The following is a 70,118-nucleotide window of genomic DNA, read 5'->3' as shown; positions in this document are numbered from 1 at the left end:
TTTGTTACAAAGGGAAAAGAGAGAAGGGCAGTGGAGAAGAGAGGAAAGAGGAGACGGAGGGGAGAAGACAGGAAAGGAGCAAAGCAGGCCACTCCTGGCTTGGAGAAGTGCCCCAGGGCTAGGGCACCCACACTTACGCGTTCGACATGGCTGGCTACTTCCCCTTTCCTTGGCCCACCGGGAACTCTTCCTTTGCTTTTGGAGGCTGGCCACTGCGGGGGGGCCCCCGCAGGTCGCGGTGCTGGGGAGGGTGGGAGCGGGACAGCCCCTCACTACAGGCAGGGAAGGGCGCCGGCGGGAGCCTTTGGCCGCAGCGGGCACCGAGCGGGGCTGGCGGGCTCCCCTGCGGGCGCTGAAGGCTCGGAACTTCCCTGGCGGCTCCGGGGCTCCACGCTGTCCTAGCAACGGGACGCTGCGCCTGCGCAGTCCCTGGCCGGGCGGTCTCCGCGGCAACCGCGCTGGACCTCGGGAGAACGCGGGCGGGATGCTCAGCGGAGCCCGGCCACCGCTCGGGTCTGGGCCGCGCCGCCTTCGGGTCGCCCGTTTCCATCCCGCCGGGCTCCGCGGCCCGGGGTCAGGTCCCGCCAGCTCTGCCCTTCGGCATTCCGTCCCTAATGCGGGCCTGGCCGCCGTTCCTTGCTCACTCTACTGGGCATCTCTTCTGGGCCGGGTGCAGACGCTGCCCTTCCGGGCCCCAGTGACCACGACTGAGGGCCGTGGATGCTAGTTATTAGTGAGTCGCCATGAGTGCTCTCCTTGCCATCGTTAGTGACTACTCTAACCGCAGTTAGAGTCTGCGGTTCCAGGAACGTGTCCAGAGCTAATGCAGGGGAAAGAGCGTGGGGAGGTCATGGCATAAAAATGACGATGAACCTGGGCCGCAGGACCTCTCCAGCCATCGCTACTTTCAGGTCCTGCAAAAATAGAAACTGCAACATCCCCGCTGCTCAAGGCACTCAGGAAGGAAGCCCAAGAGAAATTGTTCACATTATATTTGAACAAATAAAAGATCTGCCAAGAGCCACCCAGGTTACATAGAATAAGATAGAAAGAAGCAGCATATTCACTATCTAAATCTTAGACTTTCATAAAAATGGAATAAAAAAGGATTTATAGCTTGGTGATATAGGTGAAGAACCAAATAAATAAAATTTTTTACATGTGTTCCATGTTATAGAATAGTAACACGAGATCAATTTAATAAAATGAGAGAGTAGAAAACAACAGAATGAGAAGGAAAAGGTTACATGCCCAAGGAAATCAAACAAAAAGCAGAAATATTTCAATACAGAAAATAAGTTAGAGAAACCAAGAAATAGACTAGTCATAACTTAGTTGAATTCCTGACTTTGGGCTTGACTAAATTACAGTGAATATAGAGTAGAAAGATGAAGACATTTAAGTAATTATGAAAGGGTTAGTTGGTGTTCCTGAAAAAGAGACTTCAACTTGAGATTTTTTTCCCCCAGGGATATAAGGAAACATTTCTGAAATAAAAGAATTGAATCTGCAGATCAAAAATTCTCACTGTGTTCCAGGAAAAACTGGTGTAGAACCACCAACTGGAAGAGATATCCTGGATCCATTATTGACGGCAAGGAGAACAGGTGGGAGAGAGTGGGCAGCTTCAGTGTCCTCTGCGGTAGCTTCCCATGCTAGATAGAAAGGAAGCGAAGGTACAAAGTTCTAGAGGAAAGTGTGATCCAACATTTTTCCACTCAACTTATTAACCCCCAATACGAAAGCCCTCAGGAAGGACAGCACAGGTGCAAAGGTTGGTATGCTAATGAATGCAAACCCATGAAGCCCAGTGTCCAGTAGCTTAGCCAATAAGGGGTGCACAATCTCCCTAGTCTCCAGAACAGGGCTGATGATCTCAGTGGCTCGGTGATGTCCCTGAGGATCGGCCTCTGGTGGTCTCTCCATCTTTTGGTGCTGTCACACTCAACATGTTGAATGACTCCCTTTCTGGGTGTACATGCCTGTAGCAGCTCTAGGCATCACGTTTCTCCATAGCAACACCTCAGGACAGAGAACAGATCAGCTGGGAGTTACTTGCACAGAGAGACAGAGAGGAAGGTGCAAACCCAATCAGGACTCAGCCTGCACAGAAGGCAGGACCAGCTGCCGGGTAGACAACACACAGTAGGCACCTCGACCTGTGAACTCTATGACAGACAGATTGCTTGGTGACAAATCCAGACAGCTAGCTAAAAGGCACAGGCCATGTTAAAAAGACCAGCAGAGCACTTGATATGAGACGAGTGGAGTTCCGAGCTGCTCCCGCTGCGTCTCTCTCTGGAGTGCTGTCCTCTCTGCCTCTCTCCTGTGAACTCTGCTCTTTCCTCTGTGCCAGGGACACGTGGGACTTGGCACATCTCCATTCTCTCAGTCTTCTCATGGCCTTCATGAATGGGGTAATATTTTACCCAAGGTGGAAATCGACACTCAGAGCGGGTGGGCGTCTGTCTGTCCGTGGCTGTACTCCAGTTGGTCATGGACCTGGCTTTTCAGATGGTCTGGCCTCGGAGATCACACGCTCCTACTTTCCCTAATGATGTGGTTGGAGCACCTACCTTAATGCTTGCTTAAAAGCATTTCTGTGAGACAAGTGTTCCCAAGATGATAGTCCTCAAACCGCTTATCCTTTAGGAGAACCCACTGCTACCCGGTGAGTGGCACAGCAGAAGGGCTGCTTTGTCCTCAGTAGTTAATGATTCATGCAGCCATGGGGCTGCAGGCCTCTGGGGAAATTAGCCTCCAGTCTGCTTGATAGGGAGGAAATCATTTCAGCATATATTGTGGACACCCCGCTGTGGAAAACAACAGGCACCACTGTGAAACAGAGTGAGTCCACTCTGGTAGGAGAGAACCCCGCCCTCAGGAGTACAGCGGGGACGGTCATGCAGCGTCATGCAGCCCAGGCTTGTGGTCAGCATGTCCCCTTGGGGGATCCAAGGCCTGGCGGATGGAGCCTCCGAAGGTGTCTGATCCACTCCTGTGACAGGTGGTTCACCTGCCAGGACCTCCCCACCTCCTGCCCTCCTCTGCCCATACAAGGGCGACAAGAGAAGGCCTGGCTCTCTAGAAAGTCCACGGGTTCTGAAGTCTGATTCACACTGGGATCCAGGGCAAAACAGCACCGCTGTTCCTTGTACACAGGAGCAGTCTTTTTTTTTTTTTTCTTAATTGACTTTTTAAAAATAAATGACAGAGGAATATATTACAATTCTTATTACACAATTTTTCATACCTCTGATTGTATATAAAGTATGTTGACACCAATTCCTGTCTTCATACATGTACTCAGGATAATGATGTCCATCACATTACAAATCATTGCTAACCCCCTGCCCCCTCCCTTCCCCTCCCACCCCTCTGCCCTATCTAGAGTCCATCTATTCCTCCCATGCTCCCCCTACCTACCCCACTATGAGTCAGCCTCCTTATATCAGAGAAAACATGTGGCATTTGTTTTGGGGATTGGCTAACTTCAATTAGCACAGTCTTCTCCAATGCCACCCATTTACCTGCAAATGCCATGATTTTATTCTCTTTTATTGCTGAGTAATATTCTATTGTGTATATATGCCAGGAGCAGTCTTTTAAGCATTTAGCTCACATCTATGCCTCCCCTCAAGACTTTTTTTTGGGGATACTGGGGATTGAACTCAGCGACACTCAACCTCTGAGTCACATCCCCAGCCTATTTTGTATTTTATTTAGAGACAGGGTCTCACTGAGTTGATTAGCACCTTGCTTTTGCTGAGGCTGGCTTTGAACTTGCGATCCTCCTGCCTCAGCCTCCCAAGCCTTTGGGGTTACAGGTGTGTGCCACCGCATCCAGCTTCCCTCAAGGCTTGCTTGACCAGGTCCTGGGGTCCCTTGCTGTCATTCTGTCTGGAACCCTGTTAACACAGTCAGCGTCCTTCAGACAGAACCCAAGGTAGCGTGGGCTCTTCATCCTGCAGCAAGAGGGGCCTTCCAGGGGTCCGCCGCCTGGCATCTGTTCTGAGGGGCCACGTTGCGCTGGCGAGTCGTGGTGTTCATGGCTGCTGCAGCCTCTCGGGGCGTTCAACCTGGTGTCACCCATCCGCGTCCCTGGCGCACCTGCAGTCTGATCCGTGTCATGGTGAAGTGTGGCTTCTCTGAGGAGCCCCGGGGCCCTGCAGCTCGTTAAGGGCGCGTTGTCCTTGTCTAGGCAGTCGATGGCGACAGACACTGAGAACCAGGCTCTCTGGCTTGTTTCTGGAGAACCCAGGATGACAACACTTGCCGTCTTTGCTTCCTTTTCTAAAAACTCACCAGCTGCTTTAATGGTCTGGAATACTTCCTGGGATCACGGGGAGTTCCCAGAGAAAGACGTCTGTCTTTCGTGGGTCCTTGTCATTCAAACAAGGACTCTCTGCTGTGAAAGCGTTCATCACCCTGTAATGACTCTGCCGCCCAGGGGACTAGCTCCTCACCCGCACCTGAGGCTCCCCGCAGGCCTGGACTGGGGTTGGCAGACCAGGGAGCAGCTCTTCTGTCTAGACTCAGGCTGCCACAAGGTGGCGCAGAAACCACTACCCAGTGAGATTGGGGCCCCTCCCAGGGCTTCCCTGGGCTCCTGGGCCTCCTCCTCCCCAGTGAGCTCCCTCCCATTTTCTAAGTAACAACAAGAATACAACACAGCAAGAGTCGTACCACCAGAAGACTACACTTAGGCACCCACATAACCAGATCAAGGCCCGGCCTGGGGAAGGCTCTGGGCAGCCCTGCAAGGGGACTGACCTAAGAAGGTGGCACCTCCCAGAGACACAACTGTTCCTGTCTTCCAGGGAGGACCACGTTCTGCTGCGTCCTCCCCGAGCATGCTCTGTCCTGCTGAACCCCATCTCTGAGTCCATCCTGCAGGCCACAGTGGTATTTTGTTTTTCTTACACAAAAATACTCTTTATTTTGTTACGCTCGGCTAGATACTGGGGGCCTGATTACTTCAGATTCCCCTTTTGGATAGTTTCCTCTCAACTGAGCAGTATCTTTTCCACAGTTACTACATTTTTCCCCCAAATAATTGATGTTTTATTCCACATCAACCATAATCAGACTGCCAGGTTGCTGAAAGAATCCACCTTCCCAGTCCTTTTTTCTTTTGGTACCGGGGATTGAACTCAGGGCTCTCCACCACTGAGCCACATCCCCAGGCCTATTTTGTATTTTATTCAGAGACAGGGTCTCATGAGTTGCTTAGTACCTTGGTTTTGCTGAGGCTGGCTTTGAACTCAGGATCCTCCTGCCTCAGCCTCCAGAGCCACTGGCTTTACAGGTGAGTGCACTGTGCCTGGCTTCCCAGTCCTTGAAGTTAACTGGCAAATGTCTATTGAAACTCCTTCTCGGCAGACCACAGCCTTGCATACAGCAACAGAAAAAGATGGCTCTGGAGGCATTTAGCCTGCAGGGCGGGCACAGGAGAGAGAACTATAGGAGGTGATTCAATGCCACACTGCAAAGTGCTTGGGAGCTGAGTTGTGAGAGTGGCTTTGCTCTTGGGCAGTGGGAGGTCCAACGCAGCAAGCGGGATCAGAGCCAGACCAATGGGCTTTGACCTGAGGAAGCAGGAGAACATTCCAGGTGAAGGGAACAGCATGAGCAAAGGCGTCGACGCAGGACACTCAGGTGTGTTCATTCACAGCCAGGGTTTCTGTCTGAGCTGGGAGCAGGTGTGACTCTGTGGACTGGGGCCAGATGGGAGGTGAGCTCCATGGCAGGCAGGTTTTGGACTGACTGTGTGGCTGCTGCAGAACTACTGAGGCTTATGTGAGCAGGAGAATTGACACGATGAAGGCAAGTGCAGAGTGGGTAGCCAAATGTGGTCTGCACACGCCGTGGAGCAACCCGCAGCCGTGAGCGGGAATGGAACCTGCCGCAGGCCGACCGACACAGGGAAGCACCCCAGGCCTCTGTGCCACTGGAAGAAGCCAGACACCCAGGACTGACCCTGTGTGACTCCACTCAACATGCAGCGTCCAGAACAGGCCTTCTCAGGGGGCAGAAAGTAGATCTGAGCCCACCAGGGCCTGGGGGAGGGATTGGGAGGCTATGGCTTAGTGGGCACGCAGCTTCTGCTAGGGTGGCGGAGCACTTGGGACATAGAGTGGGGATGGCTTATGGCATTGTGAAGGCAGTTACTGCCACAGAACTGTGCCCTTCTAGTGGTTAAATGGTTGAAATTGGGGGAGGAGAGGGAGAAGGGGGATCAGGACAGGGACTTTTCCTGAACAAGAGGATAGAGCGGAGGGTACCAGACCTGGGGAAAGTGTGGTTCATGGGCTGAGTGGTGTGGCTCAGGGAAAGGTCACGGGTGATGCTGGTTCCCACGTGGGGTGCCTGGAAGGAAGGGGCGGTGCTCACAGGACTGGAGGCGACACTGGGGACTGGGCGTGGGAAGGTGCAGCAACCAGGTACAGGCTGCTCTGCGAAGCAGAGATTAGAGACGTGGCCACCAGGCCTGGCCCTTCCGTTTTCTTGAATCAACCCTAGCAGCATCTCTGAAGCCAGTTCTTTCTCTACAGTAGGAAGAGTCCCCGACTGGAAGTGTGTGAGGAATAGTTTCCACCCAGGCAGGGGAGGCACCGGGGCCTTGCCCACTCATGTCAAGATGGCCACCAGACTCCCACAGTATGGCAGGGAATTCAGCCCCTGAATTGCTCCTCAGAAAACCTGGCGGTGTTGACAGGCTCCCTCTCCTCCCTCAGACCCGCGGTGAGGGAGTGAGTCTTCCCAGGACCAGCTCGCGAGCCTGCAGCGAGTCTGGGCTGCTGGAGTTGGAGGAGAGTGACTGCCGGGACCCAGCCGTCATTTGATGGTACTTCAAGGCACAGAGGAAAGGAAGGGGGAGCTTCCGGTTGACTTTGATTCAGTTCTAGCAGCTGCTCAGGTAGGCCCACAGGAAGAGAAGTGCAGTCGGCACAGATAAAAGTGGGAAGGTGGAAAGTTCATGTGGAATCCGAGGCCTCCCCTCTGCACCTGCACGTAGAAGCCCTTTCTGTGCCTCTTCGTGTAAGATGTCCTTCCACATGAGAGGAGCCTTTAGAACGTCAGCCATTAAACTGCCGTAGTAAGCCACTTTTTATGTCTGATGTTCTGTCTGCACAAAAAGAAATGGATGAGATGCTCAGCTTGCTACATTTGCATACTTAACTGGACCCGATCAGGAAGGAAAGCTTTGGCGGAACTTGACCAAGATCTCCATCCAGATCTGGCATCTCAGTTTTGACTCTTTGTGAGCAACCCCAAGGCCCATGGGTGTTATGAGTTGTAATAGGGACAGTTCTGCTTAGCTCAGAGGGTTGTTACAAGGATTAAATGAACAGCATCTGTGAAATACCGGGCACGGGTTTGAACCCACCTGGTATTGTACAGCAGGTAATCCCGTAAGCTACTGGGGGAGCCTGGGGCTCTCCTCAAAACCCTCCTCTGAGCAGTATTTCTCATTCTGGGGCTGCAGAAATCTTGAGACCTGTTCTGGTTGTCAAAGGTCGGCTCCACACAAGGTGTTCACGCAGGACTTACAAATGTGCTGAAGAAGAGTGACTGCAAGGGCTGGTCCCAGAGAGCAAGCGCTCCCGGCCGTGAACCCCGGCTTCTCTCCAGCTGTGACAATAACATCTCAAAGCATATTTTGGACTGGAAGTGATTCTGACTTAATTGTAAATCAGTAAGCTAATTTAAAAGGGATATGAGCAACGGGAACATTACATTCTGAATGGAGTTCCCAAAAGAATAGATCACACACACACCAAGCTGTTTTACGTCAAATAAACATCCAAACATCATTTCCCCTGGGAGAGGTGTGTGTGTGTGTGTGTGTGTGTGTGTGTGTGTGTGTTATGAGCTGCCTCTATTAACTATAAATAAAATTTCCCAGTGTGAGAAAAAAAAAAAAAAGAAGGAACTAGCGGGAGGCAGGATGTTGTCGTATTGTGACCCTGTGTTTTCACAAACAGCCAGCCGGGCAGCTCTGGCCCAGATGGAGAGGTCACCTCGCATTGTTTTAACACCTGCCATCTTTTGAAAGGAGCTCAGCTTCCAAAGGCCATTGAATGCAGCCCCAGCCCGCCCCGCCTGCCCGGCAGCCTTGGGTATTTTGATAATAGTTCTCAGTAAATAGTGGTGCCTGTCCCTCCCATTGGTTTTGTTTTCCCATGTGTCCCTTGTACCCCTCTCTGGCTCTTCCGTCCTCACAATGCTTATAAGGAAGCAATAGTTTCTGGTGCCAAGAGTAGAAAGCCAGGTACAGATAGCAGCTGCCCTGTTCGTGAAACAGAGGAGCACAAGTCATCAAGGAGACACATCGAGGAACATGAAGTGCCAGTGCCCCCAACAATTCAGCAAGACGCAGGTGAAGAGCAGAGGAGACCTCTCCTTATACTATTAACTCCTCGCAGAACACGGCCAGACCCAGGAGATCAGAGCCTTGGTCTAAAGACGCCCAGGCTGGAGGCTGGCAGAGTCTCCGTGGCTCACTCCATCCTCCTCCCTCCAGGCCTCTGCGTCCTTGTCCCTCTCTGTCCTGCAAATACAGAGCCTCCTTAGACAGGTGGGCCCTGCCCTGTGCCAGGACTGGAGGGCAGCATCTGGCACAGCCTCAGAGTCCCCAGCCTCGCCTGCTAGACCTCCCCGAGGTGTCTTAGTGGCTCACGGAACGGGTGCAGTCATGGACGGTGTGGACCGCGTAAGTGGTGGACCCTGTGGGCCTGTGCCACCCAGGTCCCCTCAGGGAGGTGTCCGCAGAGCCTCTTCATGCTAGGAACATCACTGCAGATCCTGAAACATGAAATGCTGAACAAAACGATCATAGCTTCAACCTGTGCCCAACTTCCCCAAGCTGAGAGGAAGAAATGCTCATCTGGGGTGGGTTTGAGGGTCGTCCTGGCCGGACATTGCTAAGCTATACAGGCCAAGAAACTGAGGGGCTCTGCATCTATGTTCAGGAAGGGTAATTAGTCTGTAATTTAATTCTTTTAATATTTATGTCATCTTTTGTCCTCAGGATTATGTTGGCTTCATAAAGTAACTTGGGAAGTGTTCCTTTCCCTGTATCTTCTAAAAATTTGTGTAAGATTGGCATTTTATCTTCTTAAATGTTTGATGGAAGCCATCTGAGCCTAAAATGTTCTCCAGATTAAAAAAATTATGGATTAGAAAACTCCGTGTGTTTTTTAGAGTAACACTACTCAGATTCCCCATTTCTGTTAGTTTGGGCAAGTTGTATATGTCATCAGATAATCTGTAATTCAGTACAAGGCATAGAAATTATTTTTTTAAGTCCATAGTATTCCACGTTATCTTTTCAACATCTGTAAGATCTGTGGTGATATCTCCTTCGAGATTCTGAAGTGTAATTCTGTCTCTTTTCCTCCTTGATTCATCTCCTGGGGGGTCATCATTTTTATTAATATTTTCAAAGATGCAGCCCTTGGTTTGATTGATGGTCCCCATTTTTGTCTCCTGTGTATCCAATGCTCCTAACAACTGAACCAACTCAGTGGCTTAGAACAACATACCCTATTGTCCCAGAGTGTCTGTCCCTGCTCAGGAAACCCAGTGTGGTGCAGAGAGACACGCAGCCAAGGCTGCAGGATGCAGGTGAGGACTGGGGAGCTGCTGGCACCCAAGACGCAGGGAGGTGGCCAGGGGAGCCTGCTTCTCTCAGACCCGGGTGTTACCAGTGGGGTCATGTCCTGGGAGCCACTGGCTGGAGGACCCTGGTTCTTCGTTGGAGTTTGGAGGCCCCTCTTTGTTCTTTTCCCTTGAGCCTTTACACAGGGCAGCTCATGACCCAATGGTGCCCTGCACAAGAGACCTGGGGGACAGGGAGCAGGGAACGCCAGGCTATCTGTTACCCTTGGAGAAAATACCTATAAAACAGGCGATTCACAAATTAAAGCCAGTAGAAAACTGCTGATGGAGTGAGGGTGGTCCAGTGTCCGATCACCCACCAGGGCTGGCAGAATGAGTGTTGTTTGGGGAAGCGACTGCCCTCAGCTCTCAGGTGCTGGCTCCTTTCGGATCGCTTCCTTGTCCCCAGCCTTTCTTTGTGCTTTCTGTCTCACGACTGTCTTCTTCACATCTGTCCTTGGTAAGCCTTAGCGACCTCCAGACTGGGCTGTGGCCATGTCCCAGCAGCTGTTGAACATGGCCCCTTCCCTCCTCCTTCCCATGACTGTGACTTGATGGAATTTCAAAGCTGCTCACAAAAGCCCTGGCTCGTGGGATGCCGTGCTGTGGGGTCAGAACTTGATGACGTGCACCGTTAAGGGTTTTTACCCACCTCCTCAGGAGCGCCCTTCCCGCTCTCCGTTGCAAAGTGCAAGTCCTGAAAAGTGGGCCTCTGCTTCCCTTGTGTAGAGAGACTTGGCCTTGACTGTCCAGACTGCCACCACTGGCCCCACAGCTTCCTTTTGGGTCTGGGGCCACCATCTGCAGTCCTTGACGAGGCCCTAAGACGAGGAAGAGACGGAAGGGCCCTGAGGCCTGAGGACTGGACGAGGAGGACAGGAGTGCCATGCTGGTGGGGCTGCCACTGGCCACTTGTCCTGGAGGAGGAGGGAAGCGGCGTCCACAGGTGGCAGTGCCCTCCCTGCGTTTGTGTCACCTGCATGTTACCTTGCTAGTGGTGCCTGCTTAGTGCTTCAGGCTCTGAGGGGGTCTCTGGGATCCTCACGGTCAGACCCTGGAAGGAAGGGACAATCATTTGCCAAACCAAGACTTTAAGTTCAGTAGTTGAGAAGTACAGGGACCCGTGGCAGGGATAAAGTCCTGTTGTCCATAGAACTGAAGGCCAGGTTGAAAGAGCAGCCGACTGAGGACACAGGGGTCACCTTTCCTTTTTGGTGTCTTGAAGACTCTGTTACCAGTGAAAAACTGGTGGATATAGAGCTCAGGCAGAGGCAGATGAGACCAAAAACAAACAAACAAACAAACAAATAAAATAAAAAGCCAGCTTTGAAGCAAATGCCAGAGAAAACAAAGATGAAAGGTGTTAAAATCATAGAAGATGCCTTGGGTCGATTTTCTGCTGTTGCGTAACTGACAGATGAACATGGCGACTCCAGTTGGCACCTACGCGGCACCTCACAACTCGGTAGGCTGAGCGTCAAGGCACAGCTTAGCAGGGCACCCTGCTCACAGTCTCCTGGCTGAATGGTGCCTACAGGCTGCGGGCCTCCCAGAAGCCCTGGGCTTCTCGCAGGCTGTTCCAGAGGTTGGCAGTGTTCTGCTCCCTGCAGTGTGGGCTCCTCCAAGCTCCCCCTCCAGTCACGGCACCCAGAGCCTCTCTGCAGTCAGCTACAACAGACCTTTCTCAAGGGAGTGAGTTCCCACCCCTGTCCGCAGCCTGCCCACAGCTAGGGATCACACCTCTAACAGGAGAGAGGGCCATCGTAGAACTCTGTGTCCATGCTATAAAATCAAGTGGTTTAAAATGCGCACTTTGACTAATAGAAGAACAATTACAGGCATTATTTGGGAATGGGAGTCCTCAGGGCCCGCCTCTGTCACATGGAGATGTCGCTTGACATCTGGCTGACCCATGGGCTGCGGCCAGCCTGACAGTTCACACATCGGAAATGCCTCTGTGAGACAGGCTCTGCTAGGGCATGCGTGCAGGTGTGTGTGTGCAGACCTGTGTGGGTGCATGTGCACAGGTGTGTGTCTGCTTGTGTGTGTGCACACGTGTGTGTGGCAAAATCTCCACCTCAGACGCCCTGCTCTGCAGGCCTCGCCTCCCCACCACCCCAGCTCCCCCAGGACGGCAAGGGAATTGATGTGGCACAGGGACCCGTGTGAATGTACAGCGAGTTGGGGACATGGGGTCCGCTCTTCTTGTGCCCCAGGCTCAGGCATAGCCTTCACTGAGAGGCACCACCCCAGCTTGGACTAGAAACGTGCCCAGGGGTCTCGATGCTGCACTGAGGGCTTGACTGGCCCCGGGCTCTGATGACCTGGGATTCTCAGACTCTCTGGCTGTCCATCCCGCCAGGGCTGTTTCTTATCTTCCCTGTGAAAGGTCAACCAAAACATGCCCAGAACTGCCGTGGGCCCTCTCCTGTCATGGACGTCTTCCTGGAGGATGAAACTCCCGTCCATCTCTTCTTGGCTCAGCTGAGACCTTACACTCAATGACAGTTTTCTGGTGAGGGTCTCCAGCGAGCTGCGTCTGTTTCCCAGCTGAGAGCAGCTGCCCCGGTCTCCTGCCCGCCTGTCTTCACCCTCCTCACTCTTACATGACCTTCAAAGGCCACATGAATCCCACATTTGCCATGCCCCCCGCCCCCCCGAGCCCTGCCCAAGGCCAGTTCTCCCTCATTCAAACTCCTGTGTGGTTGTTTGTGTTTGGGGATGTGAATATCAGGGGAGAAGTAACCTCACCTTGTCTTGGCCCAGAGCTGGCCGGTTCACAAGCCGGAGGCCCGGGATGCCTCCTCCTGCAGAGCTGGGCCCAGGGCTGTTCTCTTTCTTGACTCTGGTGGAATCTCATTCTCTGTGATAGGATTTGCAGCCCCTGCTTGGTGGCCCAGGTAGACTTTCTCTAACTGGTCTGCAGTGAGACATTTGCTGCCCGAATCTGATCACTCAGGGAGTTAGAGGGTCACGCACTTATTAACCAGTTACTCTCTGTAGACGAGCAGATCTTGCCCTGCATGTGCTCAGGTCTGAGGACTGCGGCAGGTCTTGGTTCCTCGGGGCCCTGGGAGGTGTGCTGATGATGAACAGGACCACGAGGGAAGGCTGGACCTGCCGGTGGATGACCAGCACTTCCTTTTCTACTACTTACGACAGATCAAAGCGTGTGCTTCACAATGGTGGCGCCCCTTCCTTGTGGCCTCCGCCCTCTCCTCCGCAGGGCGAGTCAGCATGGCCCCTGCACTGCCTCCAGACATGTGCAGTGCTCTCAGCAAGCCAGCGTGGTGACAGCAGGGCCACAGTCCAGGGAGGGACCCCCCCAAGGTGACAGCAGGGCCACAGTCCAGGGAGGAACCCCCCCGCCCCAGGCCCCAACACACAAACCCAGCCTGTGCCTGGGTCCGCTCAAAGCCTGCAGGGCGGATGTGTCCAGGCACTGCCGCTGGAGCCGCCCACATGTGCTGCCAATTGTCTGTCCTTATCCAGTTCACAAGGAGGAGGGAATAGTCCATTTTGCTGAATTTCTAGAAATATTTAGTTTGATGAAATGAGATCAAGACTCAAAGAACTTACCAAAACAAGATTTTCCCTGTGACCAGAAACAAGCCACAGCTCTTTTTAGTAAGCAGAAAAAAATGCATCTTTAACTTTGCCAAATGAACTCAAAAGACGAACGGTTGCTGCTCTGTGTCTTCCCTGAGGCCTGGAGAGCAGGTGGAGCCCCGGCCATGGCGTCCCCCTGCGTGAGGCCTGGCCACCTTCACAGGCCCCACGCTGGAGCCCGTTCTGCTGCGCGTCTCCCCAACAAGGCGGAGGGAGCCCAGAGGGCGGAGGAAGCAGAAGCAAGGGCATGGGGACCGCTCCCTGGGAGGGAGGAGGGCCCGAGGTCCCATGAGCTCTCGGGGCTCCGCCTGGCCTGGGCTGGTGAGGGCACCCAGAGCCGGCCTGCAGTCCCTGCCTTGAGTTGTGTTTTCTCCAGAAAGAAAGAGCCCTGGAACACCTCAGGTGTAGCCACCACCCAGGTGACCCTTCTGTGGCCTGGACCAGACTCAGCAGGTTCCACCCTGAGTCTGCAGCCCAAGGAGGGCCAGCCCTCCAGGCCTGGACTCTGCTTCTCATGGCCCTGGGAAGCAGCTGCCTGCGTGGTATTTTCCTCACATGGCTCACAGCGTTGTTTGGGGAAAAAATAGTAACAAACTGGCATAGGTAGTGTTTTATCATTTATGAAGTGTTTTTGTAAGTATCTTGCTTAGTCCTCACACCAGCGAAGCGAGCAAACAAAAGTCATCTGATGTTTTCAAAATCACACCGCGAGCCGAGGGCAGAGCCAGGACTTACCCCAAGACTCTCCTGGTCTAGAATCCCTCATGACAAGAGACAGACTTGACAGATCTTGGAAAGTGCATTACCACGGAAACCACATGGTAAAGGAGAAGAAACCCAGGCATCACTAAGCCGCGCCCGCGCCCTCTTCCTAGAAGACCTCTTCCCTCCTTCCCTCTCCTGGGTCAGACCCCAAACCTCAAACCAGCCTCCTCTGCCCATCACTTCCCATGATAGAAAACACATTCCAGATGAAAGTCAGCATGCGTCCTAACACCATGGGACACGGAAGGAAAACTCAAGGCCGCAGGAAAGAGAGGCATCCTATGTCAAGTTTACACCACTGATCATTTTTAAGCGAGATGAAATTATTTTTATTCATTACTTCATACCAAATTTCCTATGCACACTGCATCTGCTACTACTCAAAAAACTTCAGCTCATTCAATTTTTCTAATAGAATCTTCTCAATAGGAATCCTGTTATGTGGAATATCGAGATCAACCCACAAATGGGTGGATCATGTTTTTTTATAAGAGAAAATGAAGTTAGTAAATGAAAACTAAGCTATAAAACAATAATGATAGTGTAGAAAGTTCCAAGGTGTTCCTCTGAGAAGATGGTGGGCCAGAGAGCAGTACCACCTCCATGTCTGAGATTTCTCTACTGCATTTGGAGGATTTGAACTCATTCATGGCACCACAAGACAGACTTGCCTGAAGCCCAGAAGATGCTCTTCTGCAATGTACCCATGGAGTAGGAGCCAAAAGCCCCCAAATCCAGCTTCTTCACTTAAACCAGGGGACAGACCACAGGAAGCACAGCACATGTTCACACTCCACACACGCCCAGAGAGAGGAATAGGAAGCATTCCACAAGAAGAGCTACAATTAATAAATGCAGGAGAGATGTCCTCTCCCACAGGTAACCACAGGCCGAATTTCCTCCCCCTCCAGTGGAAGCGATTTAGAATATTATGACCTGTCTATTTACTCCTGGGATTTTCTCCTAAGGACAGTGAATCTATTTGTACAAATTTATTTTCAGTAAAGAAGCTGCATTCGGTATGAAGCGGGGAGCTGAATTGTCTGGGCGCAGCGACATCCCCAGCCTTCCACAGGCGTTAGGAAGAGCAGCGCATCAGATCGGGTTTGTCTGTCTCGGCTCTCCACGCAGATCCTGGAGGTGACGTAGATCTGGCTTCTTTGCTGAGGGGGACGATGAAAAATGGATGAGAAGAGACATGACTCAGGAGACCCTGAGAGACTGTGGAGGGCTGGAGTCACCTGACACACTCCCTTCTGCCGTCTTCCAACACACAGGTGTGGCGTAGATCCACAGCCCACGGGATGCGCTCCGCCCTCCTCGCGGGTCTGTGCCTGGCTCCAGCTGCCTAGTGCAGGGCGAGGGTAAGCAGTGCCCGCTGCTCCCCAGGCTGAGCTCATGACGTCCCCCAGCCCTCCAGTCACAGGTGGCTTCTTATTGTGGCTCCTCAGCATTGCTGTCCCCTTCTCTGAAGTTGGAGAGCTCTTTTCCCCACCACCCCACTCTCCTTTCCTGGCCCTCCCCAGCTGTGCGCTGCATCCACCTGCTCCTCCTCCTAAGCACAAATAGGAAAGAAGAGGAAATCTGCAGGTCAGCGCTACCTGGGTCTCTTGGAAGCTGATTTCCTAGGTCTGCTGATGGCCTTCCCTTTCACAGTCACTATGGTCACTGGTCAACACCTTCATTGGCCAAGTGCCCAGAAGCATTGTGTCTGAGACCAACAGATAGATGTCTGCAGCTGGGCCTTTTGATACACTCCAAAATCAAGGTCATGCGCTGACGGCCCCAATCCAGGTGCTAAGAGTCCCCAGATTCTGTCGGTTGGTTCACAAGCCTACCTTGGCTTCCTGTGGTGTATTAATACATGAGCTCTTCTTCTATCACCAGCTCAAGGGAGGCACTGGACAGGCAAGGGTGAACACAGGGTTAACCTGCACCAAAGGGCAAGTCATAAAATAAATAAAAATGAAAGCAATTTTTATTGTTTTAGGTAGTAATTTCAAGTGTCAAGTGTTAATGATTGAGAAGAATGACAGCACCCAGGAAATGGTAAGGATTCTAAGAAGTGATTCTAAGAATCACTCAGATACGCCCTGGTCAGATCATAAACCAAAGTGAATTCGAAAGCTTTTTGGCAATATGTATTTCTGAGTGGTTCTCATTCACAAAGGGAGTCTGGCTATATCAGTTCTTGTCAACCTTAAGTTTCCAGTACAAAATAGAAAAATATTGAGGACTACTGGTTTGCTCTGTACGTAGGGGCGTAGAGTCACTTAAAAAAGCAGAGACTGACAACCCCCTATTTAATAATTCCACTGCCCATTAACCTTCCCTAATATCTTTCTTATAACAATTATCACCACCAAAATTATGTCATCTCTGTTTTTTGAAATAGTAAGGTCTGCTTCCTTGTGATGCTGTAATTCCAAGATGGTAGGGATTTGCCTTCCTTATGGTTGCCTGGACTTGTGCCTGCATCATACTCAATCCATACCTGGTAAGTGAACAAATGTTGAGTTTGTAGATGGAGGTGGATGGATGGATAGATAGGTGGTTGGATGGAGGTGGATGGATGGTGGAGGTGGATGATGGATGGAGGATAGATGGATGCTCACAGCTTTTCTGGTTCTTATCTAAAGAAGAAGAGGAAGGTGAAGGTAGGCTGGGCTCTGAATTTGGTAAAGCAGAGCTGAGTCATCTGTTGGCCATCTCAGCCAGTCTCATTTTCCCCAGCAAACCTTCCACTCATCCTCCTCCCAGGATGACTTGACCGAGAACCCACCTGACACCTGACATTTACCTGGTCACACAGCCTGTTTCGAGAGATCCAAACCTTGTCCACAAAAGATACCACCACATACCCCATGTCCTCATGTAGGAATGTCATTTCCTCAGCTGCGCCAGTAAACATGGCACATGCCCTGGCAGACAGGCTAGAGGAGGCAGCCAAAGGCTCTGTCCATCCTGGAGCATTTGCTGGTCATGTGGCATCTCCTTCTACCCCTGGGCAAGCAGAGACAAGGGCAGTGGATACAGCACTGGCTCTGGGGACACTTGACCATAGGAACAACTGCCCCTGCCCTGCTGCTTCCTGACATCATGTGCTGCCAGCCGGGATGTTCTCCTGGCGTGTCGTCCATGGGCACCCAATGTAAGGACACTGAGCTTGGGACAGCTGGGGTAGTGGCTGTTCACACTGTCTGCCTGAGTTGCTCTGACTTTAGGAAGAGCATTCTCTGCTGTTCATTCCTCAAAGCCCTTTGCTTTGCCGGACATGTGATAAAGTAAACTTGGTGGAAGTGGCTACGGTGACCCTGGCTAAAACAGTATCAGAGAATTTATTCTGTGTAGAGCATTTGCTAAGAGTCTTATCAAAATAAACTTGTCTATAAATGTGGCATTAACCAAGCAGACCTTGCAGTCTGCATTTCTTGGTGTGAGCCTGTCAGGGTCCACTGTGCTGCTCCATCGAGGTCTGGCCTCATTCACAGGCTGCGGAGGTGAACAGCAGGAGTCGCCAGGCAGTGAGTGGGTGGCCTAGGGTCACCACTGCTGCCAGGCTCTTCCTCCTCTGCACTGTCCTCAGCTCCTACAGTGCCCTGGCTCTGTGATGCCTTGGGACAGAAGTCCTATTGGCAGTGTGGACTTTGCTCTGGTTTCAGGCATTTAGGGCCTCTGAGTGCAGACTCTGCAGGCTCCTGTACCTCCTGTATGGTTTTAATCTGCTCAGTCCCCCAGCCTTGGGGTCTCACTCAGGACCACATGGGATCCCTTGGAGGTGGGTTGTTTGAACTGCATCCCCGTCACTGAGCAAGTGGCTGGCGGAGAGGAGATTCTTAGTCAGTGTGTGATGAGTGGCGTTCCTGCAAGGGCTGGGCCTTTGGGTCTCCGGTTCTCTCTCTGGATGTGGATGATGAGCTTCATTTCCCAGGAGTCACCTCTCAAGGGCCCAGCGAGTCAGGCAGCCTTGGACCTGTTTGGATGGCATGTCTGCTGCAACCCTCCCGGTTTTCTCTTCCACTGGTTAGAACGGGGAGAGAATACGAGGCGTGTTCTTGAATTTCAGCCTCGTTTTCACCTTTACTGGGGCTTGAGGCTCAGAGAAAGCAGCATCCAGGGCTGCAGAGGGATTTCCGGCGAGGATAAGGCCGTCCCAGAGCCTTCTTCTGTGACTCTCCTGGAGCTCTCTCCGCCTTCCAGGCCGGGCTCAGGAGTCTCCTGCTCAGACACAGGACAGAGCTGAGCTTCGGCAGTGGGCCTCCCCCTCATAGAGCATGGCAGCCCTCACCTGGGCGAAGAACCTGGCTGGGGTTGGACAGGGGACCGTTGGGTTGGGAAGTGTCACCCAGGTGGCTCCTTCCTCAGGGACCCGCCAAGGCATCTTTCAAGGGGTTCCCTGTCACTATTACTCAGGGAATTTCATCCCCTCGGGGGAGAGTTGTCCATTTCTGGTTGTTCTGAATTTTCTGAGATTCTAAGCACTTCTGGATCTAGAGGAGTCTTTCCAGGGAACACAGGTGCGTGTTCAAGTCCTGTGGTTCCCTGGTGACATTGAAGGGGTCAGGGTCCAGGATGAGGCAAAGTTTTCCGAGCTGAGCCAGCAGAACCTCAGTTGTCACTCTCTGCATCCATGAGGGTTCAAAGTCAGAGCCTGGAGCGGGCAGTGACATAGTCCACTGGTCGGGTGACCTCGGCCTTGGTGGGGGAGCCACCGAATGCTGGGGCTCTCTCTGTCTCCAAGGCTCCAGCCATCTCTGGTCTGATTCCGGGTGAGAGTTGGTACTGGGGTGTCCTGTCTGGGGTGTCAGGACACCCCATGAATGGTCAGGTCCAGGAGGGCATCCAGCAGGCGCTCACAAAGGCTGCTGGCTTCTCTGGTGTCTCTTTTGGTGGAAAGACTGAAGACCCTGGGGTGGAGGTTCAAGGCAGGGCAGAGCTGGCCTGGCCATGAACAAGGAGCACCCAGGTCTCATTCTGGGGCCTCGTGGGGAGGGGTGGGCCGACAGCTCCGCTCAGCCAGCCAGGCATGGGACCTGGGTATGGAGGCCCAGGCCCTTCAGAGGACGACCCTCGGAGTCCCGAGGCATTGCAGCTCTTATAGAAGCAGGTTTGCTCCGTGGCCAGGAGGCTCCGTGGCTGGGGTGGATGCAGAGGAACTGGGGAGGGCAGTAGTAGGAGTGGAGCTGCCAAGAGCAGGGGTCCTGTGGTAGCCCTGGTTTCTGGACAGCAGGCTGAAACAGGGCTAGAATGACCTGGTTTACCTAGGTGGCTCATCTGAGGCCACGGGGCATCCTGTGGTGGGTGGAAGGGGAGGGGACAAAGACCCTTAAGCTGCTCCCTTGTGCTGTGGGCTGTGGGTCCCAGTCACTGGGGCCTGGGAGCAGCCTGTGGGGCCTGCCTCTCAGGATGGCCTGCTGGGGACAGGAGGAGCAGGCATCCAGGGCCCTCCCCTCTGGTCAGGGCTGCGTCTGCCTCATAGTGTCATCCCCTTGCCCTTCACACCACGTGTGTGTGTGTGAGTGTGTGTGTGTGTGTGTGTGTGTGTGTGTGTGTGTGTGAGTACACATGCAAGGCACACATCATAGGAAAGGGCCCCCAGATGCCCCAGCAGGAGGCTGAGTGTGAAGAGATGTGGACGGGAGGTGGAGCTCAGGAGGACCTTTGACCTGCCTGGGTCTGGCCCCCACCTGACACCTCTGGTGTGTCCTGGGTGTCCAGGTGAGGAGCCTCCTTGGATGCTCATGGACTTGTGGGAGGGACACTGGGGCCTGCACTTCCTGGCTTCTGCCAGGGGACCCCGCTCTGGAAGCAGGCTCCAGGTTTGGGAATAAGAAGAGCAGCTCAGCGGGCACATTTGAGACCCAGTCGTCTCTCCTGCCCCTGCTGCAGGGGTGACGGATCGCCAGGAGTGGTCCCCAGTGGGAATGTGCTGGGAGCCATTAGCCAAGTAGGTATGACAATTTCCTTGCCAGCGTACCCCATGTTGCTTAGTGGAAGGACTCGTGGAAATAGGACATTTTGCAATGACATTGCATGTAGGTGACCTTGCTCAAGGACCAAGGCGGATCGAGTTTAGGGTGTTCCGGGTTTAAGATTATTCCTGCTGGGAATAGGGCGTATCCTGCTGCCTGAGTTCCCCTTGAGTTCTCACGGGATTCAGACAGTATTTTTTGGGAGATAGAAGCCCAGTGGAGGTGGATTTGGGCAGAGAACGTGGATTTCCCCAGAATGTGATTGTAGACGGCTGGTGTGAGTTCGGGAATAAAGAGTTGCTGTTTGAATCTACAAGCTGTGTGGTGGCTCCTGATTTTGTGCCCAGCCAGACTGCGGCAGGAATGCCTCATGATCTGTGGACCCTGTGGAGTGTGACGTATGCTCCCAGTGAAGGCAGCCCATGCATAGGGACTATTTGGATGGTCACCTCACTGCTGCCCCTAAGGTGGTCACTATGGTTACACTCCCTTTCAGATGAGGATGTGGACTCAGAGGGCAAGGGCGCCCCTGGGCCACTCCACCGGTAGCACAGTTGGGCTCCACTCTGCCTCTGCGTCCCAGGGGCTCAGCCTGTCTCTGGCCACAAACCTCTCACCAAGGTGGGGGTCCAGCGTGGTGCTACCTGGCCATGCAACACCAAGGCCAGTTCAGATTCTAGGAACACCAGAAACAGGGCACCCAAAGTGCTACCTGCTGACGACAAAGCCCAGCCTGCCTCACTCACTGCCAAGCGCCAGAGGCCCTGAGAGAGTGGCTGGAGGAGATCAGCTCTAGGAGCAGGAACTGTCGCAGGTGTTGGATTTCTCCAGCACAGGTGGTTGGGCTGAATGGAGAGACGCAGGCAGTGTCTGGACCTCCATGGAGGGTCCGTGGCCGTCCATGCTCACTCCCAGGTTGCAGGTCCAGAATTTTCATCTTAATTGTGCGTGACCCAGGGCCTCAGCATCACCTCTCCAGCTGGGCTGTCCCGACGCCAGTGCAGCAGGCGCAGCACATCCCTGGGCGCAGCGAGACCTGCACAGCCTGTCCTCCCGATGACTCACTTTTGATGTGGCCTGATTTCAATCTTACGTTCTCATCTTTGTGCTACTATGACTTATGATTTTTTTCTGCAGAGAACTGAAGGAGGGAAGCGCAGCATGATCCATGACCTCAGGGCTCCCCACCTTTCCTGTTTCTGCACCTTCCCCAAAAGGTCTGATTTCCTCATCAGGTTTCATTTCTTTTCTAATTCATACTCATGCCCTTTCAAGCAAGTGAATGTGCTTCTCTGAAGCCATCGGCTCTTACAGATAGTAACTTTTTTAAGTTGCCAGGCTAGGAAAATAAAAATAACCTATTAAGAAAGTGTTTACATTGGAAGCAGGTGCTCTGAAAATGATCGTTTTAAAAATGATTCCCAAAATAACTCCCAGCAGGTTTTGATTCAAGGGCTCTTTTTCTCTTCTTTGTTTTCCTCCTGTGAAACGTAGTGTGCCCCTCTCCTTGTGCAGGGTGGTTTACATCAGGCCCTCCATAGCCCTCATCTTTCTAAGTAGCTGCAGTCCCCGCCTTGATTGACCAGGACAGGCATGTTCTGCAAACAGGAGCTTTAGATGTCTCCCAAAAGGAGAATCAGAGTAGGCACACGTTACCAAAATGAAAAGCAGCACAGCACGGTGTTGTCATATTTTCATAATTTAAAATAGCAAACAAACGTCTGGACACAGGTCCTTCTCAGACGCTTTCTCCTGGTCTCCGTTGGCCCTTCCATTTTATGGGAATCTTTTGAAAATGAGCCGGTTTTACTTTTGGTAAATAGCAGTTTATCCATTTTTCGGTTAATGGTCAGTGTTTTCAATGCTCTAAGAGATCTCCGCCTACCTCAAGGGGACAAAACGTTTTCTTCCTTAGAAATTGTATAGTTCAATCACAAGCTTCTGGGGCCAGGCTCACCCTTCCCATGACATTCTGCTCTCATGAGGCCAACTGGGTCCCTTGAGCACAACATTGCTTCCTTCTGAGGTCAGTGTCACTAGGGACACTAACACCTCCCATTGGGCCCGACCTCTTAGCCATTCCCCTACCTCCTCACTGCCACGCTGGGGACCACGCCTCCCACATGTGCACTGTGGGGTGGGGGGAGTGTCGCACTCAAACCACACCAAGCCATAGCGAGTTTCCTTCTCTCCAACACCATTCTCCAAAGTTTTCCAGTTCTGCTTGCTGAAGAGGCTGCCCTTTCCCCACGGACAGCGCTGGGGCCACAGCTAACCGTCCTGTGGGTGCGCCTGCTTCCTGAGCCCACCCTGTGCTTGAAGTCAGCCTTTGCCTGGCGCCACGCTGTCGGGATGGCTGCAGTTGTACAGTAAGTGCTTAGATCACTGGTGGCACCGTGCCACTGCAGATGCCAGCCTTCTGGTAGAGTCCAGGCTAGACAACTGGGTGCACCAGTGCACATTTCTTCACTGGCTTCTCTCTGTGGACGCACATCTGTCTTCCCTGGGCACCTCTCTGTACGTCAGTGTCTTTATTGACCTGGATCTTTTATCGCACAGGTCTCTGTGACGACATGTAGAAAGCATTGGCCGTCATCATGTGGCCACACTGGAAAACATATATTTCCCCCTTTCCCTCTGCAATAATTTTTTTTCTCTTTATGGGGCATGATGTTTGTTGAAATGCAAAGTTTACTTTGCATTTTTTAACTTTTAGCTTTCAGTCTTTTTTCTACTTTTGCTGCAAAAAGTGTTCCTCTGACAGACAAATGCCAGTCTCGTGTTAATCCCGGCAGTTTTCGGCCATTTTTCTTCCCACAAAGCGCGTGGGGAGTGAGGTGTCACTTGTGTGGCAGGCCTAGTGACCCCTCTGGGGCTCTGAAGGGCTCAGCTCAACAGCTGGATTCCACCCTTCCCTGCTCGGGAACATGCATCTAAACCAGAACCGCAGAGTCACCTGATTATAGGGAAAACCTGTGTCTACTTCCAATAGTCAGAACTCCCATGCTGGGTACTCTGCCGTGAGGAACAGGTCGCGTGTCCCAGCACCCAGGAGAGAGCGCTGCTCGGTGCTTTGTGTGACTCAGGGGCACCACGTACGCAACAGGGCTTTACTGCTCATAGGATGGATGTAAAAATAAGCCATAAGATAATCTTGGTGCCACTTAGTGAAGAAAACTTAGGGCCCAACAGTGGCATGCCAGAGCCAGGGGGAGTGGAAGACAGTGTCCACTTGCCACTACAGGCTGCACTGTCACTCTGGGGCTGGTGGTCAGCGTGAGGCCGTGTTTACACGGGGGGGGGGGCAGTTGGCCAGAGCTGTGAAGGAGGCCTCCCCCAGGAGGAGCAGTTACTGGACACTCAGCAGGGTGCCCTGGGCACATGGCTGGCACAGTCTTCCTGCTGGTGGGGAGAGAGGGTGGCCACTGAGTTTGGATCCGGTGCTGCGTGGTGGAAAGCACACGTGCCACGGGGGGCAGTTAGGCGGGGACTGACATCTTACGCCATAGCCAGACTTGCCTGAGCACGATGTGTTGGGATCCAAAGAACAACCTTGTGGCCAGTCTGCAGAGAGAACCCCTGTGGTGGTGCCTAATGGGCAGGAGGCCGCTCTGGGACTGTGCCCCCCTAGCCACAGCTCCCTGTGTGCCACCAACTTCTACCGCAATTGCAGGACAAGGATGCCCTGTTTTTAAACTGCCACGCGTCTTTATGCAGAGGCACATCAGCTGAAAAGAAGGCTGGACAATTTCCCAACTAGCCTTAGGTTGAGAGTTACCCTAGAGCGTTTGGGTCACCTCGGGTCTCCTACACCATCAGACCAAACTGGCAACGAGAAACTCACAATCCTGGTTCCATGTGTTTGGGGTTAGAGAGGAGCAGTGCAGGTTTTGTTGTGAATGGCGTGATGGAATTTCTGGAGAAGTTGAACTTCAGTTTGAATTAAGTTTACACGTGACTGAAGAAGTAGACGGCATTTCTTATAGACAGGGTGAACCTTAAAGGAAGGCAGCATCTTCCCCCTTCCCTTTGGGAGTGGCTTGCCGAGCCTCAGAGTCCATTGTTTCCCTCCCTTGGGGCCATTCACTACTGCAGAGTAACTCCCCACTGTGCGCTGGCCCTAGGGTAAGCACTGGATGTCCCTGGGTGGGCTCTTGCCCTCCAGTAGTACAGAGAAATGACAGATCCCTGGTCGTGCAATAAATGCCTCCTCAACCTGAGAGGAACCAGGAACCCTCCAGGACAAGGTGCATGGGAGCGCGAATGCCCAGTGAGAGGGCACCAGCTGCTGCCCACCAAGGAGGGAGGCCACACGGGGCACTCTCGGGCCTCAGGGACTTGCTGGAGAAAGGAGTGGCTCTTGGCACAGAGGGCCCAGGATCCAGGGCGGTTTTGCCCCTGCTGCGGAAAGGGGAGGACATTCAACAGGATACGGATCGTCGCACCACTGGCTTTGCAGGTTCCATGGCTTCCTTGGGGGGCGGGCGGCTCATCTGGGGGAATGGTCATTATCTGGAGGCGGGGAGGCCCATAAGGAGGCTGCCCACTACTCTGTAACAGTGACTCTCGTGACTGTACATATAGACCTGAGAGCAGATTTGAGAGGTGCTTCAAAGACCAAATGAGTGGGAATAGGGATGAGCAGACGTCAAACACGAAGCAGGAGGAGTGTGAAGATTCCCAGAGTCCTGGACTAAAACCAGGGTGGATCTTAACCGAGCTGTGGAAATACAGGAGGAGCCGAGTCCACAGGGAAGATGACAGCCCGGTCCTGAGCACATTGAGGAAGGAGCCAATATAGGTTAGATCCTTGGGGCTTGATTTGGGAGAAAGTAGGGACTTGGAGGGTACACAATTACTTTAAGAAGCTGAAATATAGAAGATGACATAATATGGAATTTGTTTATAATTGGAGACACTTGGACATATTCATAGGGGACTTGGGCCACTAGTGTTTACCTCAAAGAAGAGAAATCTGGCTCCCAGATGGTGGCAGACAGGCAGAGCAGAGCACGGCAGAGGCAGACCATGGCCTCCAGGAGCCAGCTCCACACAGACGGGCATCCCTGCTCCCTGTGTCCCTCAGGACGGCCACCTGTGCTTCCTTGGTCTTCTTGGACCGTCTGGGCCCTTTCTGTACATCTTGGTGTTTAGCAGCTTCCATGTGGTTGAGAGGCTTCCGTTTCTAGCAACTGAGGGACGTGAGACCAACACCATGACTTCTGGGACCCTGTCACTGGCAGACCTAAAAATGCATGGCCCATGGTGTCACCCACTTTCTGACAGCCCCACTCTACAGGAGCCCAGCTCCTCCTCGGTCACCGTGCCTAAGAACACGAGGCCCACGCTTGCGCTGAATTCAGTCTCAAGTCACAGCAGCACCCATGTCCCTGTCTGGTGTTCACGGAGCATCTGGGCAGAGACCTGTGGTCCTTGGTCCCCTCTACCAGCACAGCACTGAGGAGGGAAGAAGGTTGCCACGTGTCACACCCTGTGGTCAGGTAAGAGACACCCTTCACAGAGGCCAGTTTTGTGCCCAGGCTGCCTGCCCAGGTGTCTGTGTCCTTACACAAACACGGGGCCAGCTGTCTGGGTCTCCTTCGTTGTCTTCTTTGTGGCAGATCACGATTGTTCCTAGTGTCAGGTAGTCAGCGTGGGGTCAGCACATAATGAACGCTGAGATGCTGCTGCTCAAGGTCCAGCAGGAAGAGTGGACACAGCATTAGGCCTCTGGGAGGAAGGAGGTGGTGTGGGCACCTGTCGATGAAACCGCGACAGACAGGCTCCACCTCTTGAGAGTCGCTCACCTCGCTGACGGCCAGGAGGCTCGCTGGGTGGCCTCATGCTCTACTTCCTCTTCCCCTGTGATGCTTTCCTGCTTCACAGTGCGGGGGCAGGACTGGGGAGTCCCTGCACCTGCTAGTCGCTGTGCGACCTTGAAGGCTGCACTTGACAGTGTGGTGAAGAAACCAGGACTTCATGGCATGGAACCTGGGCTCGCGTCGCTATGGAGACGTCAAATGAAACCCCTGGGAATGCGCTTTACAGGTATATGGAAGAGTTCCTTGTATTGCACAAGTAGGAAGAGAAGCCGGGTTTGTTGATTAAGTTATTTGCATGGCTTGGTCTGTCGTTGAATTTCACATGCCTAAAATACACGGCAGCGTGGTGAGAACTGAAGACACCCAGGTTTGTAGGCTGTGAGAAAGGAAGCGAGGCTCTGGAGCAGCTGTTCTCTGGTTATTTTGCAGCCTGACTGAGGAGAGGGGTGTGCTCTGACCACAGTGAGTTCTGCTTCCTTTTCAGAGATTCAGGTCGTGTCTTATTGGAGAAAACAGAGGGCTGTGTTTTGTGGATTGTGAAGTACGTTGTATCATTATAAGAGAATTCTGCTTCTGGCTATTCTTGGTCTCATGAGTAACAGTTAGCTGTTGAGTTTGTGATATAAATATTGTTCTTTTACTTACTTGTAGGCAAAGTGGGTACTTTGATGACTGCCATGCCCTCGAGGAATCAGCCTCTTTCAGGGCTCCTGGACGGGTGACTTCTCAGGACTGGCCGCTGAGGCGTCTCCATGTCAGTGGTCAATGGGGCTCCCTTGCTGGTGCTCTCTGTCCATCTCTCTATGAGCAAGCCCATAATTATCTTACCGCATAGACATTTCTCCACTTAGAATTAAGTACAACATGTCAGTTTGGGGTGGTTATAGTGACAAATTAGATTCAAGGACATCAGAGTGTCCTCTGAGAGTCGAATGATAAAATCAGTGGGCCAGCAGAAGTCCAGCCACTGTGGCCAGGGCCTCAGGCCTGCCAGACAGACCCTCCTGCCTGAAGTTTTACTCACCAGATGACAGGGTTGGGTGCCTGGGTGGTGGGGCCTCACAGAGCTACAGGGCCAGGGTTGGTGCCTGAGCCAGGAGATCGGGGACCCGGCCCAGGGCCAGAAGGACCGGCAGCCTGTGCCTTCCTGGGGAGCTGGCTTAAGTCCACTCCCTTGCTCTGAACCCAGGCAGTGAGGCCACCTTCTCACCTGGCTCCTCCCAGGGACCTCTACAGTGGGAGGAGGGGGATGGCCCTGGAGGCTATTGTCCTACAGTCTCTGTCCACTGGCCTCCTCCATAGGGGTCTGTCCCTAAAAGGGTTCCCTCTTGGTGGTCCAGAGTCTCTGGCTCTTGGTTCAGAGAACTAGAGGTTGGGGGAGAGTCTTGTTCTGCATTACCAGATGGCACCCCTCACCCTGGCCACACCCGCCCACTGTCACAACGGACCGTGGCAAAGCTGAGTCTAGAGAATGCAGAAAACCTATGAAACTGTACAGAGGAAATACACATTGCCCTGAGCCTTGCTATGCAGAGATCAAGACCATGTGCAAACACTACTCTTTTTTTCTTTTTAATATATTTCAAATTGTACTGGGTAAAAGCGTAAGCACGGTTATTGAAGTCCAGGTCCTAAGTAAGAGACACCCTTTACAGAGGCCAGTTTTGTGCCCAGGCTGCCTGCACAGGTGTCTGTGTCCTTACACAAACACGGGGCCAGCTGTCCGGGTCTCCTTTTCTTGTCTTCTTTGTTGCAGATCAAGATTGTTCCTAGTGTCACTTTATTTCTTCCGAAGCCAAAGCTTCCAAGAAGTCCCCTTTAGGGAGGCTGGTGCTGATACCTGAAAAGGCCTTCACTGTGCACTCCGTCTTCACAGATAGCCGCGCCGGATTTGCGGTTCCAGGGTGGACAGCATGGGACAGGCACTGCTGCCCAGGCCCATCTGCGTCGAGCGGGGGCCAGGTCTCCTTGCCAGTCCTCGTAGTGTCTACCTTCTCTCCAGGGCTGCTTCCCGGCTCTCGTCTCTGCCCTCGGGGCTCTGGAGTGTCTTCCTGGTGCGTCCAGTGTTGTGCTTCTTGAGTGTTTGTGCTTTTTATTGGTTCTGGAAAATTCTGAGCCATTTCCCCCCAGCCTCTCAGGCCCCCTCTCTTCAGTCTTCCCATCTGGAATTGCACCTGGACACGTGCTAGGTGGTCCCACGGGCCTTTCCACTTTCCACCCTGTGTTGCGTTCTGGTCCTAATGCCTGTGTCTCCAGGTGTGGCTCGTAGTTTCCGCCCAGTCCTCTTGGCGCTGGGTTTCTCCCTGTGTTGTGGGTTTTAAGAACTTTCCATTGTGACTCCAAACCCGTCAGCAGAGTCCAGGGAGCCCCCTGCTGTGGGCCAGGCTCTTCTCCCTGCAGAGCAATGTTTGCCCCCATGGGGAGCCTGCAGGAAGGTCTACCCCAACCAGGTTCTCAGCCAAGATTCCCTGGGACCTCAGTGGTGTTTGAAATCAGGCCTTAAACCCACACGAGGGCTGGTCTGTTATTCTGAATTCTCAGGGATGATTTTTCCAGCCAGAAACAAAGTAGAGATGGTAAGATGTGCACTCTCCTTAGCTCATCTTCCCTGGAGAGTGTGGCCCTGGACGTGGTGGACTCCCGGCAGAGCCCTGGCCTTGTTCCGCCTTTCCTGGACAAATCCATGCAGGGAGAGCACGGCAGAGAGAGCACACCAATCTGCAGGGGCCGGAGAGATTATTCAGCCTGGAAAGAGCGAAGAGAGCTCCGTGCTACTCATCAGTGGTGGGGACCGTGCAGGACTGTTGGAGGACAGTCAGGTGGAGATGGGGCGCTGCCTGCTTCCCGGGATCCCCAGTTGGCGTTTTCTGACGTAACAGCCAATGAAGGTCCACGCCGACCCACTTGGTGCTTATTTAATTGTGAGTGATTCTCAGCGGATGAGTTTCTTGCCAACTTGCTTGCTAAAAGCTCATTCACATCAATCCAAAAAGGCCATCTTACCATTTGGAATATAATTTATGCTGACAAGAAGGGCGTACATAATTAAGGCTGTTCTTAAAACTTTAATTTGAGCATCTTTGGGTAAAAAATTGGAGCAGTCTAATTAAAATCTTAATCACCTTCGTTCAACTTTGGAAGAAACCTGAGGGCTTTATTGTGCTGCTGAAAACCTGTGATTGACTTTCTTTCTCTGAAGGTGATGAGCAGCTCCTCTTTTCCCCAGTAAAATGGAGCTGAGGTGCTCTCCAGGGCCATCCACTCGTCAGATGGAGATGGGGCGCTGCCTGCTTCCCGGGATCCCCAGCTCCCGATCAAGAACCCTGCCCCCAGCTCCAGCCGAGCAGGCTCCATGCAGTCAGCCTGTCCTTCCAGCTGGGAGCAGAGTGGGGTTAGGAAGGGGACGCCCACCCCAGACCCGTGTGGCCTAAGCCTGCCCACGGCCCTTGCCTGGGAGCCCTTGGTCACCCTTTCTGGGTGCTCCACCTGTTCCTGCCCAGCTAGCGGGGTGACCCCAGATGTTCTGGGTTCCTTAGTGCGCCGAGCTCGAGTCCTCTGGGCCCTGCACTCTGTGCTTCCAAAGAGCTCCTTCCATGAGGTGTCTTGACCAAGGGTGGGCTGGGCCACTGGGAGGGAGGTTGCCAGTACATCTCAAACCAGTAACTTCTTGCTAAGTTCCAGCACAGTGAGGTGTTCATCGGGGCTGCACCCTCCTCCCTTGGCTGCCCTTCTGGGTGTGACAACAGGAGAAGGGTCATAGCTCGTGGGAGGTTTGTCCTGCCCCACAGGCCACCAACCCCTCCACAGCTGGAAGGGGGCTGTGCTAGTAGGCGTTCCACTGCTGTGACCAAAACACCTAGAAGGAGCACTGTTTATTTTGGACTCACAGTTTCAGAGGTTCAGTCCGAGGTGGCCAGCTCCATAGCTCTGGGCCCAAAGTGAGGCAGAGCATCTTGGAGGAAGGGCCCAGCAGGGGAAAGTGTCTGCTCATGGCAGCCAAAGCTGAGAGCAAGATGACAGGGACAAAATCAGAACTCCAAAGGCATGCTCCAGTGACTGACCACCTCTGCCACACCTACCCACCTGCAGATATCACCTGTACCGTAACGATAGTCCTTTCAGATTCCCAACCCATCAAGTGGATTAATCCACTGGGTAGGCTTCAGCTTTTATAATATAATCATTTCAAGATGACACCTCACATCCAAACCATAAGGAGCAGTGACCACCAGTGGTGTCCCTTCCATGGCTGTGGCAGGTACAGGTGATCACAGTGCCTGGCATCCCCTGGGCAGTGCATTTGTGATGTGTGCACCGTCTAATTGGCTGTGGACTGTGTCTCAATCCACTTACTTCTACAGGACTAGTGGGTGAGCTGGGTTTTCAGATCATCGAATGCTCTAAATGACAAGGAAGTGTCCACCTCTCTAGTTTTCCTAATATCACTCATATAGTGACTGCTGGCTAAGGCTGGCTGCTGTGGACGGGGCACCTTCTGCCCAGGGTGCCCACTGGCCTTTGGACAGGAGCTCCTTAGATGCGGGTTAACAGAGGGCTCCAGCTCTGCTGTCTGTGGCCAAATGATAGCACCCCACACCTTTTGTCCCTGCGGTCTTGAGAGAGGCTGGCTGTCCCAGGCCAATCTGCGCAGTAAAGGTGGAACGAGAGAAGTCGATGGCAGCCCTTTCCTTCCTGTATCTGGGGTGGGGTGGGCCTCTAATGCTGGAACATAATGAAGATGCCCAGGGTCAGGTGGGGGGCCAGGGTGCTGTCTGTGAAGCTGGGCTGAGGAAAGTCCTTCAGCCTTCAGGGGTGCACTTAGGACTGGTGCGTGAATATTCTTAATGCCACAGGGCAGTGAAACGTGCTCACCGACGGCACCACCTTCCCGGGAGCCAGTGCTTGGGACACTGATCCACTTCACACCTGCTGACATGCAGAGCAGGCTGAGGGGAACTGGTAGCCCGAGTCCCGGCTGTGGCCGTGCGGGTTTCCTGGGAGCAGGGAGCAGGTGCATCTGGGGCCTGAAGCTGACTTTGCACTGAAGAGCGAGTGACTCCCGGGCCTGGCCTCCTACCTGTGGCACAGCTGCAGTAATCCTCGGAGCTGTTACTGGGAGCTCTGGGGTGAGAGTGGATAAGCGATGCATCTGTATTATCGCTCTCCTTGTTTTATTGTTAAGGAACCCATTCCCTGTTGCCCACACACCTTGCAGCGAACACTGGAAGCATGGCTCGTCCTTTCACTGACCACAGCCGGGAAGCCCGGCCTCTTCCTGGTTGCTTATTTCAAAGCGTCTACTTGAGTGCACATCCTTGATCCTGGGACAGTTCTCTTCCTAGGGGAGGATCTGCCTGTTTTTCTGCCTCAGTTGCCCCTCCCTCAGCACTGCAGGGCCTCTGACGTCCCCGTCCACATGTGGGCAGGGCCAACACATCAGGGCAGTGGCCTCTCAGCACTCAGGTGCTACACAGAGGCCTCGGCCAAGAAGTTGACTTCCTGTGCCTTGAGTCTTAGACCCGCCTGGCCACCGCAAGTCCCTTGCTTGGGCCTTAGGGAATCACAGGGAGACTCTGAGCCGCAGGTGGCCGTCCCAGACCAGCCTTTCACTACAGGAAGGATAGTGTTCCTGATGCACCAGGAAGAACTTGGAAAGCATTTCCCAGTGACACTTGAGGCACGCGGTGCTGCGATGCATGCAGAGTACTGAGGGTAACCTGGCGCCATGGAGCCATGCTGAGAGCCCAACCCCAAATGTGCACGGTCTCTGTGGGAAATGGGACCCAGGGAACAGCTGCTCGGACACTAGCTGACTCCATTGTACAAAAGGGCTGGTCTGGGCTCCTCACCTGCCCCCACCCCCTGCAGCAGAATGTAAGCTTCAGAGAGAGGTGGAGTGCAAGAGGCGCCCACAGCGAATGAGCTTGCTCTGCTGAGAATAATGTCAAGCAGCATTGATTTATATTTGAGCCAAGACCTCCAAGACCTTGATCTCCTTGGTTTTCTGTTTCCTTAGTTCTCTGATCTTGCAGCTGGGACCCCTTACAAAGGACCTGGAGGGGCTGAGCCCCATCCTGCTCTGAGACAGCCCCGCCCTGGTCCAGGCAGATCAAGGCGCCCAGGGCCTCGGCTCACAGGCTCAGTCTGGTCCGGCTGCTGGTCCCACCCTGCCTCCTGACACGGAACCTTGTCCCTGCTCTGGCCTTGATGCCTCCCATTTTCACATCTGCATGTTAGTGAAGAAATGTGGTCTCTCCTTCAGAGCAGCCTTCTGCCTGGCTTTCCTGACTAATACCCCGGATTCAGAGTTTTGACACTTTTGAAAGGAAGACTGGGCACTTCCCAGGGCAGACCAGGGCCGATCTTTTCGGATGCAAATGTGTATTGTGAGGTCCTGAAAAGAGATGTGAAAAGGGAGGAGACCTCCCTGCAAGGTCACTGGCCTGGGACTTGCCAGTGTGTCCTTAGCATCATGTGTGAGGGTGACTGGAGGGGACAAATCCTGGAAACAGAGAATGATCTGTCATCGGTCTAAAGCTCATCTCCTTAGTTTTGCATGTAAGAAATTTTGAAAAAATTAGTAAAATAACAGCTAAGGAAAACCATCAGCATAGTCCCCACCCCCAAGGAAAATCACCTTTGAGAGTTTGGGGGATGGTTTCCTCCTACTCTTTCCTCACTGTTTTAGTTTTTACAAGTTTTTATTAGATGCTGCAGTAAACAAGACAATTTCCCTTTTTCTTTTGTGGGGAGAATAATATTATTTGGAAAAGACAGTGAAAACTTGCAATTGTTAACATTTAGAAAATATTGATGGACCGCGACAACCCAATCAGAAGGGTCATGTGAGGAGTGTCTGCGTACAGAGGGTGTGTTCACAGAGACGTGTGTGAAGGAAACCAGGCACAGGAGGAGCAGCACGTGGCCACAGAAGGGACCCAGGAAGGGTGGCAACCGGAGCCCAGAAGCAGCAGGGTTCGCAGTGGCCACATCTAAAGGAAGCCACCGCGATGTGTGGCTCGCCTGTGCTCACAGTCCTTCACGAGACTCCTCCACTTTGCTTGAGGCACAAAAGAACGAGACAAGGAGCTGCCAACAAAGAGCCAGAGAGAGAAAACGGTGCCGAGCTCGGCGCCCTCGGCCACAGCTGAGTTGGAAAAGGACCTGGCCTGGCCGCTGCTGGAAACAGACCCACACGTTCGCTGCCCGAGTCGCCGGCAGAGAAGCACAAAAGGAAACTCGCGTCCTCTGGAGGTTTGGGGCAGTTGCCTGGACCATGCGCAGCACCACTGAGGGTCAGAGGATGCAGGGCAGGGCCGAGTGGGCCCACAGGGCCTGTGGCCTGGAGCAGCTTGGTTTGCGAGTGTTGGAAGCGGTAAGGGAGGGGAGGTAAAGAGGGCAGACAGCCATCCCATCACTGCCTGTGGGTCGTCTGGGGAACAGTCCCTCCTCAGGGGCCTTGCTCAGAAAGGCTTTCCCACCTGCTGTCTGCACTGCGGTGGGCTCGGTGCAGGACACGGCTCACAAGCACGCGGCACCGTGGGGACCATGGTGGCCCTGGCTCAGCACCTTGCCTGGAACTGCACCTTCCTCTGTCCTGGGAAAGCAAGAGCCAGACTCAGTCCCTCAGCGGGGAGAGGTACCAACCCTCTGGACAGTTCACACGGATCACTGTCATGAAGCATGACTGAGCCAGCGCATCTAGACACTGGTCTCCAGATCAGGGGGGCGCGGGGAGGCCTGAGGAGGGAGGCCCATCCGAGAAGGCACCAGGAGACTGTGCCATTGAGACAGCTCGAGCACATCAGGTAGGAGAGACAGGCAGACAGCCACGTGAACAGGGGTGTTTGATCCCAGGAATTAGAGGGTTCCCCATGTGGTGGCTAAGTCCCCTCAGGAACAGGCTCCAAGTGTGGTCTGGAGTGTGAATGGAGCAGGACCATTTTCAACATATTTTGCCTCAATAAAAATAAAAAAAAGCGAGTTGTAGAATACTCACAGCAAGTGACACTGTTTACGTAAACCTTTGAGTGTTCAAAGCCTAGCATATGCAGTTTGTAGATCTCTGTAAAAGAGTCTCCCCAGCATCCAGAGGACAGTGGCTACCTCTGCAGGGGAGAGATGGGCAGGGTGAGGTGCTCTGACGGGTGCTCACCTCCTCTCTCAGAGTTTTTATTTCTGTAAGCAAAATATTCACGTGTTAAACTTTCTCGGTGGACACTCGGGGATACTTTATACGATTTGCTGTTCCTTGGGTTCAACATTTTTCATTCTTAGCTTTTGGTTTTTTAAGAAAAGGGGGAACGATCTTGAATAGGAAGTTCTGAGTGAAGCCCGGCTTTCTCTACTTTCCCTTCATTGTGAAGTCTGACAGAAAAGAATATTTTCTGATCTCTGACGGAGGCCGGGAAACTTCTGCCGGGAGAATGTACCAAAGCACACGGACCTAAGGAGACATCAGGGGTCAGAGCCAAGTCTCATTTCTCTGAAACTTTACCAACAGTCCTAAACTTCAATATAGAGGTTTCAGCTTCAAAACCAAAAAAAAAAAAAGATTCAGCTCAAAAATACCTAGATCCCGAAGACAAAGAATCAATGTCCGAGGATCTCTAATAAAGTCACTTCTGCTGATAGGGGCTGGGGATTTCAGGTTTACGGATCTGGTGGAGGCAGACATTCTATTTTCACTTGTGTGTGAAAGACCTCTAAAGAGCCTGAGTCGACAACGTGTGAGGTGAACTTAATGCGGGGCCCTCCTCCACTCCTTCTCCCTGTCCCTCATGCCTTCTTACCTCCCTTTTTGTTTTGAAATAACCATAAACATATACAATTTCAAGTGAAGAAAAGAGACTTTTCCCTGAACCAGGGGACAGTGGTGACCCACCTGACGCCCTCCCCAGCCCATGTCCTGGGCAGCTCTCACAAACACGCAGCCACCCAGACTGGGAAGGTTCCCAGCCCCACCCCAGCTTTGCCGCCTGTCTCTGTGCTGCCATCTGCAGAGAAGGGCCCTGGGAGTCACAGGCTGCATCCGGGGGCCCTGTCTCCTCAGTGCCTTTCTGCCTGGCACAGGCTCTCGGCCATCCCTTGACTTTCACGACCTGGACACATCTGAGCGTGACAGTCGGTGTGAGTGTGTCTGATGGTTCTCGTGATGAGATTTGAACCTCACACCTGTGGCGTGTGTTACAGAGGTGAGGGTGTGGACAGCGACCGTGCATACATCCCTCCTGGTGGTCATGCAATCCCTTGATGAAAGGACTCTCAGATTCCTCCACTCTCTTCTCCTACACGGTCAACTGTTATTTTGAGGGGAGATATTTTGAATCTTCAGAAATATTTCATTCTTACTCAAAATTTAGTTTACTCTTATTCATGTGTTCTTGTGGCTTCCTGATTTGTTCAGTAAATTTTAATACAATTCTCTCATTATTGGTTTTTGCAGCTCATATTGCTCTTGATTTCACCAGGGGAGCTGGCTTGTTGGGATTGAGATATGAGGTGTCCCCCAAAACTTAAGTGTGAGACAATGAAAGACTGTCAGGGTAAAATGGTTAGATTTCAAGTGGATTAATCTACAGATGAGGATTAACTGGATGGTGACTGCAGGCAGGTGGGGTGTGGCTGGAAGAAGTGGGTCACTGACTGTGCCTTTGGGTATACATTCTGTTCCTGCTCCCCGGTTGCCATGTTCTGAGCTGCCCCCCTCCTCCAGGCCCTTCTGCCATGATGCTCTGCCTCACTGTGGGCACCTGGCTGACCGTGGACTGAACCTCTGAAATCATGAGGCCCAAATAAACTTTTCCTCCTCTCAGTTGTTCTTCTCAGGTCTTTTGATCACGGTGAGTAAAGCAAAACCATAGCTTCTGGGTCCTTCCGATCCATCCCCATCATTCTTGGAACACTTCCTCGTTTTCTGGTACAGGAAGTTGGTCCAGGCTCAGTTTTCTCTTTCCCTAACCCATCTTAGAATCTGCCTCTCTGAGGAGCACGGTGGAAAAACGGTATGTGGATGCCGCGAGGTAGGTGCAAATTGTGCCCAATGCTATTGAGGTCCTGCGATTCCCAGGTTGTCCATTAGTCAGCTCCAGGACATGCGTATGAATGAATATACACACATGGACATTAAGATATCTGTTCATAGGTCTGCATGAAGTACAGGGGGTTGGCACTAATCCCTTGAACTCCAATCCCATGGATGGGGACGCGTTTCCTCCCTTTCCGTGTTGGTGGCTCTGTTCTCCACAGTGAGAGCCCTGGCCTCCGTTGACTTTATTGTAGCTGTGTTTTTAGTTCGCTGTTGCCACGGTATCACTGGGGACAAAGAGGCAGGCCTTCTCTCTCCCTGCTTAGAGGAAGCCACTGTCCTGGGGCTGCTTGGAGACTTGCTTCACCGGGGGTATTGCATAGTTCTACAAACCACAGATACTTGTTTTTGAGTACTTTCAAGTTTCACCTAAACGGTACTACTTTAGATGAACATTCTGCAACCAGCTTTTTAAAAATCAAGGCAAAAGTTTATTGAAAAGCTGTGTCTTAAGCCTACATTTCAACAGGCTCGCCCATGTCACCACCACCCTAGGGGACATGACATGTTCCCAACACTCCCAGAAATTCCTCTTCCACTCAGTCCCCATCCCCACAGATGACTGATTTCTCTTTTTTAAAATTATGTTATTTTTAAATGGTACATAAAATTAAAAACTACACACATCAATGAGGTACTACGTGATGGTTACAGTAGTGTTTAAATCAGGGTCAACTTATCTCTCTCCTCAAACATTTGTCATTTATTTGAGGTGAAAACATTCAAAATCCTTTCTTCAGACTTTTCCAAACCTACAGGGCATAACTTCTATTTCCTCTCTAACTGGGACTTGTTGCCCATCCATCAAACTTTACCACCCTCCTCCAGCGGCCCCAGCCTCTGGGACCACCCTTCTGCTCTCAACTTCCATGTGACCAGCTTTTAATATTCCACACAAAATAAAGTAAAATATAGAGGTTAAATATAGAAAAACACAACCCCACAGACTGATAACAGTACTGAGTGCCCTGAGCCACAAGCACGATTGATACCTCTCCATTTATCCTGGGCTGTCGTAGTCTCTGTTTTCAGTGTCTTTGGTGAAATTTATTTCTGTGTGTTTTCTGTTTTGTAGGCTATTGTAAAGGAGTTTTAAACTCATTTTCTGATCATTTGCTGCTGACACAGAAACACAAGGGCCTTTTCACATACTGATTCTGCATTCCGTTGCCTTTCCAAATCCACTCATTAGCTCTTGAAGGAGTTTTGTAGATCCATCAGGATTTTCTGCATAAATCACCAGTCAGCCGCTAACAGCAGTGGTTTTGCCTCTTTCTCTCCAGTTTATGCACATCTCGTTGTGCGAGCGGGAATCTCCGGCACCATGAGAGGAGTGGTGAGAACAGGGGGCCTCGCTGCTCTCCAGGGTACAAGTCCAGCCTTCCCTTTCTACCATCAGGCATGCCATCAGCCATGAGAGTCCTGATCTGGCTTGAGTCAAATTCACACGTCCCATATCAAATCCGGGGAAATTAATCAAATAGAAATGATTGTATTCTTAGTGCACAGGAATTTCTCATTAGTTAACTTTGCATTTTTATCAAGTGCTTTATTAATTTTAGCAACATTGATTTTCAGATGTTGAAGCAAACTTGCATTTCCTTTAGTGTGTTGTGTAGATTGTTGTATTTGTTTTACTTTTTTTTTAAGAGGACTCTTATGTCTATGTTCATGAAGAATACTGTCTGTAACGTTCTTTCCTAGTGATGTTGGTTTATTTTCAGTTGGCGCTCCTGCAGTCCTGCTGTAAAGGAGCTTGAGTGTTTCGATGCAGCGTGTACACTTTCTGGTTGAGTGTGTGTGTTGCAGTGACGTTGGGTTGCAGGGTGTGTGTGTGCTGGACTTGAGTACATCCTGACAGAGTGGTCCTGCCAATGTGCACACACCACCTGGTGAAGCGGTGCTTTTCCAAGTGTGGACCATGAGCCGTAGGTTCATGTGCAAGGAGGCAGGTCCGGAAGTTGTATGTGCACATTTACAGCCCTTTATAGAAATGTGAACTTGCTGTGACACAGAGCAGTGGTCAGGCGGCCGGCTGGGCCTCCAGTGTGCAGGCTGGTTCAGAGGCTGTCACACTTGCACAAGGAGGTACACGTGGAATGTGCATCATGCTGGGCGAGCTCAGTGAATGGACATTTAAAAAGAAAAGGAGAGAGCTGGCCTCTGACCACATGGAGTTTGAGAAGCACTAGTGTGTGCAAATTCTGGTCGTTCATGTCCCTGTGGACAGTTTTCACTTCAGCTTTGCTGGTGGTACCGAGTCCCCAGGGACTAAGGAAGTTGTGGTCTCTGCCGCCTGAGTAGACTGTCTGAATATCCCTTTGTGTGAAGCACTTATCCAATCTTTACCCATTTCCAAAGTGTGTGTTTTAAGTTGTCCTGAGATATTTTGCTGCCAGCTCAATTCTAGGAGGAAGACAGTGGGTGAAATATGTAGAGCGGGGACAAACCCTGATTCCACGGTGAGATTCTGAGTCTGTTCACTGAGATGGCATTCACAAGCATCCAGCATATGCCAAGAACAGTGTGGTGGGGACATGGCATTAAGTAGACAGCAGTGTTCCTGCCTGAAGGGATTTATGCTCTAGCAGTGGTAAACTGGTAACCTGGGGTGGTGATAAGTGCTGAGAAGAAATCAGACTAGTAAGACAGGACGGGCCGGCAGGGCACTGCAGCCAGTGTTAAAGGTTTTCCTAAAGCAATTACATTCAGGCCTGCATCAGAAGAATGAGAAGAACGCTGCAGCCGTCCCTGGGAGGAGCCTCCCAGGAGCCGAGGGTCTGGGTGTTGAAGAGCTCACCCTCACTTTGGCCATAACTGAGGCCTTAGGGGCTCAGAGGCTCCGGCCGCTGGCAGGCTGCTGCAACCGCCTGTTTCTGTCCACCCCTCCTGCACTTTTCATGTGGGTGGGCGGCCTGCGCTTGGGTCAGTCACTAACTGTTGGGAGCCTGACCTCAGGTCACGGGAGCTGCCTGGCCCACATGGGTAGAGAGCGGAAAGTATCTAAGAGCCCAATTTCCCCAGTTTCCACCAGCAGCCCTCATGCAGTGGATGAAGGACCTAGGAGAAGGTACCCTCATCTCCCCGGCCTGGGCTGCAGAGAGCCATGGCATCACAGGCCGTGGAGACACTGAGCCAGAGCGCGAGCCCTGAGAGTCTTTCTCTCCCTTTCTTGCTAACTTCTAAGGGATTTCCTTCATAAATTAGACGGAACCCAGCCTTGGGCATGCTCAGTGCAGGCCTCCACTGAGCGACACCCTCAGCCCCTGATACACGCTGAACGATTTTTATCTTTGTTCCCCGGTGGTATCAGCAGCATGTGCTATGACCAGCCAACTCAGGTGTGCACGGCCACTCTCTGAGTCACCCTCGGGCAGCTCACTGCTCTCTTTGGGCCTTCATTTCCTTGTCACAAAAGTGGGACAAAAATAGTGCCACTATTTTTGTGAGGAGTAAATGAAAGACTGTGGGCTACACCCTTGGCAGAGACACGGCGGTGCTGCTGTGCTTAGCTGTGCTTTGAAGCCTCTCGAAGTCACCAGAGGCCATGAGCCTTGGGTCACGTTCTATTGCATTCCTTAAAAGTGTTCGGTGCCACTAGAGTCTGGGGATGACAGAGGTGGGAGGAGGGGAAAACCAGCCCTTCTGGTACCTTGGAGTTGCCGACCCTTGTTAAATCCTGACAAGCTCCTGCAAGAACAGAATTCATCATTATTTAACTGTTAAAGGAGAGACCTAACCCTCTATGAGGCTGAGCAGCCTGAGGGGACATGCCGGTCAGCCAGGAGTCAGATCTGTCTGGACTGGGAACATGGGCCCCTGGAGGCTAGGGCTCTGACCTTACTTCTAAGTCCTCCTGCAGAAGGAGCTTGGTGTCACGGCTTCGGGGGCTGGGGCGGGGGGAGATGTCCAGTCTGGCTGGAAGGACCACCATGCTGCATGTCTGGACAGTGAAGCTTCTTCCCAGGGTCAGCATTTCAGGCCTGGTTGATGCTGGTCCCTAGGTCAGGGCACAGTTGAGCATCTATCTCTGGGGCCACATGTGCTGCCCATCATAACTGGGTGCGTCCAGCCTGTACCTTGCATGTCACAGCCCTGGGGCTCCAGGATACAGTCCTTTTAAGTGATCCAGATTCAGGCAGAAGGCTGGTGGTATCTCAGCTGCAGACCAAAGGACCCCTGAGAGCAGCAAACCCAGGTGCACTTAATAGACAGGGAAGGAGGCGGAGCTTAGCTGGGAACTCCGTCCCATCAGGCACTCAGGAGAAGTCAGCACTGAGTGTTAGGTGAACTAGGACAACTCTGGGGACAATGTCTTCTTCCTGCCTTCTCAGTTTCCTGTGGTTGGTGACCAGACACATTCCTACCAAAACCAGGCATTAAATAGGACCTTACACTTGAGGTTACCAAAAGGCCCAGTAGCCATAAAAACAGAGTAAATACACCCAGTCCTGCCAAGGCTGGGACAGGATTTGGAAATCCAAAAAGACACTTGAGGTCCCAGGGCAGGGAGGTCTTGGCTTTTCCCCAAGCATCATGGCTTGCTCACCTCTGATCTTCCCCCAGGACTTGTTCTGGGAACGAGGCAGGCTCAGGGTGCCAGCTTCCAGCCCAGCGCCTAGCCCCTCCTCACAGGGAGGGAGCCGGGTGCAGGACCAGCCTATGCCGCTTTCTGAAAGACTCCTGGGTCCTGGCCCGGACTTGGGGCGGGTGGAGCAGCTGGGTGGTGACTTGGAGGACCTAATGCTCTCCAGTACTGCGACTAAGTGAGGGCCAGGGCTGGAGCTGGGTGAGGGACGAGACTGGAGCCCAGGGAGGCTGTGGCTGGAGCTGGTGCGGGGCGGGGCGGGGCTGCCGCTGGCTGTTGGGCGCTGGGTGCTGCGCGGTGCTGTGCGGAGCGGAAGCCTGCATTCTCATCCTGCGCGAGGGTGGGCCCAGACACCGGCATAAGTGAAGTGGGTTCACCATTTTTTAAGAACTGTTTGCATTTTCCTTCCTCCTTGTTAGCAATGGCATGCATCCTGTCCTAGGTTTGTCGTCAGTGCAGCTGTTCTTTTGGCGGAGAGCGCCTGGGTTCGGCGGATTCAAACCCTATCCTAGCGGTGCGCGCAGGCTGTCCAACCCCAAACGCTTTCCCTGAAGGACAGTCCGCAGTTAGAGCCAAGCCTCGCAGTCCCGGGAGGTCTGTGCGTTCCCACCAGGCTCAGAGCCTGGTCCCCTGGGTCGCACAGAGCAGAATGTTAGGAGCATTTCCCGGGGCGGGCCCAGGTCTCGCCTAAGCCCTGGATGTGAGTGGGCAGCTTTGCTACATCTCTGGAGCTGGGAGCAGCTGCGCTGGTCACGGCCCGCGTGGACGCGGCAGGGCGGGATTCCGTGGCCTCAGCCTGGCGCTGGCCTCCCGAAAGCAGGTGTGCGCTCCAGCGCCCCCGCTGAGCCGGTCTGCCGCAGGTCAGGGGAAAAATGCGAAGCTTTTATCTAAACAAAATATTGCTTTTGTTAAGAGCTTTCTGCACACAGAAGCTTTCCAGCCACGTGACACTGACCTTCCACTCCCCCAGATTCAGCACTTTGCAGTCTGTTGTTATTTTTAGTAGATACATAAAAGAATCTCGAAAACTTTTAGCTCCGAAGAAAGCGTGCTTACAGACGGTGCCTCCACATACCGGTCCTCAACTGTTCTTAAAGGACTCCCGGAGAATCAGACAGCAGAGCGAAGGCCAGTACTGCACAGAACTGGCAGGAACAAGGGCCGTGAAGAGCGAGGTCTTGGAAAGTCCAGCAGTGGGGGCGGGGAGGGCGGTGGCCCAAGCCTGTAATTCCAGAGATTTGGGAGGTTGAGGCAGGAAGATCATAAGTTCAAAGCCAGTCTCAGCAATTTAGGGAGGCCCCGTAGCAAAAATTAAGAGAAAAAAAAAAAGCCGACTGGAGAGGCAGTTCAATGGTGAAGTACCCCTGGGTTCAGTCCCTAGGACCCGAAGAAAAAGTAGAAGTTTGGGTCATAGACTTACAGGATCATGGATGGTTTTACTAAGTGGGGGTGTTAGAATTATGACATTGGAACACATTTTTAGGTTCCTCCGTGGACAGGACTTTAGCAATCTGTTTCTAGATAAGAATGTAGATTTTGATGATGATGATAATGAAGTGTTTGCTGGACTCACCAGAGAGAAGACATTATCAAAGCCATGGATTAGTCCTTAATGTGTGTCTGGCACGGGGCAGACTGTGCAGAGCACTCTGGGAGAGTCTCAAGGATTTTACACCTAAAGAGCTTTACAAATAAATGTATAAAATATATTAAGATCTGTTATAAAAGTGCTTTCTTTCCCCCACTTTGAGTCATATGGTGCAGTACCAATTAGTTGCTCACATCAAAACTGAGACTTCTGTTTTGGAGGAATTAACAAAAGACAACACAGCCTTAATAAATCAACACCAAAGTTCATAAGTTCAGGGTGATTTGTCTTGGGAACAAAGTCTTCCCTAGAGCTAGAGGCATTCAAAGGAACTCTTGGCGTTAATGGGATTATTAAATATCTACCTGAGACCAGATAAATATTTGATGATTTTGCAAAGCCCTAGGATTCCTTTCAGTTTTTCTTCTGCTGACACTTCCCCCCATGGGGTCTAGACCTTGTGGTTCATTAGATTTTGCAAATGAAGGAAGGCTGGGGTTTCCCAAGAGTGTGCATGTGCAGGAAACGACACGGCAGAGGTTCACCAGAGGGGTGTGTGTGCTATGTGTGTGTGTGTGTGTGTGCCTGCTTGCATGCCTGTGCGAGGGGGGCAGGGAGACGCAGGGGAAGCCGATGAGGGCTACAAAGCTGCCACCTAGAGGCGCCTTTCTGCAGCTTATATAACACAAGTCTGCAGCTCCTGAGCTCACAGTTCCTCAAAACTGCTCAACGCTGAGAGCAAGCTCACAGCCAGGAAGGCAACCCGGAGCCCAACCAGCCCCGAGGTAAGGAAGCCTGCTGAGAAAGGAAGAGGGACAGGCAGAGCTCTCGCTCTTAAGCTAAGAGGGCTTGTTGGGAGGACCCTTTCTGATTGCTGAGATGGGTGCCTGGGAGCCTGGTTTCTGGAAGTGCAGGCTGCACGTTGTTAACTCTGTGTTCAAAGTGCCTCTGCTGATTCGGGCTTCACCTCTAGCTATAAAAAGCGCAGGGCACTGGCGCCCTGCGATTTCTATGTGTATTTGTTGAATTGAGGAATCTGGTGTTTATTTGCTGCTGTGGGTACTTAAGCTCCAGTAGGAAGGGACCTTTGGGAGAAGGCATACCGTCCGTTCTGCTTGCCCAGAGTTGGCATAGGGTTTACTTTGCACCACCGTTACCTGCTTTGCTTCTGATATATTGAGTGGGAACTAGAATTGGCTGTAACTTCGTAATTCCGGCAAGACAAACACTTTAAGGGGCAGCCTTAAGTGAACCAGAGGGCTGGGTTGAGAATCTCTGTGAATCCAGAATGTATTTGAACTCAACTCTTTGGGGGATTACCAGATCTTGAAGTCCGGAAGTTATAAATGGGAATGTTAAATACAACCCTGGTCTTCTTGTCTCTCAATTATATCCTTGCTAATCTAATTTAAGTATTTATTGTTCTCTTAGAAAGTGTTAAGTCCGACTTTGATGGGAAAAGAAAGCATCACACGAAAGTGTAGTGTTCGATAATTTACAGATATTCTTAAGGCAGAAGTGAATTTTGTTCCATTTTGTTAAGATGCATGTGAATTCCAGGGGTGGCTGAGGTCAGGAATGGGTGGTTAGCCAAGACTTGTAACTTCCAGGGAGAAGGAGAAGTTGTAAAAGTCAGACTGGCTGTCTCTCCCTGTCTCTCCCTCCCTCCCTCTCTCTCTCCTCTCTCTCTTTCTTGCCATTCATTTGCTTACAACAGGATTAATTAGTTTCTCCAAAGTGGGAGTGGGCCTCCGTAAATGGTTTACAGCCCTTTGAAGGTATCTGGGGCAGTGACATCCCCTAAAACTTCAGCCTGCAGTCTGGCTGTGGCAACTTTCTTCTTTTCTTCTAAAACGCTGATACCGCCTTTGTGTCCCTTTATTTATTCCAGGAAAATGTGGAGATCAAATAGGCATGCCCAGCCCCGGCAGGGAGGCTGTGGTTTCTGATTTCGGTGCTTGCACTTTCTGTGGATTTTCAGGGATGAGCTGCTGGTCTTCCTCCCTTCAGAACAGGAGCTTAGCCCAGATGCATGGGCTCTCTCTAGGGCGGAGCTGCACATGGGAGCTCTAGCTTGGAAACAATTTGCTCTTTTTTCCCCTGTCTCTGCCATAAACACTTGAATCTGCGTACAACTGCTGAGCTTCAGCATAGCCTCCAGGAGCCCTGGTGGGGGAGGGGATGCAAAAGCCAGGGAAATTGAGGAACGGCCATGTGTTGCTGCTAGTCTTTTTTTTTTTTTTTTGTTAAGAGCACGCATTGCAGTTGTAATTTTTAAAAAGCTCCAGAAAATTCCAAGGCAGCAGCTTCTGCTTAACTAGGTGAGGACTTTGGAGGTGAGTTTGCCCCATTTAACAGCAAGTCCTTGGAGAGTCGAGAAAGTATTATGATTTCTAATCAGGCCCAGAACAGGCCAAGTATAGGCTTTCTGGATGAAAGAAAGAAAGGGGAAAAAAAAAAACAAAAAAACCACCCTGCCCAGAACACCCTACTTCATCAGAACAGTGGCTTTTTGTGTGATGGTTTTGGGCAGAGCGCTCCTGTTTTCACGTCAACAGGAGGGAAGTGGTTGAAGTCACTCCGACCGGGGGCTAGAGGGCAGTCACTTTATAAACCGTAAGAGGAGAGAGCAGAGGGCTTCAAAGATTGCAGATCTTTAGGTTTTTTCTCAGTGATTTTGTGGAACATGAATGGAATTTGGGGCCTGAAGGCATTTGCACTTTTAAACCAGGCAACTAGGGGGCTTAGCTTACTCCTAGCAACCAGAATAGTATTAAAATGCTGTGCGGCTGGATCACGTGCATGCAGGTATAATAGAATGAAACCAAAACTCTGTCAGGTCTAGTGTTTTTTTAATGTCCACTCACACACACACAGACACACAGACACACAGACACACACACAGGGCGAGCTTCAGGACATATATTCTCTATTATAAGGAAAGCAAAGCAAAGAGCAAGAGAGAGACCAGGATGTGCCCTGGAGGGTGTCCCTGATTTTAGTACTCGAGGGCTTTCTGCTGGGCATGCTCCATCTGATGAAGGTCCTTACAGAGAATCTACTAGTTTGGAATTACAAACCCTCCACCCCAACCCCCACCCAAAGACAAGAACAAAACAACCATTATTGCTTTGTTATAAAGTGAAGGGGATGGCATAACTTCATGGTGACAGTTTTGTGGAACTTCAAGTGGGTTTGGAAGCAGACCTTATTTTGTCCCAGGATCTTAGAGGGTGGAGGGGCTGTGGCTATCGCAGGTGGCCTTGAGCCACTGCTGGCGGGGGGACAGATAAGGCATGGGCAGGGTGGACTGCGTTTCCAGGGCTGTGTCAGGCAGATGGCTTCCTGTGTCACGGAGGCCTTTGAGGACGTCTTCCTTCGGTGTTACAGGAAGAGCCTGAGATTTCCCAGCGTCGCCCAGGGAAGCTCCTTGTGTCTCCTGAGAGCCCTCCTAGCCTGGCTGACCTCCCACTTGGTCCTAAGCTGGGTGGGAAGGAGATCTCTGATCACACTCGGCCAGCCCAGAGGGCTGCCTTTGTCACCGGAGCCTCGGATCTGCTCTGCTGGGCACAGCTTTGCTCCCTGGGCGGCTGAGCACAATAGAGCAGATCGGGTTTCTGGATGTGGCATTCATTTTATCTCCCAGTTACTTACAGTGGGTCGGGCGTCCCACGTGTTGATGTGAGTTTGCCGAGCACCCGGTGAACAGGCGGCCTGTGTCAGGATGGGCGTGGAGTCTTCCCTCTGCATTCAGTGTTCTTCCTTTCCTCATATTTACTATGTTTTGAGTTCACAAATAAATCAAAGCAGTTCCCTACTTGCATAAAATAAGGTCACTCGGGGTCGTGATGAAGGTGTCATAGGACCACACTGTCTTCCATGGAGTGGCCCTGCTGCAGACCGCTTCCCCTGCTGCCTGCCCTCAGGCCCAGCCACAGAGGCTGCAGGGCAGAGGCCTGCGGGTAGGAGGCCTGCAGGTTGGCGGTCAGTGTCCAGTGTCCCCTAGATTTAACCGGTTAAACAGTTAAACACAACAGCGCCAGTCGGCCGTGCAGAGAGATCTGATCCCAGTCCCTGGGTGTCTGTGACCGCCTTGCCCTCAGTTTCCAGGTGCACACATGGCGGTGACAGGGACTGAAGGCCATGGTCAGCTCTTACGTTAGTACAACAATGAATTCCTCCAGGAAGTGCCCTTGCAGGGCACAGGTCATGAGTCACAGACAGATGCTACCGAGGCGACCTGGAGGCTCAGGTCCAGACAGGCTCCACCTTATCTGATCTGCCTCCTGCAGAGCTGCAGGGCCCTCCTCCCAGGTGCGTGCAGTGGCTGCTCTGCACCCAGCCACCAGGGTGCCCCTGCCAGGCCTGGGTATGAGTGTCACCTTCATCCTCTAAGCTTCTTCTGCCCCAAGCTGTGGCCTTGCTCAAGACCTTCTTGTGGCTGCTGAAGAGTCAGGCCAGCCTGACCTCCTGCCCACCCTCAAAGACCACTCTCACCTCCTTCTCTCCTTTATGGGGAGTCTGCCTCAGCCAGGCTGGGCGACTCCCCTGAAGTTCAGAACCCGCCTGGGGCCCCCTGGGCGGCCACTCTGGAAGCCCCCCATGGGTCACTAGAGTGGGAGCACCTCCCCTGCGGCAGGAGGTACCTGCCACCTTGCTTGGGCCTGGGGGTACAGTGCTTGTTTTGCACCTTCCTGACCTCCTCAGCTCTTGGCGGAGCGTGGCGGGGACAGGGGGGGATGATCCCAGTTCCTCACCTTCACCTGCCCCGGAGCAGTGCCCTGCAGAGGCCTGCAGACCTCAGCGAGGCGAGGATTCAGAAGAGGCCTTCGGGAAACCTAGTCCCAGTGCCGGCTGAGGTCACCAGCCTCGGGGGCATGATGACCACTGATCCACTTTGCTTGTGTGGCCATAGGATGACAAAGGAGGCACGGTGGGAGGCACCAGGCTTGAGCAGGAGCGCGGTGGGGTGGGGCATGGACTCCTGCGGGGTCCAGTGGGGAGAAGGTGGAGGAGCAGCGGCCAGGGCGTGGCCTCGGGGGATCCCCCCAGGCTTCGAGGGCCAGGGTGAGCTGTTGAAGGCATCCTGGGGAACATTAGCCAGACACCTGAACACTTGGCAGGCTCTTGAAGGAGCTAACCAGGGTGAGGACACGCGGGCCTCAGAGCAAACCGCCACCCCGCGGGACTCTAAACTTGGAGACTTCTAATTCTGGCCTTGCCCAGAGTGCTGGGGTGAGCTCAGGCGAACCCTGTGGATGCAGCTAAATCCCTCAGGCTGCCCGCCGTGGCTGGGGCGGTGCCAGGGATGTGCGGTCATGATAACAAACCTCGGAAACCAGAGGCGAGTCTCCCAGGAGCGTCCTCCTCCCAACACGGAGGACCTCGCGCACCACTTGGGACTGGGAGTGGTGGGTGGATAGTCCCTTTCCAGGCCCAGGGCCAGTGAGGAGGGGCAGGGGATGCCATGTCCAGCGCTGGCCCCCTCCTGTCATGGTGGACGTTAGGGTTAGGGTTAGGGTTCCATGGGTCATTCCTCCCTCTGTTTAAATTTCAAATAACACAGATGTTTATAGAGTAAAAACTACAGTCTTCCTTTGTCCCCTTTTTCTACCCTTCCTGCCAGGGTCACACTTACTGAAGACTCCTGTGCCCTTGATGACATTTGCATTTGAAAATACACTTGAGTTTTGCTTTTTCTCCTACATCAAAGGGATAATGTTCACACTTTGCCTTTCACTAACAGCATGTTGTAACTCTCCCTGCTCATGAAAAACACTGTCCCTCCCTTTTTATAGCTGTCTTATATTCCAGAGACTATGCCATAGTTTATTGAATGGTTCCTCTGTTGATAGAGATTTATGTGGTCTGCAATTATTGCTAGTAAAAAAAATTACTGCTTCAATAAACATTTTGTATGCACATTTGAGGAAATGTATTTCAAGATAAGAAATATGGTTCACATATAAAATTATAAAATCCTAGAATGGGAAACATCCTTTACTCTGAGCCCTTCGTCTCTTCTGGAACCTCTGCAGATGCTGTACAGCCGAAGCCCGTGAGGTAGGTCTCGCGCCTCCTTCACAGGCGCGGGCACGGAGCCCAGACAGAGGCAACACACAGATTTATATCCAAAATTTCTCTTGCTCTCTGGCCTCGAGCTGGCAGGAATGAGCTGTGGTTGGTCAGCAGCAGGCCAGTGCCTCGTCTGAGTGGGGTGGGGTCTCCTTCGGGCCTCCTGGTTGTCAGCGGACCCTGCTGCCAGCATAAATGGACCCATGGCTCCGTGAGGTCTGCGTGCGAGGAGCGCAGTGGCCCGTGGATCCGGGTGGCCTGCAGTGGCTCTTTCCCTAGGACCAGGCAGACCCTTGGCTTTGTGCAGGGCACTCCAGGAGTCGCAGCCCCTCTCCCTCCTGCCTCTGTGCTCTGGTCCCCTGGAGCTTTGTCCCAGGCTGTGGGAAAGCAGGGCCTGGCTGAGGCTCCTTTGCCTTCCATCTTCTGTTCCTGGTGAGGACTGAGAGTGGCCCTGCTGAGGCCGCCCTAGGCAGGCAGCTCTCTGCTCCAGGGGTGGACAGACCGACCGGGAGCGGCACTGGACAGAGTGTCCCCCCACCCCAGGCGCCCACAGTGGTCCCCATGATGCAGCAGGTCCTGTTCTGGACAAGGGACTGTCGTGAGGTTTGGTTTTTGAGTCTTTGTTGTCGTTAGTTCCCACCTGAACCTGTGGAGCGTCTGATCCCGCCACGCTACTTGGTCGCCTTCTCCCGGGCTGGAGCCTTCTGCGGTGGGGAGGAGGGGTCCTCTCGGGCCCCAGGAGAAGGGGGTGGCCAGGGTGTGGGCCTCCGGCTCCTATGGCAGTTGGGTGCGTGTTGCTGCTCCCCAGGCCAGTTGGTGCCCAGTGCCTGGTGGCTGGTCACCTGTGCTCAGGGCCAGTGGGAGCCTCCCTGTCTGCCCCTTGCTCCACCTTGGACGGCAGCCGTCTCTCGTGCCACCCCACTTCTCCCACGTGGTGCCACCCCACCCCTGAGGGGGGAGAGGGTGTGGCTGGAGGGCGGCATGCCTGTCCCAGTGAAACTCCAGGCCGGAGGGCAGAGGCAGGAGCCAAAGGCTGGATCAGAGCCCCGAGCCTTCCCAGTGCCCGCCTCTGCTCTGGCCTGGAGGATACGGGGTTGGCAGCTGCCAGGTGCAGGGGGTGAGTTGGAGATGATTTGGGGGAGACTGGAGGGGCCTAGACGGACACTGCTCAGCCCCAGGAGGAGGCTCCTCTCGTCTGGGCCCCTGCCTGGGGCCGTTCTCCCTGGACTGTACCAGGGCCCAGTGTGGGTGCTCTGGAGGGCAAGGGAGGCCAGGCCAGAGAAGCATCCAGGTGTGAGAGTGGGGTCAGACCCCAGGGCAGGCTGTGAAGGGCTCAGGGCCCTTCCTTTCTTTGGGCTCTAGGATTTAAGGCTGTCCCTGCCAAGGCCCTGGGCTGTGCCAGTGGGGACAGAGAACGGGCTGAAGCCACTCCAGCAGAGCGCTCTCAGGTCCGGATGGCGGTGGGGCTCCTCTGCTTCCAGTGCGATGAGGACAGATGAGATTCGGGGGAGAAAATGCCTTCAAATCAGCTGCGCTGCTCCGTTGTAAGGACATGGGAAGGAGGGGCAGGGCGCTGCCCAGGGTGGGTGCTCTGCCTGGAGCCACGAGGAAGAGCAGAGGTAGCGTCCATCTGGAGTCACAGGTGCAGGCTGGCAGGGAGAGGGCAGCCCAGGACACTTGGTGGCCAACGGAAGGTGGCAGGAGTAGCTTCGAGGAGTCTGGGGCTGGCTGGATGCTCTGAGGCCAGTCTGGGAGGCCAGGGCCCGACTTCTGGCAGCACCTCTGCAGCCCCAATGGGTCAACGTCCTTTTGGAGCCCTTGAAGCTGTGTCTTAGGACAAGACAACGTCTCCTTGTTTGGGTTTGTGTGTCCTGACTCCATCTTGCCCTCTGTGGGTGCCCTCCTGTGCCTGGGGGTCACTGGGCTGTGGGGTCCTTCCTGGCTGCAGGGCCAGTGACCCACTCCATGGTGGAGCAGAGGGGAAGTGGCTGCCACAGAATGCCCAGACCTTCCAACAGCACAGAGGACACAGAGGCTGGGTTGGGAGGCCAGGTGGGGAGCGCACAACCACCTACGTCCCCTGCACCCACACGGGAGCCGCGGGGCCTGCCAGTCTCCCTGGGTGGCATTCAGGAGTGGGCTGCCTGCTGAGTTTGGAGGCTGTGGAGGGGCTTCTGGCAGGCAGCGGGTGTCCTCCATCCTTCAGGAACTGTCCACGCTTTCCTGGGGAGCGCCTAATCTAGGTGCGTGTTCTCTGCCGGCTCCTGGACCCTCTGGGGGGGGGGGTTGTTAGGCAGCCAGTGAGAGCCAGTTTCCCGGTGGAGAAGAGCCAGGCGAGGTTTCGCCTTTCTGCTAAAGGGCAGAAGCTGATGGCTTCCCCTGGGCCAGTGGCAGGTGGCGGGTCACTGAGCATCTGCTACCTAGAGATTCCGGGTTAGGCCCTTTGTCCCTAAGGAAACGCTGAGGTGGGTGCTGCTGTCCTAGGGCAGCAGACACAGGCAGGGTAACCACGAGTTTTAAGTTGGACACTGCTGGGTGGAGGAGCCAGAATTCCCACCTGGAATGTCCCTGCCCTGGTTCTCAGACAGTTGGCAAGGCCACCCGACACGCACTGACCCTCTTCTAGGAGTTGCTATGGGCAACCCAGAGTCACTCTGTGAGCCCGACTCTTGGCCAGTCAGCCCCTGTGGCAGGTGACAGAACTGCCACCTACCTAGAAGGGACGAGTCAGGGCTGGTGTCCCTGGCTTATACTCCCCACCCACCTAGGACCACAGCCTTGACTTCAGGGCTGTCAAGGGACAGAAGGTCACTCAAAGACAGCTCCTGGCCACTCTCACGGTATCTGTGGAGCGTCACCCCGGAACCGGGGCTACCTGTGGCCGAGCCCTCGCTGGCTGAGAAGTGCTGACCGTGGAGCTTGCTGGCCTCAGGTCGGGTTAGCAGGAGAAGCTGGCAGATCGCCGGCTCTGCAGAAAGGCAGCGGGTGGTGGCCTCTGTGCCTCGGGTCTTGGCACACATTGCTCCTGAAGCAGTTGAACAAATAAAGGGAAACTACGCCAAGGCCAGGACCTGAGGCAGCTGGTTGGTTGCCCTCAGCTGACATGGCATGGCCAGCCCCGAGCCTGTGGTTTTGGGGTGCATTTGGGCTGTGGGCATTGCACACATGCTGGCCAAGCTCCAAGTGGCCTCATGGCTGAAGCAAAGGGGCCCAAGATCTAGGTTTGCATATGAATTTTGCAAAAAGGTAATAAGCGCTAAGTCATGTTTTAAAGGCAAATTGGGTTGAGGATTTGAAATGCTTTCACCCAGACACCGAAGCGGGACGCTTGCAATTCAACATGGCAGGGGCAGACCCACCCTGCCATTCTTGGGGGACCTAGATAAAATAGCTCCGCCGTCCCCCGCTGAGAAGGAGCAGGCCTCCAGCACTGTAGTGGCCAGGCTCAGCAGCCTGACGTTTCTTTGGCCCTGAACCGTGTTGATTTCACACCCTGGGCACAACCAGGCTGATGGTGTCTTGAGAACACAGCTGTGAAAAGATAGAAAACAAACACTGTGTCCGTCTTTGGGCACCGTGTGGACGAGACTCTGGGTGTTTGTTTATGTGACACAGTTCTCGTGCGGTTGTTTTCTTTTCTCCTTTCTTTGTGGGATACCTCAGAACTTGAGCAGAACTGCTGGGCCTTATCAGGACCCTGGAGCAGTGTTGGGACTGGAAGTGAGATTCTCTGATGAGTGATTTCTCCCTCCCATCTCTCCGGCTTGCTGTAGGTCCCTCTCACTCCCCCCACCATGGATCTGCATCTCTTTGACTACACGGAGCCAGGGAACTTCTCTGACATCAGCTGGCCATGCAACAGCAGCGACTGCATCCTGGTCGATACGGTGCAGTGCCCCGCCATGCCCCACAAAAGCATCCTGCTCTACACGCTCTCCTTCATTTACATTTTCATCTTCGTGACAGGCATGATTGCCAACTCTGTGGTGGTCTGGGTGAACATCCAGGCCAAGACCACAGGCTACGACACCCACTGCTACATCTTGAACCTGGCCATCGCGGACCTGTGGGTGGTCATCACCATCCCGGTCTGGGTGGTCAGCCTGGTGCAGCACAACCAGTGGCCCATGGGCGAGCTCACCTGCAAGGTCACGCACCTCATCTTCTCTATCAACCTCTTTGGCAGCATCTTCTTCCTCACGTGCATGAGCGTCGACCGCTACCTCTCCATCACCTACTTCACCAGCACCTCCAGCCGCAGGAAGAAGATGGTGCGCCGCATCGTGTGCGTCCTGGTGTGGCTGCTGGCCTTCTGCGTGTCTCTGCCCGACACCTACTACCTGAAGACCGTCACGTCTGCTTCCAACAACGAGACCTACTGCCGGTCCTTCTACCCCGAGCACAGCATCAAGGAGTGGCTGATCGGCATGGAGCTGGTCTCCGTTGTCTTGGGCTTTGCCGTCCCCTTCTCCATCATCGCTGTCTTCTACTTCCTGCTTGCCAGGGCCATCTCGGCGTCCGGCGACCAGGAGAAGCACAGTAGCCGGAAGATCATCTTCTCCTACGTGGTGGTCTTCCTCGTGTGCTGGCTCCCCTACCACGTGGTGGTGCTGCTGGACATCTTCTCCATCCTGCACTACCTCCCCTTCACCTGCCAGCTGGAGAACGCGCTCTTCACGGCGCTGCACGTCACACAGTGCCTGTCCCTGGTGCACTGCTGCGTCAACCCCGTGCTCTACAGCTTCATCAACCGCAACTACAGGTACGAGCTCATGAAGGCCTTCATTTTCAAGTACTCCGCCAAAACAGGCCTCACCAAGCTCATCGACGCCTCCAGAGCGTCAGACACAGAGTACTCTGCGCTGGAGCAAAGCACCAAATGACTCACCATGCAGAGCCTGGGACAGGGAGCTTGTGAACGTGGCCTTGGGCCGCATGGTTTCCATAGGAGAGCAAGGGAGCTTTGGGTCTTGATGCCCAAGTGACATGAAGAGGAGAAGGCGTGACATTGTGCATCTTCCTCTGTCCACGCCAGTGCAGTCGTCGCCTGGCTGTGCACTCTGACGCTTTGGCAAAGGCAGAACTGAGCCGTGTAGCCAGCGCTGTGTGCCAGCCAGCTTCAGGACAGGCTTGCCTGGACGTCTGTACATAGAACCTCCTGGGCTTCCTGAAATTTTTATATGGTGATTTGTATTTAAGTTTTAAGACTTTATTTTCTCACTATTGGCGTACTTTATAAATGTATTTGAAAGTTAAATATATTTTAAATATTGTATGGGAGGTATAATGCTGACATACTCAGATTGATGTAGTATTAAGATTTAGTTTGACTTCAGTTGTGACTAAGGATGACATTAATTGTTAGCTGATTTAAAATTTTATATATATATATATATATAAATATATATGAATATATAAAAATATATGCCAGTCTTGGCCAAAATGTTTTATTTACAATAGTTTTATTTCTGTGTGGTGTGTTGTACCAGCACAGGATATGGAACAGAAACTGCTCCGTAAGGCAGTTTGGACGTTAATACTATTGCAGAGTTACATTTAAAACAAAAGAAGACCGTTCCAGGCTGCAAAACCTGTGCCCAAAATGAACAGAGTTCTCTTAATTTGTAAGTTATTTTTTTTAATAAAGAATTTTGTTTCCTAAAAGTGCCTCTGAACCTCATTTGTGAAAGCGTGCTTGCATTAGGTAGCATTCATGGTGATGCTCTGTGGACGCACGTGGCACATGCAGGCCCGCCGAGTAAGTATAAAGAGAACTGCCACCGAGCCAACCCGAGGGTTAGTGGGTGCATGACATGAAAGGTGCTGAGTATTTTAGAAGCTCTTCAGCGGGTGGTGTGTTGGGGAGGGAGGTGGCAGGCGGTGCAGCGAGAGGTCTGCGGAGGCAGAAGGGGTGCAGCCAACGTGAGGCCTGCATCAGCCAGGACTCCTGTGCCACCAGGGCCACCCGTCACAGTCCTCATGCCATCTCTGCTGAGGGTTGAAGGCACAAGGGCTGCTTTCCCTCTCCTTCTTAGGAGACCTCTGACTGACACTTCCTGTGAAGATTTTCTCTTTACCATAGACCAGCTAATTATAGTGGTCCCCTGTCGTCTGCACCAGATGCATCCCAAGATCCCCTGACACCTGGAAGGTCCCCAACCCTTATGTATACTACGTATATTTACTATGTCTTCTCCTAGACATACACACCTATGGCAAAGTTTAATTTATAAATTAGCACAGAGATCAACAACAATTACTGAAAATAAAATAGAATAATTATGGCAACATTCTGTAATAAAAGTCATAAAACTTGGGAATCGTGTATTTCTAGAATTTCCCATGGAGCATTTTTTGGGCTGTGAATAACTGAAACTGCAGAAGTGAGACTGAGGCTAAGGGAAGGCTTTTGACTGCTCTTGAGACAAGGAGCAAGCTCCCGGCTTGTGCATTTCCACAGGAACCTGCGCTGGGAGAAGCCCTTGGAGGAGCACTCTTGGAACGGCCGACCTCCACACACAGCCACAGAAGCCGCAGACTTCTGCAGGCCTGGCTTCTGGGTGGGAGCTCAGAGTAGGGCCCTTCCCACCCCAGTGCCATCCACGGAGGTGGATTCTTTTGAGAGCTGGGGCTGGTGCCCTATTGGATAGACTCTGCTCATATGGGCTCACCCATACTCACAGTCCAGGGTCCCTGGGGGCCACAGATGGCACCATCTGCAGGCGGGCACCTATTTCCTGCGAAGGTCGCACAGCCTGAGTTTCGAGGCCAGGAAGTGGTTTGCTAACTCCAATATGCTTGACACACCATGTCGCAGGTGCACACCCACTGTCATGAGTGCTCCCCGCTCCTTCTAGAAATCCCCTTTGCAGTCCTGCCTGGGACTCCAAGACTTCCTAATGGATCCCAGGTTATTGGGACCCTGAAGCTTTACTTCGATTGAATTGGGCTTCAACACTCTTCCCTGGAGCGATGGCAAGACTGGACACACAGGTCAGCGGGTGCAGAAGGTACCACAGGGAGAGTGCTCATCCTCTAAGATGGAAAGGGACCTCTGTCCCACCCTACAGATGTGGACATGGAGGAGGTAGAAGGAATCGTGTCTTGGGTGGGCCTTGGGCAGAAGGCTTCTGGCCTCCTGGGGATCCAGAGACCAGAGGGTCTGAAATTCTTTGGTTTCAGGGTCATCCTTCTTGGTGGCCAGTGTTTAAAAACACCTGTCTCCTGAGGTGGCAAGAAAGCTATTACCCCTTAGCAACTGATGACCTCTGGAGCCCTGCCATTGTTGCCTGGGCGCTGCTGGCCGGGGCTCTCACCCGCCCCGAGAGAGGGGACACGCTCCATGCCCACCATTCCCTCCTTGGCCGTGAGATGCCAGAGGTCCCCAGTGCGGCCTGTTCTTGTGAATCAGCGTCAGATGCTCCATCTGGTTCCACGAGGAAGCAACGTGCTTTGATCACACCTAGGTTTCCTGCAAGTGAAGAAGGAAAGCTAGGCCACTGAGAATGCTGGATGTGGAATTCCTTGGGCACCAAGGAGCAAATGCTTGTCGGTTCTAGGACTACTGGTCCCTCGAGGTCTCCTGTGAGTGCTCGTCCCAGCAACCAGGGACGAGAGCCCTTGGACATTTGTGTTCAGCTCTGGCAGAGCATCGAGACATATGGTCACTACACCTGGAGGCTTCTTGGGTCTCTGGAGGGCAGCAGTTCAGGGGCATGGTATGTCTACTAGACACAGGGCTTCTGCCCTGAGGACACTGACTGTAATTAATGGGTGCAGGTGGGATTTGCCAAGGCTTATGGTTCCTGGGTCAACCCTTCTAGTAGAGGTTGCTTACCTCAGGCCAGTTTTTATGCACACACACGAGCACATGCAGACACGGCACCTGCTACAGCCCACATAGCTAACACACACACAAAACGATCCCCATGGTCATGTCTGGGACAGTCTGACCAGGGCCTGGGCTCTACGGTTGAGGTCCACCTTCTGTAAGGCCTGGGACTCTGTCATAGGCAGCCAGAGGTGCAGCCCACAGTCATCACCGCCTACTGTCCTGGGGGACGCGGAAGGATTTACTTTGCTAGACCTGAGTTTCCTTGCTTCTGGAGTCAGGTGAAGATGGTCTTGTTCATAGGGTTGTTGTACTGACCAAGTGACAGTTGCTGCAAAGGGTTTGTCACAGTGCCCAGGGCATACACCATCCGTGCTCAGGGGCCGCATGGTCCATCTGCATTCTCTGGGTACAGTCTGCATTTTTCCTCAGAACAGTGCATTCCAGAGCCACAGGGAGGGGGGAGTGTCCGCCTGTGGGCAGTGACCAAAAAGGTGAGGCCCGTCTACCTCAAACTGTGACTTTGCCCTCCAGGAGACACGTGGCAATGTCTGCAGATATTTTGACTGTCACAACTTGGGCAGGGCATGCGACTGGCCCTCAGGGGTTGAGGCCAGGGGTGCTGTTTCAAACTCAGGTGCTCAGGAGCACCCCCATGACGCAGAATACCAGACCTCAGACATCCATAGAACTGGGGTGGAGAGCCTGGCCCAAGACTCCAGCTACAGGCAAGGGAGACACGTGTGTGGGACTCAGGCCAGGGTTCTCATTGTGGCCAAGTGGACTTCGATGAAATGAATTCAGTGCATTAGGGTTTATATAAAAGATGTGCTCATGGGAAACATACACACACATTAAGCATTAGTCAATCTTTTAAGTGCATTTGGGAGGTTTCAAATTTCATTTTAATATTGAAAATATTTAGTTTAAGAGGCCCCAGAAAGAAGAGGGATAGTGGACAGAGTGGCCGACGGGACGGCACCAGGCCAGGGAGGAAGCTTCTTGCTAGCACGGTGGTGTTGGCAACATTCCCCTGAACCTTGCCCACAGAATCACTTCTTCACCTTCATCGGAGGTGATGGCAGAGATCGAGACCACACGCTTGCCAATCGATGTAGTTGAATGAACAGGTAAAGCAATGAATGTTGTGCTCCAAACCGGCACAGGGCCACCCAGGTGTTCTTAGAAACCGGTCAAGCCGTGTTGGGACGTTCCCTTCTCTGCTCCTCGGGTGCTTCCCTCGCGTGCTCTTTGGCTGGGTCGCCTGTCAGCGTTGAGATGGCGCGTTCCTCTGTGCACCTCATGCCCTGGCTTGGCCCCTGCTGGGAGCGGGTCTTGCCCACCTGGCTACGGCTGCAGCACCAGCACATGACGCTGCTGTGCTCCCAGGGCCATGCTTCTCGGGCCCTGAGAGTCGTGGCCGCAGGACAGGACGCTGAATGAAGGAGGATATGGCTATCTGTGTGGGATATGAGGAGCGAGGCCCGATTTCGGGGCTTTTTCTCATTTTCACAAGCTTCATTTCTGCGAGCTTTTCATATGCTTATGCACTCTGGCCCTGCCATGTGGGATTTGGAACGGCTGCCAATCACAGCGTCTCACCCGCGGGCTGGGGGGAAAGCAGAAGCTTCATTAGCCATTTGTTGCCATCTCCAGAAGCAGCAGAATGGAAACATCTGAATTCCCATAGTTATTTCCGGAACGAAACTGATTAAAATGATTTCCTAGGTAGGTCAGAATCTTCCTTTTAACAATCTCACAAGAAAAGGCAAAGAGAAAGTCTTCGTGGCGATGACATTAAATCTGCTTGGGTGACTCAGAATGTATGTTGGCACGGCAACACGCCATGTGGTGGGCAGCAGACATGTCTTGGTGGTGGCGGTGGCGTGACTGAAAGGGGCCGCCTTCAGCAGGCCGCGCAGGGCTGCCTTCCTCTTGGCCTTTCACAGTCAAAGCGTTTGAAGCCCATCTTTTCATTCCCTTTTGCAGGGTCCTAATCAATAGGAAGGACGTGATCACGTTTCCCCACCGTCCCGTTCTGTGGGTCGTCGTTCAAAGTGCCGCTTGTGTTCTGTGCCGCGCTGTAATGACAATTTGAATTTCGAGCGGATCCCGAAGCATAAATGAAAAAATCGCCCGTCGCCCAGCTGTGTGCCCGATGAAGGCCTTCCCCCCCCCCAGTTGATTCCGCACTTGTTCCCATTAACTCATTCACCCATCCGCGCATTCGCCACTCGGTCACTGGACGGGTAAGCTGTATTGAGCGCCCACTGTGTGCCGTGCTCCCTGCTTGTCTTTAAATGGCAGCCATGCCTGGGCCTTCGTGTATGCCTCTGACATGCTTGAACAGGGACGGGCAATGAGACGGGGAGAGACCGCCACGGGCAGCCTGGAGAGATGGTCCTGGAAATCAGAGCCAGAGGAAATGGTCCTTCAGATGGGAAAAGGCAGAAGGCTCCCAGGAGACCAAGCATAGCACACAGGCCTTATCTCCTAGGATGCCGCCACCTTTAGAAGGGATGCTTTAGGCATAGAGGGCATCCAGAGGTTAGAACACTGATGCCGTTAATTATTACACAGGGAAGCAAGTCTCTGGGTGGGACTCACAGGTTGTGGTGACCACCCTGCTCTGAGGATGGATAGTGAGACTCAGGACGAGGAAGTCAGGGAGTGGACAGAGCCGTCTTGGGCTTTCTGGGTTGATGGTGGCAGCCTCCTTTGGCTTCCCTGTTCCTTGTCCCCGCTCCGTACAATGAATGCAGCCACCTGGAGTCTGGGACTGCCTGGGCAGCCTGCTCATGCACAGGTGACACGTGCAGTTGGTCTTCCTTTCTCCCTAGGGTTTGAGGAAGAGCTGGTTGTTCATGAGGACCACTTGACACTAGCCAGACCCTGGGCCACAGCCCTGCTGCAGGCAGTGGCCATGCAGGACTTCTATAGGGAGGTCCTGGGGCTGGGACCAGGGGCCAGGCAGTCTCCACCCAGCACCACAGGCAGGGACACGATGGAGATATCGGTAGGTTAATGTGAATGGGTCTCACAGGAGTGGAAAACTTTAACTACACACGTTCTCCGCTCTCACTGGCTGCGAATGTACTGGTCCCACTGAACACAGGTTTCTAAAAGGCACAGGCGGTCCCTGTGACGCTGACCTCTCCTGGCTCTGCTCATGGGCACATGCTGCAGGCTGACCCGGCCTGCCGGACTCTGCAGTTGAGAGAGGCGGAGGCCACACGCCCCAGGCTGGGCTCTCGTGGCTCACCTGGCCATCCCACACCCAGTATCTCCTTATAGCCTTCCTCCTCTTCTCCTCAACCCAGCTTTTACGGGAGTTTTGAATCACCTACCACATACCAAACGCGGCTCCCGGCCGCCCCAGCCCAGCCTGCTTCTCCCCACCTGGCTGTACACTTGCTCCTACAGCCTTGACTCACTCCCTCCAGCTGCTGCCCTCGGGCACTGGGTTCCTTGCCTAGGAAGACTCTAGAAATGCCCTCGGCCCCTGTGGGCAGACCTGGAGGTTCAGTGGTGGACGAGCCCTGCTCCCGTGCCTCACAGCAGGGCCGACTCGAGGGCGTGAGACCCGCTCTGCCCCTGGTTGGACCTCCCCCTCCCTCACTCCCCCTCCCTCTCCGGCCTCCCACACTCTCTGATGGCGGTGAGAGAACTGACCTGTGCCAGCCTAGCAGTCCGTCTGGGCTGCCGTGACTACATGCCACAGGCTGGGTGGCATGACCATCAGAAATGCTTTCCCACAGTCCTTGAGGCTGAGAAGTCCATGGTCTCCTGGCAAGGCCAGCCTGACCCCAGGCCTCCTGTGCTGGCCTGCAGGTGGCCACCAGCTCTGTGCGTGCTCTCGTGGCCCCTGTGTTGGCTGAGAGCGAGCGAGCTCTGTGAACCTCTTCTTCAACGACACTGATCCTGCTGGATCCGGGCCCTGTCCGTGACTGCACTTGCCCTTACTCACTCCCTTAGTCACCAAGTCTCTACTTCTAGGTCCGACACGCTGCTGGGATCCTGGAGGTGAGCCATTTATCCCCCTGTGGTTCATGACCTTTAACTGGGCTTCCTGCTTTGTTTCCGTCTCCTGTGGGGACCCTCTTGACACAGTGGGGGTGGGGGACAGGGACAAGCCAGTGAGTCCATCAGTGTCTAACGGGAGGCTTCCCTGCTTGGTCCTGCACGGTCCCCATGGCCTACCCCCGGGCTCTCCCACATCTCCTCCTGAGCCTCCTGAACGTCTCTGTCCCTGACTCACCCGTCCCTCAGTGTCAGGTGCTCTCCCAGGACACGGCCCTCCCGCTGGGCCAGTGCTGCCCGGTGCTTGGTGTGCAGAGTCAGATCTGGACGTCCTGCAGGGCTCATGGCCACGGCTCTAGCATGGAGCTCATCTCCTGGCCACGGAGGAAGACACAGGAAAAGGTACAGAGGGAGCTGCCCGGGGATGATGAAAACCCACGCCTGCATGTGTGTGCATGTGTGCTGAGCGTGTGCAGTGAGCACACGCCTGTGTCGCATGAATGATGTGTGTGGTGTGTGTGTGGCGTGGCACATGTAGTGTGTGCTCACATGTACATGGGTGTGATACACACATAGTACATGCTCTGGGTGGTGTGTGGCATGTGTGTGGTGACTTGTGTGTAGTGTATATGGCACATGTGTTTGCGTCATATATGGTATGCATTATGCACATGTGGTGTTATATGTGTAGTAAGTACGTGGTGTATTGTTCACATGTAGTGTGTATGGTGTGCAATGTGTGTGTGGTATGTGTGTAGTGTGTATGGCATGTGTTGTGTTTTTTATGTCAAATTTGATGTGTGTGGCAAGTGATTTGTATAGCCTGTGTTCTATGTATTTTGTGTGTAGCATGTTGTGTGTAGCGTGAATGGTGTGAGTTGTGCATTGTTTGTCATATGTGATATGCATATGTGTTTGTGGTGTGATATGTGTGTTGCGTGTGTGCTGTGTGTGAGATGGGTTACCTGGTGGGTGTGTTTGTATTATTTGTGTTGTATGTGGTGTGTTACATGTGCACTGTGTGTGTATACGGTGTGTGGTGTATTGTATATGTGTAGTACTATGATGTGTGTTCTTTGTGTTATAGGTGGTGTATATGGTGTGTTTGTGGTGTGTTGTGTGTGTGTCATGCATGTGGCATATTGTATACATGTGGAGTGAATGGTGTGAGTTGTGTGTTGCCTGTGTGGTGTGTGTTGTGCTGTGTGTTGTGTCTGACGGGTGCTGCTCTGTGCACTTGTCCTGGCTTGGAGGCCGGGGCCTCTTGGTAGCCCCTCAGCTCACAGCACTTCCTCTGACACCAGAGCTGGGTGCCTCCTGGCAGGTCCGGCAGGGTTGGGGTCAGGCTGTCGTCCGCCTCCTTCCCTTCGGCAGCTTGTGATAACAGGATGTGCAACCCCTAGAAATGTGCTCCTGAACCACCTTTCCCTGGCCCCATGAAACATGCTGTGTCCAGATTCAACCGTGTGACAGTGGCCCTGCAGCCTGCTGACAGGGTGGGGACGAGGCCCCCTCTCCCCACCGTGGGAGGTGCCGTTCTCCCAGGAGGGCTGCGCCTCAGGGGTGCTCCAGAGTGCAGACCTCCAGGTCCCCGCCCTGTGACAGTTCAGAGCCCTGGTTCTCAACTTGACCGTGCCCTCTGGAGCACATGGCAGTGTCCCGAGACACTGGGTGTTGCTCCGGCACCTGGTGGGCGGAGGCTGGGATGCTCTGGACACCCTGCGTGCTCTGGACAGTCTCCTCTGTAGGCTTTGTCAGGCCCAAACGCAGGACCGCTGAGGCTGCGAAGCCCCTGCTCGGGTACCAGGTGTACCAGGGTATAGGTGTGGCTGTCTGTGGGCGTCCACAGGCCTGTGTAGGGCTGGCCTCCTGCTGCCACTGGGCACAGTGTCCTGGAGGAAGGCTGGTCTCACTTCTTGCCGTCTGTCTCTGTTGGGCGAGAGTAGCTCCTGCCACCCTCCCTGTCACCATGGACACTTTCCGGCCCACTTCTGGCCTTGCCCTGACGGGAAGAGGTGACTTTGCCAGTGTACTTCCTGGGCTCCCCGTCGCTGCCTTCTGCCTCCGAGGGTCTTCCTTTCTGCCTCCTTGCTGGGGCCGGTGTCTGCACAGGGGTCACCAGCTCCTGGGGCCTGGTGCCCGTGGCAGTGCCTGGCGGGGTTCGTCTCAGCCTCTCGGCCTTGCTGGGGGCTGGGGCTAACTCCTTCCCCGAGTCCTGCCAGCCTTGGAGGACGCTTCCTTCCCCTGAGGCTGTGGCCTCCTTGTGCTCCAGTGGCTCCTCGGGACTCCCAGCACCCTCGCCAAGGTCGCCATGCTGCATCGCTCTTCTTAACGTCTGGCCTGGGCTCTCTGCTGCCGACTGGACCCTGACTTGATGGACGAACTGCACGGACACGGCCTCCAGCAGGCTCATTCCCGCCTGTCCCTCCCACGCTCCAGCAGTTGCTGATTTGTCTTTGTCCCCCTCTCCACTGCATTTCTAGCGCTGCCCAAGTACGGTCCTGCAACCCGTGTGTCTCCTCCTGGCACCCAGAGGAGGAGACACACCCAAGCAGCTGGCAGGGGGAGTGACTCACAGATGTGCAATCTCGGTCAGGCCTCAAGTGGTCAATGAGTAATTAGGTGTGGCCGCTGGTCGCCTGCCTCGGCCTGGCTCCATGGATGCCTCATTTCTGCCTCATGTGAGCCCCACTTACTGTGTGGACCCTGCACCCTCACCTTCCTGCTCAGAGCCTGTGTGGGGAAGTCACCATCCCCGGCCCAGCCAGGTCCTTCCCTTCCTTCATGACAACCCTGAAAGCCCAGATCATCTCTCCCGGGTTCCTGTGACAGATGCTCCCCTCCCAGGTGTCAGACGGACGGTACAGGCCTGTGCTCATTTTTCAGGGCCAGTGAGAGGGTTGGTTGGTTCTTAGGCTTAGGGGCTTCAGCAGGGGTTGGCTCCAGCGGCGCTCCTTGGAAAAGCGTGCTCCGTAGTTAGAGGGTTTAATCAGTGCTCATTGCATTGTGGGAAATTCCCAGTGCATCCCGGGCACATTCCAGGCTGTGGGAAGTCCTAGAGGACCCTTTCCCTGCAGCCAGGCATTCCCAGCCGGCGGAGCCAGTTCAACCTGCAGGGCTAACACTGAACGCTCAGAGCTTCCCCGCAAGGAGACTCAACAAAAGTGATCCTGGGGCACCCACGGGCATCGCGGCTCAGCAGCACAGGGCGGGCCCCACAATCCATGCTTCTTGACATTCTCCAGGAGATTCTGATTGTCACTCAGTTTGGAATGTGTGCTCACCGGCCAAGAGCCCAAGAGTCAGCTGCTTCTTCCTTTGTTCAGCGAGAGCTCAGTGGTGGGGCAAATCCACCTCAGACCCACCCTGTGGGTGAGCATCTTGGGAACAGACCTCCTACAGTAATGGTCCCTTCCAGGGCTGGGAAAGAAGGCCAGAGGGGAGGGCCTTCACAAAGGGGTCCTGCGTGGAGACAGAGAGAGTCCTTCCTGTGCTGCTCAACAGCAGCCCTGCCCTGGGGGAAAAGGGGAGAAAGTTTCCTCTGTGGATTTTATTTATCCCCAGTTTGGGCAGGATCCAGGCAAGTGCTTTTAGTGCAATTTCCACTGATCCCTAGAAATGTGTTCAAGCTAACATAGAAAAATCAAGTCATCAAAGAAGACTGGGGTGTGTGTGGACCCCTACCACCACCTATGGAGGAGCCCGAGTCAGGGGCTAGCACTGAGCCCCAGGTGCCTGTTAGGGACAGCAGGCCATCAGCCTTGTGCACACGGCTCCATGAAAGTATGCTGGGCAGGAGGGCATGCAGCGCCCAGCACTTGGCCCAGTAGGACAGAGGGACCCTCAAAAAGCAAGGGCATCGACCTTTATGGAAGCTGGTCACGAGTGGCCATCATTAGCAGTTTGCAGGGTCCTGCAGAAATGATCTGCAAGCCAGGCTGCCCCATGCCAAGCCCTCATCACACAGTGTGGACTGAGCCAGAGGGCAGGCAGTGGTGGGTCAGCCTGGACTCGGCACTCTATCTGCTGCCTTTAGGGTCATTGCCGTGACGGCCAACACTGTGGCACCCGACGGGACGACGTCTCACGGCCAGCAGATGCATTCAGGCACCCCGCGGCAGTGAGAACTGCCCGCCCCGTCTTATCAGGACACGTCTTTGGCCTCTTCTTCCTACCGTATCGAGTGGTTTCCTGAGTGGAGTCTGGAAGCTGCAACTGAATAGTCTGTGCGTTTTCTTTCCTTTGTGTGGAAGAAAGAGAAGCATCTCTATGGGATTTGACTTATAAAGTAGAGTCAGGTCCGCAGAGTGGCAAGAGGAAACAAAAAGCTACTGTGCTCTTGGTGCACAAAGGCAGGCGCTCCCGGCGCTTTGGCTCGAACTCTGGGGTTCTGGCAGCTCCAGCGACACCATGAGAGTGGCCCATGGAAACGGTTGACCGGGAGGCCCCAATCTGAACTCAGGCCTGGCTGGTTCTCCTGCCCAGAGGCCCTCTCAGGAGAAGAAAGCGGTCCAGCAGACGCCATGTGGGGAATCCAGTGGACTCTCTGAGGCAGTCGGTGCCCTGCCCAGAGCAAACTGTCCTGTCAGAGACCCAGGGCCATCCCACACGGGACTTTCCTTTCGTTGCCCTCTTTTCCGGGTTCCAAGTTTAGGCAGAAGTCTTTGAGCGGCCAGTTCAAGGGCAGCTACTCCTGTGGGTCCAGGTTTATTTTGCAGGGTTCTCTAAGGCCAGAAGTCATCCAAGGCCAAACCAGATGGCATGCCAGCAGGGTATCTGCTTAGCATGGCATCTGCGTATCGTGGAGGGAAGATGAGAAGGTAGGCCTGAGGTGGAGCCAAACGTCACCAGGAGGTCCATTTCCCTTCCTTTCTGATTGCTAGGTTTGTTCATATAGGATTACCCTGAGGTTGCAAAAGTGACAACTCATTCTTCTTCGTGACAGCATATGGAACAACATGGATTGCCTTGCAGGTAGAAAGCTGTTCTTAGAACGGTCAGTTGCCTGATGGCTGCAAACCCCAAAACGTGTGGCTGCTTTTGGTGCTAAATCCCCCAATATCTGAAACTGGCTGTTCTTTTCAGGGGAGGGGACAGTGGCTGTAAGCAGAGGCTGTTGGTTTGCAAAGCTCCTTTGTGGAGGCCACTGTCTCTGCTGCACTTCTAATTTCAAAGTGCTGCTCGGCTTTAAGATATCATTTCTGTACTGGGCTCTTCTCTATGTCCAGAGCCTACTGTCGGTTACCTGATATAAAAATGCCCAGAGACTTGAATATGCAGAGAACGTTTTGCATGTCGGCATTTCATTCATTCGTATTTTGAGAGCGGCCCCTAGGAAAGAGCCTTCTGCACCCCTAAACTCCAGTGACAGCACGGGGTGCAGCAGTACAGCAGGCCTGACAGGGGCTCGTTAACTTGGCAAGCAGTGAAGGAGTGCAGGAGGTGCTGCCCTCTGGCACCCCTTCCCTCAGTTAGAAAACAATCAGACGGAGGGACCCATTTGAGTTTTAATTCAGCTCCAAAAATTGGCCATACTCGAGGAGCGGAGGCTCGCCAGGTCAGTTCCGGGCTCTGGATGAATTGTGATTCACCCCATCTGCAGTATCTGATCCTCAGGGTGGACCAGATACCACCAATGGAGTGATCCTTGCTGCCAGCCCAGATCTGCGCGGCCAGGATCTCAGCAGCCCAGACTTCATTCCCCACTCCCCTGAGATGGACTTTGAAGCTGACAGCCTGGCGCTGGAAGCAAGTTCTTCGGGTCACAGAAAACTGGCTTCCTGGGCTGTCCCCCGGGGGCTGCTTTCTGTAGCCCATTCTGGTATACAGATGGCGATAAGGCTTGGAAATCAGGAGCACCTAGATTCCTTGCTCTGGACAAATGACAGCCTTCCCGAGCCTCAATCTCTCCTCCAGAATACGGATCTTGTTCCAGGGCCCATCTCGGAAGGTGCTTTCAGAAACCATGGAGACAGATCCGTGGCACCGCCTGGAGGTGCACTTGTTCCCAGGCCTGGGTCCCTGCCTCCTCCCGTCTGTCTTCTTTTCCAGCCTTAGAAAGTGAGATAGTCTTTGCTACATATTCAAGGGAATATGGAATCTGGCAAAGAGGGCACACAAAAGGAAAGTCCCGTGTGGGTTGGCCCTGGGTCTCTGACAGGACAGAGTTTGCTCTGGGTACGGTACTGACTGCCTCAGAGGGTCCACTGGAATCCCGACATGGCGTCTGCCAGGACCACTATCTTCTCCTGAGATGGCCTCTGGGCAGGAGAACCAGGGATGGTCAAAAATGAACGGGTTAATGAGGTCAATGTCACCGTCAGCCAATTCTAGGAATTCAGCCTGTGTGGACGCTCACTTCATCGCACTCTTCTCGGCGTCTCAGAGAACTCCTTCTGTCATGACTCTGTGCACAGGGATTTGTCAGAGGTCTTGGTTCTTACATTTCCATGGTCAAGTCCCTTTCTATTTTAAGAAGTCTCTGAGATGAGTTTCTAAACCTCACCCTGCAATTACATGCACACTATTTGAAGAATTCACATATTTCTAAAAACTGGTAAGAAGACAGAAAATAGAAAACAAGCTCCCGCCCCACCTGCAGCGACTCACCTTGTGGAACCCTGTGTCTTTGCCAGGGCTTGAGTAAGCCGTGGTCAGGCAGCATGCCCTGAAGTCAAGTCATCAGCTTTGTTGGAACAGTGCAGGGGCAAAGAGAAGCTCCACGTGGCTTCCTGGCCCCTGAGGGCTGCCTGGAGGGGGTGGAAGTCCTCCAGGACCAGGATCAGCCTCCTCCACTTGCTCCCCGGGGGTGGCCTTCTGAGCTGACTCTCCCCAGCTCCAGGCCACGTGCTGGTTCAGCAATCCCAGGTGAGGCTGAGCGCGGAGGGCAGCTTGAAGCACTTCAGTCTGTGAGCACCCGGACACTGAAGAGAATGGATCTGGGTTTTGCACTCAGTGTGTGCTCCAACCTCTGTTGTCCAGATGGTCCCTGGCTTAGGATGGTTGACTTATGATTTTCTAACTTTACAGTCAGCATCCAGTGGATTCTGTACTCTGAATTGTGAACATCGATCTTTCCTTGAATAATAATATAAGGTCTGACCTCTCCTCGTCCCATGACCATGAGTGAGAGTAACAGACACTACACTGTGCTCTGCTGCTAAGATGCAATGCTTGGTAGGCTAGGTGTATTAAAGGCATTTTCTACTCAGGGTTTAATTGGCTTCTGGGCCACCATGAGGTCAGCAGTGCCCATCTGATGCTTTTCTTCAACCATGGTGTTCTGCCTTAACCTCAGGCTCAAAGCCATGAAATTGGTTGATCATGGACTGAATTTCTGAAACTGTGAGCCCCCAAAATAACATTTTTCTCCTCTAAGTTGTTCTTGTCAGGTATTTCGGTCTCAGCAATAAAAAGCTGACTAACAGAGAGATTCATATTGAAATGTAGGGTTGTTGCTGTGACTAACCTAATCATGTGGTTCAGAAGCCTTTGGAACTGGTTTGTGGGAGGAGTCTGGAAAAGTTTGGAGATGCAGTATGGAAAGGTCTGAGAATTTTGCAGTCAGAGCTTAATGGGTGATTTTAGTGGCCAAGCAAAAGACCAGAATAAGGACAGTACCGGATTCTGCTGGAAATTGGACTACGGGCCAGCTGTGTTGTATTCTGACAAAGACTTTGTGTACATTTTTTTTTTCAAATCCTGAGACTTAATATGAGGCTGAAGTTTTAAAAGTGACGGGCTAATTAATCTGGAAGAGGAAATTTCAAGGCAGCACAGCACCCTGTCAGTCACTGGCATGGGTTTTGCCGGCAGCTTTTAAGCAGGTTTAGTGTAAGAACTGGGAACAGAAAGCAGAACTGAAGGATCTTAAAAACTTTCAGGTTGGCCAGAAAGTACATGTAAAACTGGGGCCAGGGAAGCTATAGTAGTTAAAGAGATCACAGCCACTAAAGAGATGCTAAGTATTTTGCATGGAGCCACTAAGAAAGATGCTTGGAGGACATCTCAGGAATTTGAAGGGCCACACCCATTACAGGCTCAAGGGTATAAAAGTAGAAACTCCTTTAATAGACCATGGGGTGCCATGCATAGGGTGCATAGGGTGTCCGGGAAGTTGTTAACTCAGGATTTGTTTCACTCTGTTTACCTGCCCTCAGAGGCTGTCGCGGTCTTGGTTCAGTGTGGCCTGATTACTGTGGGAGCTGGTGGCAGATCTGACATCATCCATGTGATGTTGGTTCTGCATGACTGCAGGATGCTGCAGTTAGCAGGCATGAAGTCTTCCACCAAGACTTCAGAGGAAGGCCAGGAAGGTGTGTCAGGGTCAGAATCCCTGTGGGCTGCCCTGAGAGGGAAATGGGTGATGCTGCGAAAGTGAAGCCAGAGCTGAATGGACTCTAGAGATGAAGGGAAGCCAGTCACGTGGACGGTCTGCCGAGGAAGGTTGCCCGGTATGGAGAGAGCTGGTTTAAAAGAGAGATCACGTGCACCACAGGGTCAAAGAGACAGGAATGCCCAAACAGTTGGGAGAGAACCTGTCCCTGCCTGTGTCCTGGGTGCTGAACACGGAGGGGTGTGTTCTGTTGGCTCAGCTGGAGTCCTGTCTTGTTTTGGTCCCATTCCTTCTTTATATGCTCCGATTCCTCCCACTGGAACAGAAATGTTTACTCTGTGCCATTTTATTCTGCATCTACGTAACTTGCTTTTCATTTTTACAGGGGCTCAGAGCCAGTAGTTTGCCTCGAGTCTCAGATGAGACCTTGGACTTGGATTTGGGGCAATGCTGGAACTGTTGAGACTGCGAATCTTGGAGATGGACTCCTGTATTTTTCATTATGAGATGGACATAGGTTTTTAGGGGCCAGGGGCAGAATATTATAGGTTGGACATGAAGTATCCCCACAAAAGATCCTGTGTTCATGCAAGAATACTCCAAGGTGAAAGGTTAGACTGTGAGAGCTATAACCTCATCAGTCCATCCCGGTTTGAATGATTAACTGGGTGGTCACTGTAAGCGCATGGGACGTGGCTGGAGGAGGTGGGTCCCTTGGGGCATGCCCTGCAGAGCTCCTCTTCCTGCAGCCCCTTCCTCCTTTCCTCTCTGTTCCCAGCCACTGTGGACAGAGTAGCTGCCGTCCAGTGGTGGCCTCTGCCTTGAGGTTGAAAGCAATGGAGCCAGCCTACCCCGGACTGAACCACTGACACCTGGAGCCCACACAAACTTCTCTTCTGCTAAGGTTTTCTTGTCAGGTATTTTGGTCACAGTAATGAACAGTTGATTAACGCATCCAGTAAGAGGAGACTTTATCCCCCTCCTCTGTCTCTTGGGTTCTCATGGGGTGCTCAGAATACACTGGGACCAATACACCTTTGCTGAGCTGAGGAATGAACGAATGGGACCTTTGCCCTTTGTGGTGACAGAGACTTCTCTCATTCAGGCACATCTGCTCAATTTATGCGCTTTCGTGAAAATCCCTTAAACATGGCCAAGACTTACCACATCCATCCTCAGGGCAGGCTGGGCGTTTGAAAGAGCTATCTGCGGGTTCCTTTAATGAAAACCAAACAACATAAATTGTGCCAAGACACACAAGCAAGGCCCTGGGGAAGCGAGACTCCTCTCTAATTACCTGCCATGAGCAGGGGCTGGCCGTGGGGGCTGAGTGGGATAGATATGTACATAGTATCTGTCATCCCAGCGAAGCCTGTGCTGTCACAGTGCGCCTCCGCAACCTGGGAGCCCCGCAGGACCATGGGGAAGCTCGAAACCAGCCCAGCCTGGTCTCTCCCCTCCCCCCGCCACCCCAAGACCTGGCTTGTAACTTTCAGAAGAGATAACACAAAATACGACTTTCCTTCACTGAGAACACAACTCACAGCCCAATCCCTTTCAGCTGTTCACAGAGGACTTGGGGGCACTCCCAGCACCCTGTGCGGGACGACGCCACTCATCACTCAACCTGCTCTTGGTGCTGTCTTGTAATTGACTGTTACCAGCAGGAGCCGAAGGCAGGCTTTGGGGGATGTTCTTTAGTGGTGAAACCTCACACGATGCGGCCCGAGGGAAGGATTGCAGTTTTTGTCACCTGGGCGTGG

At 53.1% G+C, this 70,118-nt stretch overlaps 2 protein-coding genes across 3 annotated transcripts in view; one reads left to right on the top strand and one right to left on the bottom strand.

Moving 5' to 3' along the window:
- The window catches only part of Iqca1 (IQ motif containing with AAA domain 1), a 125,262-nt gene extending 125,007 nt beyond the window's left edge, over window positions 1-255 (bottom strand). Inside the window, exon 1 of the mRNA XM_034637405.2 lies at window positions 138-255. Coding sequence (XP_034493296.2) covers window positions 138-148 — 11 coding nt within the window. The 5' untranslated portion in view covers window positions 149-255. The remainder of the gene's footprint in view (window positions 1-137) is intronic.
- A 25,651-nt stretch (window positions 256-25,906) lies between these two features.
- Ackr3 (atypical chemokine receptor 3) lies at window positions 25,907-53,833 on the top strand. Of its 2 annotated transcripts, none has more exons than XM_027956202.2 (2): window positions 25,907-26,057; window positions 51,943-53,833. In XM_027956202.2, the coding sequence occupies exon 2, from the start codon at window positions 51,964-51,966 to the stop codon at window positions 53,050-53,052; it is 1,089 nt and encodes a 362-aa protein (XP_027812003.1). In that variant the 5' UTR covers window positions 25,907-26,057; window positions 51,943-51,963; the 3' UTR covers window positions 53,053-53,833. The 2 variants fall into 2 exon arrangements, with proteins under 2 accessions (XP_027812003.1, XP_071475617.1); XM_071619516.1 differs by lacking the exon at window positions 25,907-26,057 and adding an exon at window positions 42,776-42,879.
- Window positions 53,834-70,118: the final 16,285 nt, after the last annotated feature.

This window comes from Marmota flaviventris, chromosome 11 (assembly GCF_047511675.1).
Source record: "Marmota flaviventris isolate mMarFla1 chromosome 11, mMarFla1.hap1, whole genome shotgun sequence".
NCBI classification, from domain to species: Eukaryota; Metazoa; Chordata; class Mammalia; order Rodentia; family Sciuridae; genus Marmota; species Marmota flaviventris.
The sequence above is the reverse complement of the archived record's forward strand: the minus strand, read 5'-3'. Positions and strand labels throughout refer to the sequence as shown.

Bases quoted from the DNA above. Each gene is read 5' to 3' on its own strand.
- Ackr3 (XM_027956202.2), top strand. From the start codon at position 51,964: ATGGATCTGCATCTCTTTGACTACACGGAGCCAGGGAACTTCTCTGAC.